Source organism: Pristiophorus japonicus, unplaced genomic scaffold (genome assembly GCF_044704955.1).
Source record: "Pristiophorus japonicus isolate sPriJap1 unplaced genomic scaffold, sPriJap1.hap1 HAP1_SCAFFOLD_966, whole genome shotgun sequence".
In the NCBI taxonomy this organism is placed as follows: Eukaryota; Metazoa; Chordata; class Chondrichthyes; family Pristiophoridae; genus Pristiophorus; species Pristiophorus japonicus.
Window position 1 is genome coordinate 1 of NW_027254895.1, and position 72,089 is coordinate 72,089.

General features: G+C 53.8%; 1 protein-coding gene across 3 annotated transcripts; it reads left to right on the forward strand.

Annotated features, from left to right (window-relative positions):
• The first annotated feature begins 1,286 nt into the window (after nt 1-1,286).
• slc25a14 (solute carrier family 25 member 14) lies at nt 1,287-46,495 on the forward strand. Of its 3 annotated transcripts, XM_070874769.1 has the most exons (9): nt 1,292-1,666; nt 7,410-7,557; nt 10,202-10,296; nt 15,735-15,820; nt 28,371-28,466; nt 36,602-36,726; nt 40,140-40,275; nt 42,885-42,965; nt 46,064-46,202. In XM_070874769.1, exons 1-9 carry the CDS (start codon nt 1,603-1,605, stop codon nt 46,103-46,105), a joined length of 873 nt encoding a protein of 290 aa, XP_070730870.1. In that variant the 5' UTR covers nt 1,292-1,602; the 3' UTR covers nt 46,106-46,202. The 3 variants fall into 3 exon arrangements, with proteins under 3 accessions (XP_070730869.1, XP_070730871.1, XP_070730870.1); XM_070874768.1 differs by lacking the exon at nt 40,140-40,275 and having other exon boundaries at nt 1,287-1,666; nt 46,064-46,495; XM_070874770.1 differs by lacking the exon at nt 40,140-40,275 and having other exon boundaries at nt 1,288-1,490; nt 46,064-46,495.
• Nucleotides 46,496-72,089: the final 25,594 nt, after the last annotated feature.

Sequence of the window (72,089 nt, forward strand, 5' to 3'; positions counted from 1 at the left end):
ACAGTACTGGTGTGTACAGGTCTGTCGCTGTATAACACTGGGGTACAGTACTGGTTGGTACAGGTGTGTCACTGTGTAACACTGGGGTACACTACTGGTGGGTACTGGTCTGCCAGTGTATAACACTCGGGTACAGTACTGGTGTGTACAGGTCTGTCGCTGTATAACACTGGGGTACAGTACTGGTGGGTACGGGTCTGTCACCAACGCTGAGGTACAGTCCTGGTGGGTACAGGTCTGTCACTGTCACACTGGGGTACAGTACTGGTGGGTGCAGGTCTGTCACTGTATAACACGGGTACAGTACTGGTAGGTACAGCTCTGTCACTGTACAACACGGGTGCAATACTGGTGGGTACAGGTCTGTCACTGTATAACACTGGGGAACATTACTGGTGGATACAGGACCTTCACTGTGTAACACTGGGGAACATTACTGGTGGATACAGGACCGTTACTGTAACACTGGGGTACAGTACTGGTGGGAACAAGTCTCAGTTTATAACACTGGGGTACAGTACTGGTGGGTACAGGTCCGTCACTATATAACACTGGGGTACAGTACTGGTGGGAACAAGTCTCAGTGTATAACACTGGGGTACAGTCCTGGTGTGTACAGGTCTGTCACTCTATAACATTGGGGTACAATACTGGTGGGTACGCGTCCGTCACTGTAACAATGGGGTTCAGTACTGGTGGGTACAGGTCTGTCTCTGTATACCACTGGGGTACAGTACTGGTGGCTAAAGGTCTGTCGCTAACACTGAGGTACTGTACTGGTGGGTACAGGTCTGTCACTGTTTCCCACTGGGGTACAGTACTGGTGGGTACAGGTCTGTCACTGTATAACACTGGGATACAGTACTGGTGGGTCCAGGTCTGTCATGAAATCACTGGGGTACAGTACTGGTGGTTGCAGGTCTACCACTGTATAACACTGGGGTACAGGTCTGTCACTAACTCTGGGGTACAGTACTGGTGTGTACAGGTCTGTCACTGTATACCACTGGGGTACAGTACTGGTGGGTACAGGTCTGTCACTGTACAACACTGGGGTACAGTACTGGTGGGTACAGGTCTGTCACTGTACAACACTGGGCTACAGTACTGGTGGGTACAGGTCTGTCATGAAATCACTGAGGTACAGTACTGGTGGGTGCAGGTCTACCACTGTATAACACTGGGGTACAGGTCTGTCACTAACTCTGGGGTACAGTACTGGTGTGTACAGGTCTGTCATTGTATAACACTGGGGTACAGTACTGGTGTGTACAGGTCTGTCACTGTATAACACTGGGGTACAGTCCTGGTGTATATAGCAGCCTGTAATGTGTGTGTGTTTCTCTCTACTGGTACTGCCTGAGATGCTGTTTTTCCACCTTTCTCTTTTTATTTCAGATTTCCATCATTTTGCATCCTGTTGACCATTGTGCTGATAATAGGTGCCCAGTGGTTGAGTGGTGAAATGCATACAGAGTGATACAGACAAGGTAACCATTGCAACGCAACCTGCAGTGTGCCCAGTCTGGAGCTCAGTGTTTTATTGTTTCATGTGGATTGTGAGCCTTTGATTGCTCTCTTTCAATCGGTGAAGGCTGTGAGATGTCTAACCTCAACTGGAAACCTTTTGTCTATGGTGGCCTGGCTTCTGTCACTGCTGAGTTTGGTAAGTGTGTGCGTTATGTATCTGGCGTTCTCTCCCTACCTCCCCCCATGTTTCCATCTGCTCACTGACCATTGTCTTTGGGTGAGATCTGAGACAGTGAGTGTTGTCGAAATCTCGACCTCCGAAAAGAATGACTCCGACACTTACAGCTCCGGCAGAAGTTTCTTTAATTCGCTTGCTAGCAAGGGGTAGGTCACACTCAGTCAAGGGCTAAGTGAACACCTCCGAAATGTTACAGCTTCACAAGATATTTATACAGTAAAACCCAAGTTATGGCCTCTCCCTGTGTATTGCTCTGTCTCACAGTCAGTGAATACAGATAAAGAGTTAATTACTATATCCTGGTCCTGACATGGTATCCAGATATTTCCTTTTGTCAGGGTTATCAGTTGGCCAGCCGGCCATTACTCCATGAGTCATAGGTAATGGGCTATCACCTGTCTTGTATTGTGTCAGGATAGTTCAATTTCCTGGTCAGTTTATCTGTTTGCATCAAATGGTTGAGGTCTCTGCAAGAGATAATGGCTAGAAGATAAGGGTGGGGTGACATGGAACTCCTGTAGTGTAGACAATAGGAAAGCACCATGGGGGGTTACTTGTCTCAGCATGACTTGTCTCCTAGCTGTCTGATGGCCATCAGCCATCTCAAACCAGGTTTAGCTGTTTATGCAAGCTGACTGCTAAAATGCAGAAAGTTCTGGAAGGGCCAGGACTCCATTTTGATATATATATATTGCAAAGGGCACACAAATACCGTATGGTATCAGCTTAGATAAAAATACATTTCCACAGTGTGTGCAGCATCGGCAGAGCGGACGCTAATCCTGCCTTCACTGACTGACTGCCCATATAAACAGGTCCGGCAAACATTCACCACACGGACTGTGGGACATTCACCACACGGACTGTGGGACATTCACCACACGGACTGTGGGACATTCACCACACGGATTGTGGGACATTCACCACACGGACTGTGGGACATTCACCACACGGACTGTGAGACATTCACCACACGGACTGTGGGACATTCACCACACGGACTGTGGGACATTCACCACACGGACTGTGGGACATTCACCACACGGACTGTGGGACATTCACCACACGGACTGTGGGACATTCACCACACGGACAGTGGGACATTCACCACACGGACTGTGAGACATTCACCACACGGACTGTGGGACATTCACCACACGGACTGTGGGACATTCACCACACGGACTGTGGGACATTCACCACACGGACTGTGCGACATTCACCACACGGACTGTGCGACATTCACCACACGGACAGTGGGACATTCACCACACGGACTGTGAGACATTCGCCACACGGACTGTGGGACATTCACCACACGGACTGTGGGACATTCACCACACGGACTGTGGGACATTCACCACACGGACTGTGGGACATTCACCACACGGACTGTGGGACATTCACCACACGGACTGTGAGACATTCACCACACGGACTGTGGGACATTCACCACACGGACTGTGGGACATTCACCACACGGACTGTGGGACATTCACCACACGGACTGTGGGACATTCACCACACGGACTGTGAGACATTCACCACACGGACTGTGGGACATTCACCACACGGACTGTGGGACATTCACCACACGGACTGTGGGACATTCACCACACGGACTGTGGGACATTCACCACACGGACTGTGAGACATTCACCACACGGACTGAGAGACATTCACCACACGGACTGAGAGACATTCACCACACGGACTGAGAGACATTCACCACACGGACTGAGAGACATTCACCACACGGACTGTGGGACATTCACCACACGGACTGTGGGACATTCACCACACGGACTGTGGGACATTCACCACACGGACTGTGCGACATTCACCACACGGACTGTGGGACATTCACCACACGGACTGTGAGACATTCACCACACGGACTGTGAGACATTCACCACACGGACTGTGGGACATTCACCAAACGGACTGTGGGACATTCACCACACGGACTGTGGGACATTCACCACACGGACTGTGGGACATTCACCACACGGACTGTGGGACATTCACCACACGGACTGTGGGACATTCACCACACGGACTGTGGGACATTCACCACACGGACTGGGACATTCACCACACGGACTGTGGGACATTCACCACACGGACTGAGAGACATTCACCACACGGACTGTGAGACATTCACCACACGGACAGTGGGACATTCACCACACGGACTGTGGGACATTCACCACACGGACTGTGGGACATTCACCACACGGACTGTGGGACATTCACCACACGGACTGTGAGACATTCACCACACGGACAGTGAGACATTCACCACACGGACTGTGGGACATTCACCACACGGACTGTGGGACATTCACCACACGGACTGGGAAACATAAGGAAATAAGAAATAGGAGCAGGAGTCGGCCATTCGGCCCCTCGAGCCTCCTCCGCCAATTAATAAGATCAAGGCTGTTCTGATCATGGACTCAGCTCCACTTCCCTGCCCGCTCCCCATAACACTTTATTCCCTTATCACTTCAATATTTCTATCTCTGCCTTAAATATATTCAATGACCCAGCCTCCACAGCTCTCTGAGGCAGAGAATTCCACAGATTTACAACCCTCTGCGAAGAAATTCCTCCTCATCTTAGTTTTAAATGGGCGGCCCCTTATTCTGAGACTTTATCCACTTGTTGTAGTTTCCTATGAGTGGAAATATCCTCTCTGCATCGACCTTGTCAAGCCCCCTCAGTATCTTATATGTTTCAATAAGATCACCTCTCATTCTTCTGAATGCCAATGAGTAGAAGCCCCACCTACTCAACCTATCTTCATAAGTCAACCCCCTCATCTCCTTAATCAACCTAGTGAACCTTCTTTGAACAGCCTCCAATGCAAGTATATCCTTCCTGAAATACGGAGACCAAAACTGTACGCAGTATTCCAGGTGTGGCCTCACCAATACCCTGTACAGTTGTAGCAGTACTTCTCTGCTTTTATACTCTATCCCCTTTGCAATAAAGGCCAACATTCCATTTGCCTTCCTGATTACTTGCTGTACCTGCATACTAACTTTTTGTGTTTCATGCACAAGGACCCCCAGGTCCCTCTGTACTGCAGCACTTCGCAATTTTTCTTCATTTAAATTATAATTTGCTTTTCTTGTCTGCCAAAGTGAATAATCTCTCATTTTCTCACATTATACTCTCATCTGCCAATTTTTGCCCACTCACTTAGCCTGTCTATAATCCCTTTGCAGATTTTTTGTGTCTTCCTCACAATTTGCTTTTCCTCCCATCTTTGTATCATCAGCAAACTTGGCTACATTGCACTTGGTCCCTTCATCCAAGTCAAGATTGTAACTAGTTGAGGCCCCAGCACTGATCCCTGTGGCACCCCACTAGTTACTGTTTGCCAACCGGAAAATGACGCATTTATCCCGACTCTTTTTTTCTGTTAGTTAGCCAATCCGCTATACATGCTAATATATTACCTCCAATCCTGTGAGCTTTTATCTTGTGCAGTAACCTTTTATGTGGCACCTTATCAAATGCCTTCTGGAAATCCAAATACACCACATCCACTGGTTCCCCTTTATCCACCCTGCTCGTTACATCCTCAAAGAACTCTCGCAAATTTGTCAAACATGATTTCCCTTTCATAAAACCATGCTGTCTGCTTGATTGAATTTTGCTTTTCCAAATGTCCTGCTACTGGTTCCTTAATAATGGACTCCAGCATTTTCCCAACGACCGATGTTAGGCTAACTGGTCTATAGTTTCCTGCTTTTTGTCTGCCTCCTTTTTTAAATAAAGGCGTTACATTTGCGGTTTTCCAATCCGCTGGGACCGTCCCAGAATCCAGGAAATTTGGGTAGATTACAACCAATGCATCCGATCTCTCCGCAGTCACTTCTTTTAAGACCCTAGGGTGCAGGCCATCAGGTCCAGGGGACTTGTCCACCCTCCTTATAGCCCCTTGATTATCCACTATTGGGATGTTTTTAGTGTCTTCTGCCCACGGACTGTGGGAAACATTCACCGCACGATCTGTGGGGCGCAACAGAGTGAGGAGGTAAGTGTTGGCATGAACGCAAAACTACTCGGGAAGTTTGCGGGTGTTGGTGGATTCGCCGCACCTGGTCAGTAACCTCTTAGTGCCCTGTTACCGCCGCCCACAGACGCTAACAGGAGGTGCAAAGCAGCCGAATTTCTCTGACTGTGCCTCTGCTCCCACTTGGGCTCCACCGACACTGTCATTCGGGCTCACACTGATGCGATTTTTGTCATAAAGATGCACTGTTTTAAATTTGGGGTCTGCAATAGATAATCTGAGAGTTTCAGTATCAGCAGTTACCCTGTAAAAGGAGGTGGTACCTCCCATGATCGGGGTTATACTTTTATTGCCTGCATTTGCCCTAAAGACTCAGGTGACGGACTAAAAGGACTCGAGTGAGATGAAGCCAAGTGCAAAGCAAAAAATAGATTTATTTTTCATGAACCATCCTCCATTGGTAAAGCTCGTGTTATCTTTCACATCACTCCTCACAACATTAAAGAAGCCACTTATGCTCCTGATAGCTTCAGTTTATTAGCTATTGTTGAACTGACTGCTGCTGAGTGATCCATAGTCTCGCTTCTATTTCAGTATTATTGCAGATTAATGGTCTTCTCCCATATGGCGAGAGAGAGCCAAAACAACATCTCTGTCCCTCCTCCTCATTAAAAGCTGTCAATCAAAACTGACCCCTCCCCCCTTGGTGTGGCTGCCATAATCTGATCAGCTGGGCTGCCAATGAATAAGACTCGTTCTACATTACAGGTGTGAATATCTCTCGCCAAGCACCCATCATTATCTCAGACTGATGAAGATAACCATTTTAATGGCCACGCCATTTCCTTTTGGGAAAGCCCATCACATTTAGTTTAGTTGCAGATTGGCTCAGCAGCTGTGTGGTCAGAAACGCGTACCCTGTATATCAAGAAACAAATAACTTATGCCAGAATTCTCTGTTAGGTCAACTAGGTACGACCTCAAAAGGTGATGCATGCCCTTTATGCAGAGTTCCTTGAGGTTGACAGACTCGCGGAAATGGAGCTGTGACATTTGTACTTCTCTTGATGCCCTTTTTACTTTAGTTCCATAAATTCAGAAACAATCTGTGCTGTGCAGCTTTATTCTGAGAAATAGTCACACTGCTGACTGAAATAGCAGCACAGGTCAGCATGGACATGCCTGCAGACACAAGCATTTTCACTTGGTCACAAGATACAGTTGTAGTTCATTAACCTTAAAATGCACTGCATTACAGCAGAAGAATGTGTGGACAGGTTAGCTCCCCACACCCCTCCACCCCCTCTCTCGACTTGTCCATTGACCCTGTTTTTACTGTGCTTCACTGCATTGCCCTGCCAACATTTCCCACAGCTGTATTAGCCCTTGGCGGGACATGGTAGCTCTGGCCCACTGATTTTTAACTTGTGTGTCTTGTGGTTTGAACATGTTCCTCCAGTGAGCAGTTTGCCCTGGATTCGTTGTGTCAAATTTCAGCTGGTCCACTGCAAGACTCTGCAAAATGCCTGGTCCAACAATGTTCAGCTTGTAGTATGTGAGACGGAGTGGCCCTATATGTTGTAGCTGCAGGCAGGGCTCCCATGCACCTCATCATCTTTCTTGGCAGAATGAGTTTATTTTAGCAGTAATAATCTGTTTTTTCCTTCACCGTAGGCACTTTTCCAATCGACCTCACAAAAACCCGCCTGCAAGTCCAGGGTCAGATTATTGACTCTCAGTACAAGGAGATTAAGTACAGAGGAATGTTCCATGCCTTACTCAGAATATGTAAAGAAGAAGGATTGAGGGCTCTTTATTCTGGGTAAGTGAAACCCACACCTTATATCAAATGGGATTGAGAGATTGTATCGAAGAGACACATGCATGGTTTTAGCCGGCCTTGCAGCGCTGCAGGTTAAAGGGAACATTGATAATAAGTAGGGAGTGTTTTACTGTGTAAGACACAGTCTATTATATAATAAGTAGGTAGGATTTTACCATGTAGCTCGGTCTGTTATATAATAGGTAGGATTTTAACCATGTCACTTGGTCTGTTATATAATAAGTATGGAGTGTGATACTGTATAACACACACTGACTCCATCTGGAGTGAGTGAGTTCAGTTTTGGGCCCCGCCCCGAGGAAGGATTTACTGACCTGATGGGTGCACGCAGATTTACCAGACTGATCTGGGGCTAAAAGGGTTAAATTACGAGGACAGATTGCTGAAACTTGTTTTGTATTGCCTTGAGTTTAGAACATTAAGGAGTGATCTAATCGATGTGTTTAAAATGATAATAGAATTCGACAGGATTGATGTGGAAAAACTACTTCCTCTGGTGGCAGAGTCCCAGAACAAAGGAGTGCAGTAACCTTATATAAGGTTATAAAAGGGGTCACCGGATATAAAAGGGGTCAGAGGGTCTAGTAAGGAGGAGGAACTGAGCGAAATCCTTATTAGTCGGGAAATTGATGGGATTGAAGGCCGATAAATCCCCAGGGCATGATGGACTGCATCCCAGAGTACTTAAGGAGGTGGCCTTGGAAATAGAGGATGCATTGACAGTCATTTTCCAACATTCCATTGACTCTGGATCAGTTCCTATGGAGTGGAGGGTAGCCAATGTAACCCCACTTTTTAAAAAAGGAGGGAGAGAGAAAACGGAATTATAGACCGGTCAGCCTGACATCAGTAGTGGGTAAAATGATGGAATCAATTATTAAGGATGTCATAGCAGCGCATTTGGAAAGAGGTGACATGATAGGTCCAAGTCAGCATGGATTTGTGAAAGGAAAATCATGCTTGACAAATCTTCTGGAATTTTTTGAGGATGTTTCCAGTAGAGTGGACAAGGGAGAACCAGTTGATGTGGTATATTTGGACTTTCAGAAGGCTTTCGACAAGGTCCCACACAAGAGATTAATGTGCAAAGTTAAAGCACATGGGATTGGGGGTAGTGTGCTGACATGGATTGAGAACTGGTTGTCAGTCAGGAAGCAAAGAGTAGGAGTAAATGGGTACTTTTCAGAATGGCAGGCAGTGACTAGTGGGGTACTGCAAGGTTCTGTGCTGGGGCCTCAGCTGTTTACACTGTACATTCATGATTTAGACGAGGGGATTAAATGTAGTATCTCCAAATTTGCGGATGACACTAAGTTGGGTGGCAGAATGAGCTGCGAGGAGGATGCTATGAGGCTGCAGAGTGACTTGGATAGGTTAGGTGAGTGGGCAAATGCATGGCAGATGAAGTACAATGTGGATAAATGTGAGGTTATCCACTTTGGTGGTAAAAACAGAGAGACAGACTATTATCTGAATGGTGACAGATTAGGAAAAGGAGAGGTGCAACGAGACCTGGGTGTCATGGTACATCAGTCATTGAAGGTTGGCATGCAGGTACAGCAGGCGGTTAAGAAAGCAAATGGCATGTTGGCCTTCATAGCGAGGGGATTTGAGTACAGGGAGGTGTTGCTACAGTTGTACAGGGCCTTGGTGAGGCCACACCTGGAGTATTGTGTACAGTTTTGGTCTCCTAACTTGAGGAAGGACATTCTTCCTATTGAGGGAGTGCAGCGAAGGTTCACCAGACTGATTCCCAGTATGGTGGGACTGACCTATCAAGCAAGACTGGATCAACTGGGCTTGTATTCACTGGAGTTCCGAAGAATGAGAGGGGACCTCATAGAAACGTTTAAAATTCTGACGGGTTTAGACAGGTTGAATGCAGGAAGAATGTTCCCGAGGTTGGGGAAGTCCAGAACCAGCGGTCACAGTCTAAGGATAAGGGGTAAGCCATTTAGGACTGAGATGAGGAAAAACTTCTTCACTCAGCGAGTTGTTAACCTGTGGAATTCCCTGCCGTAGAGAGCTGTTGATGCCAGTTCATTGGATATATTCAAGAGGGAGTTAGATATGGTCCTTCGGGCTAAAGGGATCAAGGGGTATGGAGAGAAAGCGGGAAAGGGATACTGAGGGAATGATCAGCCATGATCTTATTGAATAGTGGTGCAGGCCTGAAGGGCTGAATGGCCTACTCCTACACCTATTTTCTATGTTTCTATCTCAGTCCTAAATGGCTTACCCCTTATCCTTAGACTGTGTCCCCTGGTTCTGGACTTCCCCAACATCGGGAACATTCTTCCTGCATCTAACCTGTCCAGTCCTAGGTTGAAAGAAAATGGAGGAGCTCCTGCATCTGACGGGATTCTTGGTTCTTGATAGTGTGGATATATCTGACGGGAATGAAGAAACTAAAAGCTGTGGTAAAAAGCACCCCTCTCCTGACCTTGGATGGAGAGAGAAGGTCATTGTTGTAGCAGCTGTAGACGGTTGCACAGAGGCAGTGCTGTAGTGTTGCCATGAGTGCAGAAATGGCCTAGAGTGCGGGACATGGGCTGGGGCATAATGACTGCTTGATTTGGGTGTACAGGCTGGTCTAGAACAATACCTTTATCTCCCGATACAGAATAAGCCCAGCTCTGTTGCGGCAGGCATCCTACGGCACCATCAAGATCGGAACTTACCAAAGTTTGAAACGTTTGTTTGTAAGCCGTCCCGAAGGTTAGTTTCATTTCAGGTGAACATTTGTTGATTATTTTTCAAATCGTTGTGTCCACTGGAACTTGGCAATATCACACCTTCCCCACTGTGTTCTGGGGCAGCTGGGCTTATTGCAACTCTTGGTGTGGTTCTCCTAGAATGTGATTCTCCCATCACAAACGTAGAACCTTTGCACAAGACCAAATCACCTGGCCCTTGCTGCTGCCGCTTTTGGGCATGGCCCCCCTAACTGATTTTGCCCAGTCCAGCTATCAATGATCGACACCGCAGGAAGTCATTTGGAACTGCAATCAATTTTATGTGCATTCAGACAGAAAAATGTTATCATTCACAGAGATAATTCACTCTGATCTTTTAAAAGAACTGGAGATGTTCACACTCACTGGTAGAAAATATTACCAGTGAGTGTGAACAGCAATGAAATGACATTGGTATTTTAGCAAATGTCTGGCCCTCGGTCCCCAGGAGGCTGCGTCTGGCCCTCGGTCCCCAGGAGGCTGCGTCTGGCCCTCGGTCCCCGGGAGGCTGCGTCTGGCCCTCGGTCCCCGGGAGGCTGCGTCTGGCCCTCGGTCCCCGGGAGGCTGCGTCTGGCCCTCGGTCCCCAGGAGGCTGCGTCTGGCCCTCGGTCCCCGGGAGGCTGCGTCTGGCCCTCGGTCCCCAGGAGGCTGCGTCTGGCCCTCGGTCCCCGGGAGGCTGCGTCTGGCCCTCGGTCCCCGGGAGGCTGCGTCTGGCCCTCGGTCCCCGGGAGGCTGCGTCTGGCCCTCGGTCCCCGGGAGGCTGCGTCTGGCCCTCGGTCCCCGGGAGGCTGCGTCTGGCCCTCGGTCCCCGGGAGGCTGCGTCTGGCCCTCGGTCCCCGGGAGGCTGCGTCTGGCCCTCGGTCCCCGGGAGGCTGCGTCTGGCCCTCGGTCCCCGGGAGGCTGCGTCTGGCCCTCGGTCCCCGGGAGGCTGCGTCTGGCCCGAAGTCATAGAAACAGAAAATAGGTGCAGGAGTAGGGCATTCGGCCCTTCGAGCCTGCACCACCATTCAATAAGATCATGGCTGATCACTCCCTGAGTACCCCTTTCCTGCTTTCTCTCCATACCTCTTGATCCCTTTAGGCTTAAGGGCCAGATCTAACTCCCTCTTGAATATATCCAATGAACTGGCATCAACAACTCTCTGCGGTCGGGAATTCCATAGGTTCACCACTCTCTGGGTGAAGAAGTTTCTCCTCATCTCAGTCCTAAATGGCTTACCCCTTATCCTTGGTCTGTGTTCCCTGGTTCTGGACTTCCCCAACATCGGGAACATGCTTCCTGCATCTAACCTGTCCAGTCCCGTCAGAATTTTAGATGTTTCTATGAGATCCCCTCTCATTCTTCTAAACTCCAGTGAATACAGGCACAGTCAAATCAGTCTCTCCTCATGTCAGTCCTGCCATCCCAGGAATCAGTCTGGTGAACCTTCGCTGCACTCCCTCAATAGCAAGAACGTCCTTCCTCAGATTAGGAGACCAAAACTGAACACAATATTCCAGGTGAGGCCTCACCAAGGCTCTGTACAGCTGCATTAAGACCTCCCTGCTCCTATACTCAAATCCCCTATCTCTGAAGGCCAACATACCATTTGCCGCCTTCACCGCCTGCTGTACCTGCATGCCAACTTTCAATGACTGATATACCATGACATCCAGGTCTCGTTGTACCTCCCCTTTTCCTAATCTGCCATTCAGATAATATTCTGCCTCGTGTTTTTGCCCCCAAAGTGGATAACCTCACATTTATCCACATTATACTGCATCTGCCATGCATTTGCCCATTCACCTAACCTGTCCAAGTCACCCTGCAGCCTCTTAGCATCCTCCTCACAGCTCACACCGCCACCCAGCTTAGTGTCATCTGCAAACTTGGAGATATTATACTCAATTCCTTCATCGAAATCATTGATGTATATTGCAAATAGCTGGGGTCACAGCACTGAGCCCTGCGGCACCCCACTAGTCACTGCCTGCCATTCTGAAAAGGACCCGTTAATCTCGACTCTCTGCTTCCTGTCTGCCAACCAGTTCTCTATCCACGTCAGTACATTACCCCTAATACCATGTGCTTTAATTTTGCACACCAATCTCTTGTGTGGGACCTTGTCAAAAACCTTTTGAAATTCCAAATGCACCACATCCACTGGTTCTCCCCTGTCCACTCTACTAGTTACATCCTCAAAAAATTCCAGAAGATTTGTCAAGCATGATTTCCCTTTCATAAATCCATGCTGACTTGGACTGATCCTGTCACTGCTTTCCAAATGTGCTGCTATTTCATCTTTAATAATTGATTCCACCGTTTTCCACACTGCTGATGTCAGGCTAACTGGTCTACAGTTACCCGTTTTCTCTCTCCCTCCTTTTTTAAAAAGTGGTGTTATATTAGCTACCTTCCAGTCCAAAGGAACTGATCCAGAATCGATCGACTGTTGGAAAATGATCACCAATGCATCCACTATTTGTAGGACCACTTCCTTAAGTACTCTGGGATGCCGACTCTCAGGCCCCGGGGTTTTATCGGCCTTCAATCCCATTAATTTCCCTATCACAATTTCCCGCCTAATAGGGATTTCCTTTAGTTCCCCCTTCTCACTAGACCCTCGGTCCCCTAGTATTTCCGGAAGGTTATTTGTGTCTTCCTTCATGAAGACAGAACCAAAGTATTTGTTCAACTGCTCCGCCATTTCTTTGTTCCCCTTTATAAATTCACCTGAATCTGACTGCAAGGGACCTACGTTTGTCTTCACTAATCTTTTTCTCTTCACATAGCTCTCGAAGCTTTTGCAGTCAGTTTTTATGTTCCCAGCAAGCTTCCTTTCATACTCTATATTCCCCCCATCGAATTAAACCCTTTGTCCTCCTCTGTTGAATTCTAAATTTCTCCCAGTCCTCAGGTTTGTTGCTTTTTCTGGCCAATGTATATGCCTCTTTCTTGGATTGAACACTATCCCTAATTTCCCTTGTTAGTCACGGTTGAGCCACCTTCCCCGTTTTATTTTTACTCCAGACAGGGATGTACAATTGTTGAAGTTCATCCATGTGATCTTTAAATGTTTGCCATTGCCTATCCACCGTCAACCCTTTAAGTATCATTCGCCAGTCTGTTCTAGCCAATTTACACCTCATACCATCTAACTTACCTTTCCTTAAGTTCAGGATCCGAGTTTTTGAATTAACTGTGTCACACTCCGTCTTAATAAAGAATTCTCCCATATTATGGTCACTCTTCCCCAAGGGGCCTCGCACAACAAGATTGCTAATTAGTCCTTGCTCATTACACATCACCCAGTCTCGGATGGCCAGCCCTCGAGTTGGTTCCCCGACAGATTGGTCCAGAAAACCATCCCTAATACACTTCAGGAAATTCTCCTCCACCGCCCTCGGTCCCCGGGAGTCTCCGTCTGGCCCTCGGTCCCCGGGAGTCTCCGTCTGGCTCTCGGTCCCCGGGAGTCTCCGTCTGGCCCTCGGTCCCCGGGAGTCTCCGTCTGGCCCTCGGTCCCCGGGAGTCTCCGTCTGGCCCTCGGTCCCCGGGAGTCTCCGTCTGGCCCTCGGTCCCCGGGAGTCTCCGTCTGGCCCTCGGTCCCCGGGAGTCTCCGTCTGGCCCTCGGTCCCCGGGAGTCTCCGTCTGGCCCTCGGTCCCCGGGAGTCTCCGTCTGGCCCTCGGTCCCCGGGAGTCTCCGTCTGGCCCTCGGTCCCCGGGAGTCTCCGTCTGGCCCTCGGTCCCCGGGAGTCTCCGTCTGGCCCTCGGTCCCCGGGAGTCTCCGTCTGGCCCTCGGTCCCCGGGAGTCTCCGTCTGGCCCTCGGTCCCCGGGAGTCTCCGTCTGGCCCTCGGTCCCCGGGAGTCTCCGTCTGGCCCTCGGTCCCCGGGAGTCTCCGTCTGGCCCTCGGTCCCCGGGAGTCTCCGTCTGGCCCTCGGTCCCCGGGAGTCTCCGTCTGGCCCTCGGTCCCCGGGTGTCTCCGTCTGGCCCTCGGTCCCCGGGTGTCTCCGTCTGGCCCTCGGTCCCCGGGTGTCTCCGTCTGGCCCTCGGTCCCCGGGTGTCTCCGTCTGGCCCTCGGTCCCCGGGTGTCTCCGTCTGGCCCTCGGTCCCCGGGTGTCTCCGTCTGGCCCTCGGTCCTCGGGAGCCTCCGTCTGGCCCTCGGTCCCCGGGAGCCTCCGTCTGGCCCTCGGTCCCCGGGAGCCTCCGTCTGGCCCTCGGTCCCCGGGAGCCTCCGTCTGGCCCTCGGTCCCCGGGAGCCTCCGTCTGGCCCTCGGTCCCCGGGAGCCTCCGTCTGGCCCTCGGTCCCCGGGAGTCTCCGTCTGGCCCTCGGTCCCCGGGAGTCTCCGTCTGGCCCTCGGTCCCCGGGAGTCTCCGTCTGGCCCTCGGTCCCCGGGAGTCTCCGTCTGGCCCTCGGTCCCCGGGAGTCTCCGTCTGGCCCTCGGTCCCCGGGAGTCTCCGTCTGGCCCTCGGTCCCCGGGAGTCTCCGTCTGGCCCTCGGTCCCCGGGAGTCTCCGTCTGGCCCTCGGTCCCCGGGAGTCTCCGTCTGGCCCTCGGTCCCCGGGAGTCTCCGTCTGGCCCTCGGTCCCCGGGAGTCTCCGTCTGGCCCTCGGTCCCCGGGAGTCTCCGTCTGGCCCTCGGTCCCCGGGTGTCTCCGTCTGGCCCTCGGTCCCCGGGTGTCTCCGTCTGGCCCTCGGTCCCCGGGTGTCTCCGTCTGGCCCTCGGTCCCCGGGTGTCTCCGTCTGGCCCTCGGTCCCCGGGTGTCTCCGTCTGGCCCTCGGTCCCCGGGTGTCTCCGTCTGGCCCTCGGTCCCCGGGTGTCTCCGTCTGGCCCTCGGTCCCCGGGAGCCTCCGTCTGGCCCTCGGTCCCCGGGAGCCTCCGTCTGGCCCTCGGTCCCCGGGAGCCTCCGTCTGGCCCTCGGTCCCCGGGAGCCTCCGTCTGGCCCTCGGTCCCCGGGAGCCTCCGTCTGGCCCTCGGTCCCCGGGAGCCTCCGTCTGGCCCTCGGTCCCCGGGAGCCTCCGTCTGGCCCTCGGTCCCCGGGAGCCTCCGTCTGGCCCTCGGTCCCCGGGAGCCTCCGTCTGGCCCTCGGTCCCCGGTAACATTGGGCTTCTCTTCAATTTTCTAATAGTTGTGCCTTGATGTGTCTGTTAACTCCAATGAAAACGGCTGGATTGTTATTAAAACCCAACTGGTTCACTAATCTCCTTCAGGAAAGGAACCTGCTGTCCTTCGCCGCTGCGGTCTGCATGTGACCCCAGTCCCATATTAATGGTTGGTACTTATTGCCCTCAGCTGGGTTAGCTGGTGTTTGGTATGAAATTGTTCAAAGATCTTTACTTCTGAAATGCCTGTTTATACATGACCTTGAATTTGTTCATGTTACTTCTGTCAGATGTGCCCATGGCCTGGCTTTCCACTCACACAAATTATTTTGAATTTACAGATGAAACGCTCTTTGTAAATGTGTTGTGTGGGATTCTTGCTGGAGTAGTTTCGTCCTCGATTGCCAACCCTACAGATGTTCTAAAGGTATGGTGAATAACTTTCGGAAGTACAGTGCTCTCCTTTTAACACACACCTGTTGGAAGCCAAGGAGTTGTGGGTCGAAGGAAGCCTGAAATGTGCTTTTATACCCCCACAAAGGCCCCTCGGCACCCATCGCCCCGGCCCCTCGGCACCCATCGCCCCGGCCCCTCGGCACCCATCGCCACGGCCCCTCGGCACCCATCGCCCCGGCCCCTCGGCACCCGGCCCCTCGGCACCCATCGCCCCGGCCCCTCGGCACCCATCGCCCCGGCCCCTCGGCACCCGGCCCCTCGGCACCCATCGCCCCGGCCCCTCGGCACCCATCGCCCCGGCCCCTCGGCACCCATCGCCCCGGCCCCTCGGCACCCATCGCCCCGGCCCCTCGGCACCCATCGCCCCGGCCCCTCGGCACCCATCGCCCCGGCCCCTCGGCACCCATCGCCCCGGCCCCTCGGCACCCATCGCCCCGGCCCCTCGGCACCCATCGCCCCGGCCCCTCGGCACCCATCGCCCCGGCCCCTCGGCACCCATCGCCCCGGCCCCTCGGCACCCATCGCCCCGGCCCCTCGGCACCCATCGCCCCGGCCCCTCGGCACCCATCGCCCCGGCCCCTCGGCACCCATCGCCCCGGCCCCTCGGCACCCATCGCCCCGGCCCCTCGGCACCCATCGCCCCGGCCCCTCGGCACCCATCGCCCCGGCCCCTCGGCACCCGGCCCCTCGGCACCCATCGCCCCGGCCCCTCGGCACCCATCGCCCCGGCCCCTGTCTATCGCATAGGGCAGTTTCAATTTCCCCTTCCACTACAAAGGACAACCATGCGGCACCCATCGCCCCGGCCCCTCGGCACCCATCGCCCCGGCCCCTCGGCACCCATCGCCCCGGCCCCTCGGCACCCATCGCCCCGGCCTCTCGGCACCCATCGCCCCGGCCTCTCGGCACCCATCGCCCCGGCTTCTCGGCACCCATCGCCCCGGCCCCTCGGCACCCATCGCCCCGGCCCCTCGGCACCCATCGCCCCGGCCCCTCGGCACCCATCGCCCCGGCCCCTCGGCACCCATCGCCCCGGCCCCTCGGCACCCATCGCCCCGGCCCCTCGGCACCCATCGCCCCGGCCTCTCGGCACCCGGCCCCTCGGCACCCATCGCCCCGGCCCCTCGGCACCCGGCCCCTCGGCACCCATCGCCCCGGCCCCTCGGCACCCATCGCCCCGGCCCCTCGGCACCCGGCCCCTCGGCACCCATCGCCCCGGCCCCTCGGCACCCATCGCCCCGGCCCCTCGGCACCCATCGCCCCGGCCCCTCGGCACCCATCGCCCCGGCCCCTCGGCACCCGGCCCCTCGGCACCCATCGCCCCGGCCCCTCGGCACCCATCGCCCCGGCCCCTGTCTATCGCATAGGGCAGTTTCAATTTCCCCTTCCACTACAAAGGACAACCATGCTCCCCAGCAAAAACAACTTGCATTTATATAGCACCTTTGACAACAGGTTGAGCAGGGCGAGGAGGGATAGTTTACCACTGTCAGTCACATAGGATGTCACCATTTCAGTGCTATGGCAGTGGCATGAATGGTGAGGTTCAAATTTAGAATTGTGGGAAAGATGGGCAGGGATTTCGGGGGGGCGACAGCATGTTCAAGGACTTTGGAGAGAAAAGGGAGATGGGGTGATAGTTTGCAAGGATGGAGGGGTCGAGGGTTGGTTTTTGAGGAGAGGGGTGATGATGGCACATTTGAAGGAGAAGGGGACAGTACCTGAAGAGAGAGGTACTGAGGTGAATGATCAGCCATGATCTTATTGAATGATGGTACAGGCTCGAAGGGCCGAATGGCCTACTCCTGCTCCTAGTTTCTCTGTTTCTAGACCAGCTAACAGTATCAGCTAGTATGGGAGCCAGGAAGGGAAGTTGGGTCGGCAGCAGTTTGGTGGGAATAGAGTCGAGGGAGCAGGACGTGGCTCTCATGGACAGGATGAGCTCGGAGAGGGCATGAGGGGAGATCGGAGAGAAACTAGAGAAAGATTGAAGTTCAGGGCTAAGGCAGGGGGAACCTGAGAGGAGGTTTGGCTCAGTTGGCTCGGAGATGGGAGGGAAGCGGCAGAGGTAGCTGAACGGATTATAAGAACATAAGAAATAGGAGCGGGAGTCGGCCATTTGGTCCCTCGAGCCTGCTCCGCCATTTAAGAAGACTGTCGTGGAGAAAAGAAGCAGTGGTTATCTTTGCATTGCAGAATGAACCTGAAATAGTGAGCAATTGTGGCCAAGGAGAGCAGAACCATATCGATCAGTTTTAATTTCACTCCTGCCACTCGCCAATCAAGGGAGTCCATGCTTCCATTATCCACCAATCAGGAGCATCCTTGCTCCCATTATCCACCAATCAGGAGTGTTCATGCTCCCATTATCCACCAATCAGTAACATAAGAACATAAGAATTAGGAACAGGAGTAGGCCATCTAGCCCCTCGAGCCTGTTCTGCCATTCAACAAGATCATGGCTGATCTGGCCGTGGACTCAGCTCCACTTACCCGCCCGCTCCCCATAACCCTTAATTCCCTTATTGGTTAAAAATCTATCTATCTGTGATCTGAATACATTCAATGAGCTAGCCTCAACTGCTTCCTTGGGCAGAGAATTCCACAGATTCACAACCCTCTGGGAGAAGAAATTCCTTCTCAACTCGGTTTTAAATTGGCTCCCCGTATTTTGAGGCTGTGCCCCCTAATTCTAGTCTCCCTGACCAGTGGAAACAACCTCTCTGCCTCTATCTTGTCTATCCCTTTCATTTTTTTAAATGTTTCTATAAGATCACCCCTCATCCTTCTGAATTCCAACGAGTAAAGACCCAGTCTTCTCAATCTATCATCATAAGGTAACCCCCTCATCTCCGGAATCAGCCGAGTGAATCGTCTCTGTACCCCCTCCAAAGCTAGGATATCCTTCCTTAAGTAAGGTGACCAAAACTGCACGCAGTACTCCAGGTGCGGCCTCACCAATACCCTGTACAGTTGCAGTAGGACCTCCCTGCTTTTGTACTCCATCCCTCTCGCAATGAAGGCCAACATTCCATTCGCCTTCCTGATTACCTGCTGCACCTGCAAACTAACTTTTTGGGCTAAAAGAGTTTCATGCACGATTGGATGGTTTAGTGAGGTCCTCGGATCGGCCCCGCCGGAGTCGGCAACGGCCCTGGCGGAGCGCCGAGAAGACGATCAAACTTGACTATCTAGAGGAAGTAAAAGTCGTAACAAGGTTTCCGTAGGTGAACCTGCAGAAGGATCATTATCGGCCGGGGGCCCGCACGTGGCGGCCCGTCACACCCGTTTTACACTTCAGCCTGAGGCGTGGAGGCCAGCAGGAGTGCTTCCCGGGATGCTGCAGGCCCGGAGCCTTGGTCGACCGTGTCCGGCGCCTCTTGCGCGGACGAGAGGTTCGTTCCGAAAAAAAAGCACAACGAAGAACCGAACTCGCACGAACAGGCAAACGTCGCACCCAACCGGCTCGGCCCGCATGCCAAACGAGCGAGATGTGGGTCAGCAGATGAGAGTCGTGTTACAGAGAGAGAGAGAGCGAGAAGAGAGTTGAACGTTCGTGCACACAGAAGACGTTTCGGTCGGCTTGAGACAGGAACGGCCCTGGCATGCTTGGTCTTTTCGGTCAGCTGGTCTGCGGTTGCATGACGGGCAGAGCAAGGTAGAGGTGTCCTGGCTTTTGATACAAATGCCTCGCCCTCGTCTTTCTGCTGCCTACTGCCGCTCCACACCGCACGACCCCCGCTGTTCGTTGGTCCTGTGTGACCTTGGCCTGCGGCCCTTCTTTCGACTTCCGTCTCGTCCAGTCTTGTGCGTGTGGCTGTCTCTCCCTCTCTCTCTCTCTCTCTCCCTCGCCATTGCTCCCGCTGTTTTCCCCGCACCGCACACTGCTCGTCCGGACCGGCAATGGACTTGCCACCGTCTTGCAACATTACACCGCAGTCGAACTGAAGGGAGCTTCTGCGGGCTCGAATGTTGCCTGGCGGCTCGTCGTCGGGACCTCGGCGAACGGCCACTGTGAGCTCCGCAGGGACCTAACCGGTGATGCAGGCCCGGCTTTCTTTCCCCACGCGGTGACACTTTGGTCGCACTAGTCACTCTCCCTTTCCTGGTACAGGGTACCTAAACGCTCCCCCTCCGGCTCCCGCGAGCTGGTGCTGTCTGGGGGCGGCGGTTTAAAGACTCGAGTGTCTGTTGGTCGGTTGTCGAGACGTGTTGCTGTTGTTGCCAGCTTGCAAGTCAACGTTCGAGAGAATGTACCTGCCACCCCGCGGTCGTCTGCACCCCACAGCGGGGTGTGTCCTGCGTCGGCTTGTACGCCACTCAGTTCGTTTTTTTGCCTGCTTCTTCAGCTTCTCTAAAAGAGTTTCATGCACAAGGACCCCCAGGTCCCTCTGCACCGCAGCATGTTGTAATTTCTCCCCATTCAAATAATAATCCCTTTTGCTGTTTTTTTTCCCCCAAGGTGGATGACCTCACACTTTCCGACATTGTATTCCATCTGCCAAACCTTCGCCCATTCGCTTAACCTATTCAAATCTCTTTGCAGCCTCTCTGTGTCCTCTGCACAACCCGCTTTCCCACGAATCTTCGTGTCATCTGCAAATTTTATTACACTACACTCTGTCCCCTCTTCCAGGTCATCTATGTATATTGTAAACAGTTGTGGTCCCAACACCGATCCCTGTGGCATGCCACTAACCACCGATTTCCAACCCGAAAAGGACCCATTTATCCTGACTCTCTGCTTTCTGTTAGCCAGCCAATTCTCGATCCATGCTAATACATTTCCTCTGACTCCATGTCCCTTTATCTTCTGCAGTAATCTTTTGTGTGGCACCTTATCGAATGCGTTTTGGAAATCTAAATACACCACATCCACTGGTACACCTCTATCCACCATGCTCGTTATATCCTCAAAGAATTCCAGTAAATTAGTTAAACATAATTTCCCCTTCATGAATCCATGTTGCGTCTGCTTGATTGCACTATTCCTATCTAGATGTCCCGCTATTTCTTCCTTAATGATAGCTTCAAGCATTTTCCCCACTACAGATGTTTATCTAACCGGCCTATAGTTACCGGCCTATAGGAGCGTCCATGCTTCCATTATCCAACAATCAGAGGCATCCATGCTCCATTATCCACCAGATAGTGTGTCCTTGATTTTTTTTCCCCCTCCCGAACTGAATAATTCTCGCACCTGGGGAGATGGTTCTACACTGAATCTTTTGAGATGAGAAGTATTTTATAGAGATTGAAACAGTGAGAAGGAGATAGATGAGCAAATTATCAACACATTTCAAAGGCGTGTAACAGAAATAGCATAGTAATATTAAACTTTTACTCCCCTAACATAGACTGGGAAAAATATAGTGGTAAGGGTAGGGAAGCAGAGGAATTTCTGATATGTGTACGCAAGTGTCAGCCAGTGGCTTAGCACACTCGCTTCTGAGTCAGAAAGTCGTGGGTTCAAGTCCCATTGAGCACATAAATCCAGGCTGACACTCCAGTGCAGTGCTGAGGGAGTGATGCACTATCGGAGGGGCAGTGCTGAGGGAGTGCTGCACTGTCAGAGGGGCAGTACTGAGGGAGTGCTGCACTGTCGGAGGGGCAGTGCTGAGGGTGTGCTGTGCTGTCGGAGGGGCAGTACTGATGGAGTGCTGCACTGTTGGAGGGTGCCGTCTTTTGGATGAGACGTTTAAACCGAGGCTCCGTCTACCCTCTCAGATGGATGTAAAAGATCCCATGGCACTATTTCGAAGAGCCTGCACCATCATTCAATAAGATCATGGCTGATCATTCACCTCAGTACCCCTTTCCTGCTTTCTCTCCATACCCCTTGATCCCTTTAGCCGTAAGGACCATATCTAACTCCCTCTTGAATATATCCAATGAACTGGCATCAATAACTCTCTGCGGCAGGGAATTCCACAGGTTAACAACTCTCTGAGTGAAGAAGTTTCTCCTCCTCTCAGTCCTAAATGGCCTACCCCTTATCCTAAGATTTTGTGTCTCCTGGTTCTGGACTTCCCCAACATCGGGAACATTCTTCCCACATCTAACCTGTCCAGTCCTGTCAGAATCTTATACGTTTCTATGAGATCCCCTCTCATCCTTCTAAACGCCAGTGAATAAAGGCCCAGTTGATCCAGTCTCTCCTTATATATCAGTCCAGCCATTCCAAGAATCAGTCTGGTGAACCTTCGCTGCACTCCTTCAATAGCAAGAACGTCTTTCCTCAGATTAGGAGACCAAAACTGAACACACTATTCCAGGTGAGGCCTCACCAAGGCCCTGTACAACTGCAGTAAGACCTCCCTGCTCCTATACTCAAATTCCCTAGCTATGAAGGCCAACATACCATTTGCCGCCTTCACCGCCTGCTGCACTTGCATGCCAGGGGAGTTATCCCCTGTGTCCTGGGCCAATATGTATCCCTCAAGCAACAGATTATCTGGTCATTATCACGTTACTGTTTTTGGGATCTTGCTGTGCAAAAATTGGCTGCCGTGTTTCCCACATTACAACAGTGACTACACTCCAAAAGTACTTCATTGGCTGTGAAGCGCTTTGAGACGTCCCTTGGCGGTGAAAGGCGCTATATAAATGCAAGTCTTTTCTTTTCAAGAACTTTCTCAATCAGCATGTTTCCATTCTAACAAGGAAGGAAGCTGTGCTGGATGTGGTTCTGGGAAATTATGTAGGGCAAGTGGAGGGTGTTACAGTAGGAAATCAGCCAGTTACTAGTGACCACAACATCATTTGGTTTAAAATAATTATGGAATGAGACCAGACAAGAGGTAAAAATGCTCAACGGGGAAGCGTTTGTTTCTGCATGGTCAGCACAGAGCGGCTTTAAACGCAGTTACTTAAACAGTGTCTTTTATTTGGGAATTTGGAAAGAGTGGGAATTGGGAGAAGAGGGGGAAGGAGTTGCTGCTTTTTGCCTACATGACTTGTAGTGCTTTGTAGATATTTAATTTCATTACTCATACCTTAATCTAGATCATTAAGTTGTCAAAAAAGAAAACTGTAAACTAAATTACTTTTTAAAAATTCGTGACGAGATGTGGGCATCGCTGGCAAGGCCGGCATTTATTGCCCATCCCTATTTGCCCTCGAGAAGGTGGTGGTGAGCCGTCGCCTTGAACCGCTGCAGTCCGTGTGGTGAAGGTGCTCCCACAGTGCTGTTAGGGAGGGAGTTCCAGGATTTTGACCCAGCGATATTAAAGGAACGGCCGATATATTTCCAAGTCAGGATGGTGTGTGACTCGAAGGGGACCGTGGAGGTGATGGTGTTCCCATGCGCCTGCTGCCCTTGTCCTTCTAGGTGGTACAGGTCGTGGGTTTGGGAGGTGCTGTCGAAGAAGCACACTGCAGCCACGGTGTGCCGGTGGTGGAGGGTGTGAATGTTGAAGGTGGTGGATGGAGTGCTTTGTCCTGGATGGTGTCGAGCTTCTTGAGTTTTGTTGGAGCTGCACCCATCCAGGCAAGTGGAGAGTATTCCATCACACTCCTGACTTGTGCCTTGTAGATGGTGGAAAGGCTTTTGGGGAGTCATGAGGTGAGTCACTCGCCACAGAATACCCAGCCTCTGACCTGCTCTTGTTGCCACAGTATTTATGTGGCTGATCCAGTTAAGTTTCTGGTCAATGGTGACCCCCAGGATGTTAATGGTGGGGGATTCAGCGATGGTAATGCTGTTGAATGTCAAGGGGCGGTGGTTAGACTCTCACTTGTTGGAGATTGTCACTGCCTGGCACTTGTCTGGCGCGAATGTTACTTGCCACTTATCAGCCCAAGCCTGAATATCCAGGTCTTGCTGCATGCGGGCATGGACTGTTTCATTATCTGAGGAGTTGCGAATGGCACTGAACACTGTGCAGTCATCAGCGAACATCCCCACTTCTGACCTTATGATGGAGGGAAGGTCATTGGTGAAGCAGCTGAAGATGTTTGGGCCTAGGACACTGCCCTGAGGAACTCCTGCAGCGATGTCCTGGGGCTGGGATTATTGCCCTCCAACAACCACAATCACCTTCCTTTGTGCTCGGTATGACTCCAGCCAGTGGAGGAGAGTTTTGCTCCTGATTCCTATTGACTTCAGTTTTACTCGGGCTCCTTGGTGTCACACTCGGTCAAATGCTGCCTTGATGTCAAGGGCAGTCACTCTCACCTCACCTCTGGAATTCAGCTCTTTTGTCCATGTCTGGACCAAGACTGTAATGTGGACTGGAGCCGAGTGATCCTGGCAGAACCCAAACGGAGCATCGGTGAGCAGGTCATTGGTGAATAAGTGCCGCTTGATCGCATTGTCGACAACACCTTCCGTCACTTTGTTGATGATTGAGAGCAGACTGATGGGGCGATAATTGGGTGGATTGGATTTGTCCTGCTTTTTGTGGACAGGACATACCTGGGCAGTTTTCCACATTGTCGGATAGATGCCAGTGTTGTAGCTGTACTGGAACAGCTCGGCTAGAGGCGCGGTTAGTTCTGGAGCACAAGTCTTCAGCATAACAGCCGGGATGTTGTCGGGGCCCAGAGCCTTTGCTGTATCCAGTGCGCTCGGCCATTTCTTGATATCACGTGGAGTGAATCAAATTGGTTGTAGACTGGCTTCTGTGATGGTGGCTTCAGGAGGAGGCTGATATGGATCATCCACTCGACACTTCTGGCTGAAAATGGTTGCAAACGCTTCAGCCTTGTCTTTTGCACTTGTGTGCTGGTATCCGCCATCATTGAGGATGGGGATGTTCATGTAGCCTCCTCCTCCCGTTAGTTGTTTAATTGTCCACCACCATTCACGATTGGATGTGGCAGGACTGCAGAGCTTTGATCTGATCCGTTGATTGTGGGATCCCTTAGCTTTGTTTATAGCAAGCTGCTTCTGTTGCTTAGCATACATGTAGTCCTGTGTTACAGGTTCCACGTTGGTACCTCATGTTTAGGGACGCCTGGTGTTGCTCCCGATATGGTCTTCGGCATTCCTCATTGAACCAGGGTTGGTCCCCTGGTTTGATGGTACAGATAGAGTAAGGAACATGCAGCCCAGGTGGTGTGCCACAACTGCAGCATGTGGGAGTTTGTGGAGAGCATTGTGATCCCGGACAGCCACGTTTGAAGTAATTGCCTGCAGCTTGAGGAACATCAGCTCAGAGTTGTTGAGCTGGAGTCGGAGGTGCAGATATTACCTCATCAGGTACCTGAGAATATTAGTGTGGAAGCAAGTCATCCTCGACTCCGAGGAATGCTGAAGAAGAGGCCTGAGGCTTGGGAGCATTTTAGAATTCAGCAAAGGAGGACCAAGAAATTGATAAAGAAAGACAAAATAGAATGAGAGTAATCGAGCAAGAGACATAAAAACAGAATGTAATTGCTCCTATGTGAGTGTGAAAAGGAAAAGATTAGCAGAAGTAAATGTTGGGACCTTTACAGGCTGAGACGGCAGAAATTATGATGTGGAATAAGGAAATGGCAGAGAAATTAAACAAATAGTGGAGTACCAAGAATGAGGAACGGAAAGAAATTAGCATTAGTGAAAAAATAATACAGGTACTGGAGAAATGAATGGGACTGACGGCCAATAAATTCTCTCGACCCTGATGACATTTCAAAAATAAATATTTATTTGTTCTAGGATATGGGCGTCGCTGGCAAGGCCAACACTTATTTTGAAAGGTGTGTTTATATAGATAGTGCATGCATTGGTTGTCATCTTCCAAAATTCCATAGATTCTACAACGGTTCCCACAAATGTAACCCCCACTATTTCAGAAAGGAGGGAGAGAGAAAATGGGGAACTACAGAGCAGTTAGCCTGACATCAGTAGGAGAGAAAATGCTAGAATCTATTATTAAGGATATGGTAAAATAATAATAGGATTGGGCAGAGTCAACACGGATTTATGAAAGGGAAATCATGTTTGACAAATCTGTTAGAGTTTTTTGAGGTTGTAACTGGCAGAATAGATAAGGGGGAACCAGTGGATGTAGTGTATTTGGATTTTCAGAAGGCATTCGAGAAGATACTACAGGAGAGGTTCTTAAACAAAATTAGAGCTCATGGGATTGGGGGTATAATATACTAGCATGGATTGAGGACAGAAAACAGAGAGTAGAAATAAATGGGTCATTTTCAGGTTGACAGACTGTAACCAGTGGGGTACCACAAGGATCAGTGCTTGAGCCCCAGATATTCACAATCAATGGAGAGATAGTTTATTCTAACTGTTGTCAAGTGTAGACAAGCAGAGAGACCTCAGTGTCCAGATACATATCCTTAAAGGTGGCAGGGCAAATTGGCATGGTGGTTAAAAAAAGCATTTGGGTTCCTAGGATTTATAAATTGAGGAATAAAATATAAAAGAAAAGAGATTATGCGAGTACTTTATAAATCACTGGTTGGGCCCCAACTGGAGTACTGTGGAAACGTAGAAAATAGGTGCAGGAGCAGGCCATTCGGCCCTTCGAGCCTGCACCATCATTCAATAAGATCATGGCTGATCTTGCAACTTCAGTACCCCTTTCCTGCTTTCTCTCCATACCCCTTGATCCCTTGAGCCGTAAGGGCCATATCTAACTCCTTCTTGAATATATCCAATGAACTGGCATCAACAACTCTCTGCGGTAGAGAATTCCACAGGTTAACAACTCTCTGAGTGAAGAAGTTTCTCCTCATCTCAGTCCTAAATGGCTTACCCCTTATCCTTAGACTGTGTTCCCTGGTTCTGGACTACCCCAACATCGGGAACATTCTTCCCGCACCTAACCTGTCCAATCCCGTCAGAATTTTAAATGCTTCTATGAGATCCCCTCTCATTCTTCTAAACTGCAATGTATACAGGCTCAGTCGATCCAGTCTTTCTTCATATGTCAGTCCTGCCATCCCAGGAATCAGTCTGGTGAACCTTCACTGCACTCCCTCAATAGCAAAAACGTCCTTCCTCAGATTAGGAGACCAAAACTGAACACATTATTCCAGGTGAGGCCTCACCAAGGCCCTATGCAACTGCAGTAAGACCTCCCTGCTTCTATACTCAAATTCTCTCGCTTGCTTTCTTCCCCGCCTGCTGTACCTGCATGCCTACTTTCAATGACTGATGTACCGTGACACCCAGGTCTCACTGCACCTCCTCTTTTACTAATCTGTCACCATTCAGATAATCTGCCTTCCTGTTTTTGCCACCAAAATGGATAACCTCACACTTAGGCACATTATACTGCATCTGCCATGCATTTGCCCACTCACCTAACTGTCCAAGTCACTCTGCAGCCTCTTAGCATCCTCCTCACAACTCAGACCATGACCCAGCTTAGTGTCATCTGCAAACTTGGAGATATTACATTCAATTCCTTCGTCTAAATCATTAGCTGGGGTCCAAGAACTGAACCTTGCGGTACCCCACTAGTCACTGTCTGCTATTCTGAAAAGGACCCATTTATTCCTACTCTTCGCTTCCTGTCTGCCAACCAATTCTCTATCCACGTCAATATATTACCCCCAATCCCATGTGCCTTAATTTTGCACACTAATCTCTTGTGTGGGACATTGTCAAAAGCATTTTTAAAGTCCAAAGACACCATATCCACTGGTTCTCCCTTGTCCACTCTACTAGTTACATCCTCAAAAAATTCTAGATTTGAAAGCATGATTTCCCTTTCATAAATCCATGCAGACTTGGACCGATCGTGTCACTGCTTTCCAAATGCTTGGTTATTGCAAAATAATCCACCCCCCCCAGTGTACAATAACCCCCCCAGTGTACAATAACCCCCCCCCCAGTGTACAATAACCCCCCCCCCAGTGTACAATAACCCCCCCCCCAGTGTACAATAACCCCCCCCAGTGTACAATAACCCCCCCCAGTGTACAATAACCCCCCCCAGTGTACAATAACCCCCCCCAGTGTACAATAACCCCCCCCAGTGTACAATAACCCCCCCCAGTGTACAATAACCCCCCCCAGTGTACAATAACCCCCTCCCAGTGTACAATAACCCCCTCCCAGTGTACAATAACCCCCCCCCCAGTGTACAATAACCCCCCCCAGTGTACAATAACCCCCCCCCAGTGTACAATAACCCCCCCCCAGTGTACAATAACCCCCCCCCAGTGTACAATAACCCCCCCCAGTGTACAATAACCCCCCCCCCAGTGTACAATAACCCCCCCCCCCCCAGTGTACAATAACCCCCCCCCCCCCAGTGTACAATAACCCCCCCCCTCCAGTGTGCAATAACCCCCCCCCCCCAGTGTGCAATAACCCCCCCCCCCAGTGTGCGGTGAACCCCCTCCAGTGTACGTGAACCTCCCCTCCAGTGTACAATACCCCGCCCCCCCCACAGCTTCATTTATGGAAAAGACTACTGATGTGATGTGGCATGACTGTAATTGAATTGTGGAAGAATTGTCCCTTGGTTCAGTATTGAACTGACAGCGTGCGACGCCCAATCCCAGTGCTTCTCTTGGCGGACAGGTGGTACCGTGTGCGGGTCTTAACAAGTTTATTCTCTGTTCAGATTCGGATGCAGGCTCAGAGCGGCTTGTGTCAGGGCAGCATGATCGGCAACTTCATCCATATCTACCAGCAGGAGGGCACCAGAGGTTTATGGAGGGTACGTACTGAATGTTTAACTTACTAATACCGCAATCAGTCTGTGCTTTTTTTTCACCCAGCGTTCTGCCAACCTCTCCTGAAGCTGTTGAATTGTATTGGGGTTAAGTAACACAGCCAGCAGCTGCATGCTGCCCGTTTCTGGAGTGCTAGCTCTTTTCCAAAGTGCCCATTCATGGTGCATAGCAATGGAATTACTTCCCGACAATCAGGGCTATCTTCTCCTGGTGCAGGGAAGGGTGGAAGTGCTGAATCATAGCTTCATTCAATTCTTACAATAGGACTGTCGGAGTATGAGTGATGTGGGGGTTGTAGGAATATCTCGGGGTGGGAGGTGGTTAGGGGTATCTGGGGGTGCGGGAGAAGTATCTGGGGGCGTGAATCCCAGGGTTACAGTGCGAGGGGGCACAGTCGGTATCCCAGGGTTACAGTGCGATTGGGTACAGTCGGTATCCCAGGGTTACAGTGCGACTGGGTACAGTCGGTATCCCGGGGTTACAGTGCGACAGGGTACAGTCGGTATCCCAGGGTTACAGTGCGATTGGGTACAGTCGGTATCCCAGGGTTACAGTGCGACTGGGTACAGTCGGTATCCCGGGGTTACAGTGCGATTGGGTACAGTCGGTATCCCAGGGTTACAGAGTGACTGGGTACAGTCGGTATCCCAGGGTTACAGAGTGACTGGGTACAGTCAGTATCCCAGGGTTACAGAATGATTGGGTACAGTCAGTGAATCTACTCGGAGTGTGGCAGATGCGATGGGCGGAATGGCCTCCTTCTGTGCCATAAGTATCTCTGATTATATATTCCCCTTAAAACACAATCACTTTTGAACAGTTGGTATGTATATATTTGAATATTGCATCTCCTGGAATCACAAGCTTTGGAGGAAATGCTCCCTTCTTAAGAGACTTTTTAAGAGAGCTCTGTAAATAGAAGTTTTATGGATTTTTAGCCATCTTTATTTGATAAGTGATTTGTATATTGCAAGAGTTTGGCCATTGTGCTTTTTCAGTACCTTCCTGTTGGTTTTAACCTTTGTGGTGTTTGCTCTGAATGACACTGACCTAGCTGGTGTATGTTGCACTGGCAGTGTACTCATTGTTGTCTCTGTGACAGAGACGAAGGAATTGAGTGTAATATCTCCAAGTTACGAGACCTGGGTGTCATGGTACATTGAAAGTTGGCATGCAGATATAGCAGCCGGTGAAGAAGGCAAATGGTATGTTGGCCTTCATAGCTAGGAGATTTGAGTATAGGAGCAGGGAGGTCTTACTGCAGTTGTACAGGGTCTTGGTGAGGCCTCACCTGGAATATTGTGTTCAGTTTTGATCTCCAAATCTGAGGAAGGACGTTCTTGCTATTGAGGGAGTGCAGCGAAGGTTCACCAGACTGATTCCAGGGATGGCTGGACTGACATATGAGGAGAGACTGGATCAACTGGGCCTTTCTACACTGGAGTTTAGAAGCATGAGAGAGGATCTCATTGAAACATAAAATTCTGACGGGATTGGACAGGTTCGATGCAGGAAGAATGTTCCCGATGTTGGGGTAGTCCAGAACCAGAGGTCACAGTCTAAGGATAAGGGGTAAGACATATAGGACCGCGATGAGGAGAAACTTCTTCACTGAGTGTAGTTAACCTGTGCAATTCTATACCGCAGAGAGTTGTTGATTCCAGTTCGTTAGATATAATCAGGAGGGAGTTAGATGTGGCCCTGACGGCTAAAGGGATCAAGGGTAATGGAGAGAAAGCAGGAAAGGGGTACTGAGGTAAGTGATCAGCCATGATCTTATTGATTGGTGGTACAGGCTCGAAGGGCCGAATGGCCCACTCCTGCACCTATTTTCTATGTTGTGATGTTCTCCAAAAAGTGGCTCACCAGAGTTAGGGCTTAACCCGTGACCCTGGGCCGCCCCGACCCGTGACTCACCCTGGTCCGCCCCGACCGGTGACTCACCCTGGGCTGCCCCGACCGGTGACTCACCCTGGGCCGCCCCGACCGGTGACAAACCCTGGTCCGCCCCGACCGGTGACAAACCCTGGTCCGCCCCGACCGGTGACTCACCCTGGGCCGCCCCGACCGGTGACTCACCCTGGTCCGCCCCGACCGGTGACTCACCCTGGTCCGCCCCGACCCGTGACTCACCCTGGGCCGCCCCGACCCGTGACTCACCCTGGGCCGCCCCGACCCGTGACTCACCCTGGGCCGCCCCGACCCGTGACTCACCCTGGGCCGCCCCGACCCGTGACTCACCCTGGGCCGCCCCGACCCGTGACTCACCCTGGGCCGCCCCGACCCGTGACTCACCCTGGGCCGCCCCGACCCGTGACTCACCCTGGGCCGCCCCGACCCGTGACTCACCCTGGGCCGCCCCGACCCGTGACTCACCCTGGGCCGCCCCGACCCGTGACTCACCCTGGGCCGCCCCGACCCGTGACTCACCCTGGGCCGCCCCGACCCGTGACTCACCCTGGGCCGCCCCGACCCGTGACTCACCCTGGGCCGCCCCGACCCGTGACTCACCCTGGGCCGCCCCGACCCGTGACTCACCCTGGGCCGCCCCGACCCGTGACTCACCCTGGGCCGCCCCGACCCGTGACTCACCCTGGGCCGCCCCGACCCGTGACTCACCCTGGGCCGCCCCGACCCGTGACTCACCCTGGGCCGCCCCGACCCGTGACTGGGCTGTGAACACGAAAGCTCGTGTTGGAGGAAGCTAGATTGGGCATTTTATCAGCAAAGGAAATGTTGGCTGTAATTGTAACAGATTGCTGTGGTCGCAGCTGTGAGAAAACAAACATTTTTGCTAATTTAGGGGACGTGTGTGAGCATTTGGAAACCGAGGTACAAATGCCCTATTTCTGAAGAAAACTCATGCCCCAGAAATGCTACAAAAATGGGAGGGGGCTGTCCTATAATAAGAGTTTGAGTAGACTGTGCCTTTCTGGAGTTTAGAAGAATGAGAGATGATCTCATTTGGGTGCCAGTGACCATAATTCAGTCAGATTCAAGTTGGTTATGGATAAGGACAAGAATAGGCCTGGAATAAAAGTTCCGAATTGGGGAAAAGCTAATTTTGCTAAGTTAAGAAGTGATTTGGCCTTAGTGGACTGTAAACAGCTACTTGTGGGTAAACCAGTGTCGGAACAGTGGGAGGCATTCAAGGAGGAGGTCCGGAATGCTCAGGCCAAACATGTGCCCTTTATGGGGCCAAGTTTCGGCCTGAGTTGCTGCTGATTTTTTGGAGCAACTGGTTTAGAATGGAGTATCTTAGAAATTTGAATTCTCAGCATTTAGTTTGCTCCAGTTCTAGTCAGTTTCACTTTGGAACAGAATTTTTTTTTCAAAGGGGGGCGTGTCCGGCCACTTATGCCTGTTTTCAAAGTTTAGGCAGTGAAAACTTACTCCGAACTAACTTAGAATGGAGTAAGTGAAGATTTTTGTACGTTCGAAAAAACCTTGTCTACACTTTAGAAAATCAGTCATAGGTTATAAATTAGGCGTAGGGAAAGGCGGGGGGCGAGGGTTTAAAGGGAAGTTTACAAACATTAAACACTTCAGTTTTACAAATAAAGAGCCATAATCAATAATAAATGATAAATACATCAATAAATCAACCAATAAACCAATCAAAAAAAATTAATAAAATAATTTAAAAAAAAATCAATAAATAAAACATTTTCTACTTACCGACTGCAGCACCGGGAGTCCTCCAACAGCGTGCTGAGACGGCCCCCGCAATGTGTGTCTCTGTCAGTGTCTCTATCTCTGTCTGTCAGTGTGTGTGTGTCTCTCACTCTCTGTCTGTCAGTGTCTGTGTTTCTGACAGCGAGGGGAGGGGGAGAAGGGGGGTCGAAAGGGGAGGGGTAGAAGGTGGGGGTGGAGGGGGGGAGGGGGAAAACGTGGGTGGGAGGGGTGGGGGGGGTTGGGAGGTTTGGGGGAGGTTGTGGGAGGTGGGGGGGGGTGGGGGATGGCGGTGGTGTGGGGGGTGGGGGGGTGGGGGGGTGGTGTGGTGTGTGTGGGGGTGTGTGGTGTGGGGGTGGGTGTGTGGTGTGGGGGTGGGTGCGGTGTGTGTGGGGGGGGGTGCGGTGTGCGTGGGGGGGGTGCGGTGTGCGTGGGGGGGTGCGGTGTGTGTGGGGGGGGGTGCGGTGTGTGTGGGAGGGGGGTGCGGTGTGTGTGGGAGGGGGGTGCGGTGTGTGTGGGAGGGGGGTGCGGTGTGTGTGGGAGGGGGGTGCGGTGTGTGTAAGGGGGGTGCGGTGTGTGTGGGGGTGGTGCGGTGTGTGTGGGGGTGGTGCGGTGTGTGTGGGGGGGGTGCGGTGTGTGTGGGGGGGTGCGGTGTGTGTGGGGGGGTGCGGTGTGTGTGGGGGGGTGCGGTGTGTGGGGGGGGGGTGCGGTGTGTGTGGGGGGGGGTGCGGTGTGCGTGGGGGGGGTGCGGTGTGCGTGGGGGGGGTGCGGTGTGCGTGGGGGGGGTGCGGTGTGCGTGGGGGGGGGTGCGGTGTGCGTGGGAGGGGGGTGCGGTGTGTGTAAGGGGGGTGCGGTGTGTGTGGGGGTGGTGCGGTGTGTGTGGGGGTGGTGCGGTGTGTGTGGGGGGGGTGCGGGGGGGGTTGGTGAGTGTGGGGGGGTGCGGGGGGGTTGGTGTGTGTGTGTGGGGAGGGGGGGTGTGTGTGGGGAGGGGGGGTGTGTGTGGGGAGGGGGGGTGTGTGTGGGGAGGGGGGGTGTGTGTGGGGAGGGGGGGTGTGTGGGGGGGTGGTGTGTGTGTGTGTGGGGAGGGGGGGTGTGTGGGGGGAGGGGGGGTGTGTGGGGGGGTGGTGTGTGGGGAGGGGGGGGTGTGTGGGGGGGTGGTGTGTGGGGGGGGGGGGGATGTGGTGTGTTTGGGGGGGGCGTGTGTTGGGGGGGGGGCGGTGGGGTAGGGGTGGGGAGGAGAGAGAGTCGTCGGGGGGGGGGGCGGGGGGAAGCAGAGGCCCGGTCGGGTGGGAGGAGCCACATTCACGCAGCCCCAGTGAGGCCATTCGGCCAGGGCTAGGGGCTGCGTGCTTCGGGCCCCTCCCACAGTTTTGGGCACCTGGAGCTACTGCACATGCATGTGCAGATGTATTAGCACTGTTTTCAGCGCAGTGACCTGGCTCCGCCCCCTACAGCTCGTGCTGCGCCATGCCCGGCTCCAGAGGGCCTACAGGGAGCCGGAGAATAGGTACGTTATTTTTAGCCACACTTTGTGGCGCAAAAAACGGGCGTCCAGGTCCGGGCTGTGCCGTTTTAGGCGCGGCCCGAAACTTGGGCCCAAAGAAACAGGCTGGGAAAAATTATTCTAGAGCCCCCTGAATGTCTAGGGACTTACAGGGGCGGATTAAGAAAAAAAGGTATGCTTATGTCACACATCAACGGCTAAATACTTTAGAATCTTTACAGGAATATAGAAAGATAAGAGGCAAAATTATAAAGGATATTAGGAATGCTTAGAGAGAGCAGAAGAAATTATTGGCCAGTAAAATTAAGGAAAACCCAAAGATGTTCTATAAATATATTAAAATAAGAGGGTAACTAAAGAAAGGGTAGGGCCTATGAGAGACCATGAGGGTCATCTTTGGAGGCGGAAGATGTTGATAGGGTTCTTAGCGAATACTTTGCATCTGTTTTCACAAAGGAAAGAGGTAATGCAGATGCTGCTATAGAGGAGATGTGTGATATTCTGGATGAAATAAATATAGCGAGAGAGGAAGTATTAAGGGGTTTAGCAGCTTTGAAAGTAGATAAGTTCCCAGGCCTGGATGAAATGCATCCCAGGTTGTTGAGCGAAGTAAAAGAGGAAATAGCAGAGGCCTTGGCCATCATTTTGCAGTCCTCTTTGGATCTGGGTATGGTGCCGGAGGATTGGAGGACTGCTAATGTGGTAGAAGGGAGAAAGGGATAGGCTGAGTAACTGCAGTCATATCAGCCTAACGTCAGTGGGGGAAAATTATTGGAAAAAATCCTGAAAGACACGATAAATCAGCATTTGGATTGGCAAGAATTAATTGGGGACAGTCAGCACGGATTTGTTAAGGGAAGATTGTGTTTGACTAACCTGATTGAATTTTTTGAGGAGGTAACCAAGAGGGTCGATGAGGGTAGTGTGTACGATGTAGTATATATGGACTTTAGCAAGGCTTTTGATAAGGTCCCACATGGTAGACTGGTCATGAAGGTTAAAGCCCATGGGATCCAGGGCAAAGTGGCAAGTTGGATCAAAATTAGCTTGGAGGTAGGAAGCAAAGGGTAATGATTGATGGATGTTTTTGTGACTGGAAGGATGTTTCCAGTGAGGTTCATCAGGGCTCAGTACTGGGTCCCCTTGCCTTTTGTAATTTAGATTTGAATATAGGGAATATGATTGAGAAGTTTGCAGACGACACTAAAATTAGCTGTGTGGTTGATAATGAAGAGGAAAGTCATGGGCTGCAGGAGGATATCAATCAGGTGGGCAGAGCAGTGGCAAATGGAATTTAATTCAGAGAAGTGTGAGGTGATGCACTTTGGGAGGGTTAATAAGGAAAGGGTATACACATTAAGCGGTAGGCCACTTAATAGTGTAGATGAACAAAGGGACCTTGGAGTGCTTGTCCACAGATCCCTGAAAGTAGCAGGCCAGGTGGATAAGGTGGTTAAGAAGGCATACGGAATGCTTGCCTTTATTGGCCGAGGCATAGAATATAAGAGCAGGGACTTTATGCTTAAATTGTCTAATACTCTGGTTCGGCCACAGCTGGAGTACTGCGTGCAGTTCTGGTCGCCGTATTATAGGAAGGATGTGATTGCACTAGAGAGGGTGCAGAGGAGATTTATTGGGATGCTGCCTGGAATGGGAGAATCTTAGTTCTAAGGACAGATTGGATAGGCTGGGTTTGTTCTCATTGGAACAGAGGAGGTTGCGAGGAGACCTCATTGAGGTGTACAAAATATTGAGGGGCCTGGACATCGACCTTGCTATCCACTATTTCCATTGGTCATGGGGGGATAGTTGGTGGAAGGTTTAGAGGGGATTTGAGGGGCGGGGGGATCTGGAACTCGTTGCCTGGAAGAATGGTGGATGCAGAAACCCTCACCACTTTTAAGAGATGGTTGGATGGGCACTTAAAGTGCAGTAACCTGCAGGGTTACAGACCGAGAGCTGGTAATTGGGATTAGACTGGATAACCTTTTGTTGGACGGAGCAGATATAATGGTAAGTACTGCAGGGAATAGAATACGGCCAGGGTGATGATCTGGACGAGTTTCAATCGCCTGGATGGGTCGGAGAGGAATTTTCACAGATTTTTTCTCTCTAAATTGGCCTGGGTTTTTATCTGGTTTTTGCCTCTCCCAGGAGATCACATGGCTCCGATTGGGGTGGAGTGTAGAATGTTTCAGTATAAGGGGTGTCGCAGTTGTGTGAGGCGGACTGGTTGGGCCGGGTGCTCTTTACCTTTCCGTCATTGTTCATGGGTTTGCATGTAACCTTTAGGGCTGCTGGCGAAGGGCCGTGCGGCTCTTTGTCGGCCAGCGTGGACACGATGGGCCAATGCGCTGTAAATTTCTATGTTCCATTGAAACGTAGAAAATGCTGTGAGGGCTGGACAGAGTAGATGCTGTTCCCCCGGGCTGGGGAGGCTGGAACTAGGGGTCACAGTCTGAGTAAGGGCTCAGCCATTTAGGACTGCGATAAGGAGAACGTCCTTTACTCAGAAGGTGGGGAATCTTTGGATTTCTCGGGCCCAGAGGGTTGTCGATGCTCAGTTCTTGAGTATATTTAAAACTGAGATTGAAAGATTTTTGGACACTAAGGGAATCAAGGGATACGGGGGTTGGGCGAGAAAGTGGAGTTGAGATAGGTCAGCCATGATCTTATTGAATGGTGGAGGTGGTTTGAGGGGCCGGATGGCCGAATCCTGTTCGTAATTCTTGTTAAAATACGGAGCGTTCTCCTACAGACAGTTCCAATCTGTAAATGGAACTGTTTGACAGGCTTGGAAAGAAGAGGTAACGGGTTTGGCAATGAGGACGGTGACAGATGAGATCCGTTAACAACATATTGGCCGCAGTGGGGATACTATGTTGTGTGCTGGGGGCTGAGCTTTGAATCCTGTTCACACGCGTTTCTCTGTGTAATTGACAGGGAGTGAGCCTCACTGCACAGCGAGCCGCCATTGTGGTGGGAGTGGAACTGCCCGTCTACGATATCACCAAAAAACACATCATCTTATCTGGCTGGATGGGAGACACAGTCTACACACACTTCCTGTAAGTTTCCATAGCACCAGCTGCGTCCATTCATACAGCTCCTTTAATGTAGAGACACTTCACAGGGCAGGCATAAGGGCCAAAGTGGGAGATGTGGAGTTCGGTGACAATAACAGAATAGAAAGTAAGTTGACAATAAAAAAGAAAACACAGAGTATTATCCAATTAATAGGTATTTTTCAAGTGATAAAAGTTTAAATGACTCGTCGACTCCTGATTTCAATTTGCTTAATTTCAATTGAAATTGCTCAAAAAATGCCTTCCATTGGAAATGTGTTTTTTAAACAAATCTCTGAATTCAAATGTCTGAATTTCCATCCCAAAAAACCACCTGCCAGTGACATCTGCTTCATCTGATTCAAGCAGACCAGATTTGCCAGGGTTATCCAACTCAGTCTTTGTGGACAAGGCCAATGAATCCAGCAAAGGATTTTGAACCAGTGGTGGATTAGGTGCTTCAGAAACTGCTCTGTAATCCAGTCCAGGTGTGTGGGGAGACAAACATGCCCTCAAAAGTGATAAAACTCTCGAAATTCATCTCACACCCAAAGACATCTTTACTGCTGATGAACTGTCCTTTTAATAATCTGCACCCAGCAGAACATGAGATTTACTCGGAGAATACTCCAGGGGGGCAGGAGAGAAGCAGGGAATTGCCATTGTGGTTGGTGCCGGCTTGGTGGGGAGAAAAGCCATATGCTCGGGACAAGGGCATTCAAAGCGCCCTGATGATTCCATCATGATATTAACCTATAACCTCCAGAAACAGCTAGCTGGCCAGGATGACTGGCACTCGCTCTCCTGGAGTGGCTGCAACACAAGCATGGCATTGCAAGGCAAAGGTCATCTATGGGTGACAGCACTGGGGCTCTCAAAGTGCCCGAGGAATCCCTTCCTTTCAGCACTGAATACATCCCACCACATATACGGGGGGCAGGTTCCTCTGCCCATCGGCGATTCTACACAGCTGCCTCGAGCTGACTGAAGGCAGGACACGGAGTGCACACATGAGGTTTGAATCCATTGTCAGTGTTGATGCAGGAGGTATAACGTCCCGATCACAGACTGCTACACACTCGGGTCGGATGTAGATCCAGTGTCAGGTCAGTGGTGTCAGTCACTCCCGTGAGCAGTTTTTGCCTTACTGTTCCCGGAGTTTCTCAATATCTACTTGTACAGGAACATAACCCAGTGATACAGCAGTGGTGCAATCAGATATCCGTATCTTCCGTACGTGCATTCACTCTCCCTGAGGACTGACCGAACAAATGAGAGGGGACCTGCTTCCAATCGTGTACTTGCCTCATTTCACAGAGAAGTGAACACACAGAGCTGCCGCTCTGACAGGACATGCTTCATTCAATCAGTGCAGCTTATCTCCGTTTAATAATATAAATTGAATATAATAGTGCGTTCATATTATTAAATATAATAATATGAACGCACCATACTGCCCTACATGGGTTCAAGAAGTCTTCCGACATTTCTAACCTCAGTCTCCGCTTTCCCGTTACATTTAATCGGACTGTCTAAATGTCTCGGCTTCTGTAATTTGCCTCCCTCTGTTGACCCCACTCCCTCTGCTCGTAGACGGTCAGGGACCCAAGATCGTCAAACACAATAGGTGTGAGGGTAATTGTCGATTATTGAGACAAGCTTTGGTGTATTTCCCACTTTCCATCTTAGTGCCTTTTTTAAATTGTGCGAATAAGACAGTGTAGAGGGACATAGATTACACACAGAATCCATTTCCCTCGACACTGTCCCATCAAACACTCCCAGGGCAGGTACAGCATGGGTTAGATACACAGTAAAGCTCCCTCTACACTGTCCCATCAAACACTCCCAGGGCAGGTACAGCACGGGGTTAGATACTGAGTAAAGTTCCCTCTACACTGTCCCCATCAAACATTCCCAGGGCCGGTACAGCACAGGTTAGATACAGAGTTAAGCTCCCTCTACACTGTCCCATCAAATACTCCCAGGCTAGATGCAACATCGGGTTAGATACATAAGAACATAAGAAATAGGAGCAGGAGTAGGTCATACAGCCCCTCGAGCCTGCTCCGCCATTTAATAAAATCAAGGCTGATCCGATCATGGACTCAGCTCCACTTGCCTGCCCGCTCTCCATAACCCCTTATTCCCTAATCGTTTAAGAAACTGTCTATTACTGTCTTAACTTTATTCAATGTCCCAGCTTCCACAGCTTTCTGAGGCAGTGAATTCCACAGATCAACAACCCTCAGAAGAAATGCCCCCTCATCTCAGTTTTAAATGGGCGGCCCCTTATTCTAAAATTATGCCCATTAGTTCTAGTCTCCCCCATCAGTGGAAACATCCTCTCTGCATCCACCTTGTCAAGCCCCCTCATAATCTTAAACATTTCGATAAGATCATCTCTCATTCTTCTGAATTCCAATGAGTAGAGGCCCAACTACTTAACCTTTCCTCATAAGTCAACCCCCTCATTTCCGGAATCAACCTGGTGAACCTTCTCTTAACTGCCTCCAAAGCAAGTATATCCTTTCGTAAATATGGAAACCAAAACTGCACGCAGTATTCCAGGTGTGGCCTCACCAATACTCTGTATAACTGCAGCAAGACTCCCCTGCTTTTATACTCCATCCCCTTTGCAATAAAGACCAAGGTACCATTGGCCTTCCTGATCACTTGCTGTACCTGCATACTAACCTTTTGTGTTTCTGCACAAGTACCCCCAGGTCCCGCTGTATTGCGGCACTTTGCAATCTTTCTCCATTTAAATAATAACTTGCAGAGTAAAGCTCCCTCTACATTGTCCCATCAAACACTCCTAGGAAAGATACAGCACGGGTTAGATACAGAGTAAAGCTCCCTCTACACTGTCCCACCAAACACTCCTAGGAAAGATACAGCACGGGTTAGATACAGAGTGAAGCTCCCTCGACACTGTCCCATCAAACACTGCCAGGGCAGGTACAGCACGGGTTAGATACAGAGTAAAGCTCCCTCTACACTGTCCCACCAAACACTCCTAGGAAAGGTACAGCACGGATTAGATACAGAGTGAAGCTCCCTCGACACTGTCCCATCAAACACTCCCAGGGCAGGTACAGCACGGGTTAGATACAGAGTAAAGCTCCCTCTACACTGCTCCACCCCAACAAACAATACTGGGGCACTGAAGAATACCAACCATGGGAATCTGCTCCAGCTATAGCCATAATCTCAGTAGAAAGTGCTTGTTGTGAGATTTGATTTGCCCCCAGCCATCCTGAGTTTGTGTTGAATAAAGCAGGTAATAGGTATTGTGATAAGCTGTCCAAACATATTTCGGGTAGGTCGGGAGCATGACTGATGCTCAGAAGTTGAAGAAATGTTACCTGTGGTACCTGGAATAGATTGTAATGGTTGCGGTTATATTGATGCAGCTCGAGTTTTACCTGTGGCTTGGCAGGAGCTTTAGCCTCCAATCCTGTGGACGTGGTGAGGACTCGCACCATGAACCAGAAGGTGCTGTCGGGGAGCCGCCTCATTTACAAAGGCACACTGGATGGTCTGCTGCAAGTAAGTCTGAGTGTGAGTGTGTCACTAATGGGATCCTGACACCGTACATTAACTGCTGAAGAATTGTGAGATAGTGACCACTGGATTATGTACAACAATGAGAATTGATGCAGATAAGTGGGAGACACTAGCCTTTGACGCTGTTAACCGCGAGGGACTATGGAGCATCCTCCTCCGTTTCGGCTGCCCCCCAAAAGTTTGTCGCTATCCGCTGCCTGCTCCACAACGACATGCAAGCCGTGATCCTGACCAACGGATCAGTCACGTCCGGACCGGGGTCAAGCAAGGCTGTCATCACACCAACCCTCTTCTCGATTTTCCTCGCTGCAATGCTCCACCTCACACTCAACTAAACTACAGAACCAGTGGAAACCTGTTCAACCTTCGTCGTCTCCAGGCGAGGTCCAAAACCGTCCCATCCTCTGTCGCCGAACTACAGTACGTGGACGACGCTTGCGTCTGCGCACATTGAGACTGAACTCCAAGTCATAGTCAACATCTTCACCGAGGCGTATGAAAGCATGGGCCTTACACTAAACATCCGTAAGACGAAGGTCCTCCCCCAACCTGATCACACCACATAGCACTGTCCTCCAGTCATCAAGATCCACGGCGCGGCCCTGGACAACGTGGACCACTTTCCGTACCTCGGGAGCTTCTTATCAACAAGGGCAAATATCGATGACGAGATTCAACAACGCCTCCAGTGCGCCAGCACAGCCCTTGACCGCCTGAGAAAAAGAGTGTTCGAAGACCAGGCCCTCAAATCTGCCACCAAGCTCATGGTCTACAGGGCTGTAGTGATACCCGCCCTCCTGTATGGCTCAGAGATATGAACCACATACAGTACATACCTCAGATCACTGGAGAAATACCACCAACGATGTCTCCGCAAGATCCTGCAAATCCCCTGGGAGGACAGAGGCACCAACGATAGCGTTCTCCCCTGCATCGAAGCACTGACCACACTCGACCAGCTCCGCTGAGCGGGCCACATTGTTCACATGCCTGATGCAAGACTCCCAAAGCAAGCACTCTACTCGGAACTCCTACACGGCAAACGAGCCAAAGGTGGGCAGAGGAAATGGTTCAAGAACACCCTCAAAGCCTCCCTGATAAAGTGCAACATCCTCACCGACACCTGGGAGTCCCTGGCCAAAGACAGCCCTAACTGGAGGAAGTGCATCCGGGAGGGCGCTGAGCACCTCGAGTCTCGTCGCCGAGAGCATGCAGAAATCAAGCGCAGGCAGCGGAAGGAGCGTGCGGCAAACCAGTCCCACCCACCCCTTCCCTCAAACACTGTCTGTCCCACCTGTGACAGAGACTGTAATTCCCGTATTGGACTGTTCAGTCACTAAGACCTTACTTTTAGAGTGGAGGCAAGTCTTCCTCGATTTCGAGGGACTGCCTATGATGGTGCTTTCTCAGCTAGATGGGCAGTAATAGAATTATACAATCATAGAAATTTACAGCACGGAAGGAGGCCATTTCGGCCCATCGTGTCCGTGCTGACCGACCAAGAGATGTGCAGCCTAATCCCACTTTCCAGCTCTGGGTCCGTAGCCCTGTTGGTTACAGCACTTCAGGTGCACATCCAAGTACTGTTTAAATGTGGGGAGGGTTTCTGCCTCTACCACCCTTTCAGGCAGGAAGTTCCAGACCCCCACCACCCTCTGGGTGAAGACATTTCCCCTCATATCTCTTCGAAACCTCCCTCCAGTTACTTTAAATCTGTGCCCCCTGGTTGTTGACCCCTGTGCTAAGGGAAACGGCTCCTTCCTATCCACTCTCTCCAGGCCCCTCATAATTTTATACACCTCAATAAGGTCTCCCCTCAGCCTCCTCTGTTCCAAAGAAAACAGACCCAGCATCTCCAATCTTTCCTCATAGCCAAAATTCTCCAGTACAGGCAACATCCTCGTAAATCTCCTCTGTACCCTCTCTGGTACAATCACATCTTTCCTGTAATGCGGTGACCAGAACTGCACGCAATACTCTAGCTGTGCGGCCTAACTAGTGTTTTATACAGTTCCAGCATAACCTCCTTGCTCTTGTATTCTGTGCCTCGGCTAATAAAGGCAAGTATTCCATATGCCTTCTTAACCACCTTATCCAACTGGCCTGCTACCTTCAGGGATCTGTGGACCTGCACTCCAAGGTCCCTTTGTTCCTCTACACCTCAGTGTCCCACCATTTAATGTGTATTCCCTTGCCTTGTTAGCCCTCCCCAAATACATAACCTCACACTTCTCCGGATTGAATTCCATTTGCCACTGTTCTGCCCACCTGACCAGTACATTGATATATTCCTGCAGTCCGCAGCTTCCTTCTTCATTATCAACCACAGCCAATTTTAGTATCATCTGCAAACTTCTTAATCATATCCCCAACATGCAAGTCTAGGTCATTGATGTATACTCTGAGGAAATGAAGTAGGAATGGGCCTGAATGAGTGTGATATACCTCCCTTACCCTGAGAGTGTGACCATGGAAGAGGTTGCTTATCCAACTCCTTGAACAAGTGTCAATGCCTGGGAAAATGCTGACCTGGCAGTTTCTCTGGGATGTGCTTTGATACCAGGTTAAATGTTCTCTTTTTGTATTGTTAGACCTGCAAGACTGAAGGTTTCTTGGCTCTGTACAAAGGATTCTGGCCAAACTGGTTACGGCTTGGGCCTTGGAACATCATTGTATCCTTGCCCTTCACTTGGTTCTCATTGTCTTTGGATGGTTGGGTCTGCTGGTGATGTTACACTGTGCAGGATCCTTCCAGGGCTGTTGGAGGAGCAATCTCGAGCAATGTGCTCTGTGATCTAACCCTTACCATGCAGGTACCGCCCGTCAACATCCTCACCACATCCTCTTTTGTCTTTTTTTTAATCGAAGAGAAGGACATTTTGGAGAGCAGATGCAGGGCGATGTGGGTGGGTTTCATATCGACCAGCACAGATCCAATAACGTGCAAACCTCACTGTAACTCACCCAAACATCAGTGTGTGGGGGGGGCTTCCCCCCCTCCCCCTCCCCCCGAGTGTGTGGGGTGGCCTCCCCCTTCCCCCTCCCCCCGAGTGTGTGGGGGGGCCTCCCCCCTCCCCCCTCCCCCCGAGTGTGTGGGGGGCCTCCCCCTCGACCTCCCCCCTCCCCCCCGAGTGTGTGGGGGGGCCTCCCCCTCCCCCCGAGTGTGTGGGGGGGCCTCCCCCTCCCCCCGAGTGTGTGGGGGGGCCTCCCCCTCCCCCCGAGTGTGTGGGGGGGCCTCCCCCCTCCCCCTCCCCCCGAGTGTGTGGGGTGGCCTCCCCCTTCCCCCTCCCCCCGAGTGTGTGGGGGGGCCTCCCCCCTCCCCCCTCCCCCCGAGTGTGTGGGGGGCCTCCCCCTCGACCTCCCCCCTCCCCCCCGAGTGTGTGGGGGGGCCTCCCCCTCCCCCCGAGTGTGTGGGGGGGCCTCCCCCTCCCCCCGAGTGTGTGGGGGGGCCTCCCCCCTCCCCCTCCCCCCGAGTGTGTGGGGGGCCTCCCCCCTCCCCCTCCCCCCGAGTGTGTGGGGGGCCTCCCCCCTCCCCCTCCCCCCGAGTGTGTGGGGGGGCCTCCCCCCTCCCCCTCCCCCCGAGTGTGTGGGGGGGCCTCCCCCTCCCCCCGAGTGTGTGGGGGGGCCTCCCCCCTCCCCCTCCCCCCGAGTGTGTGGGGGGGCCTCCCCCCTCCCCCTCCCCCCGAGTGTGTGGGGGGGCCTCCCCCCTCCCCCTCCCCCCGAGTGTGTGGGGGGGCCTCCCCCCTCCCCCTCCCCCCGAGTGTGTGGGGGGCCTCCCCCCTCCCCCTCCCCCCGAGTGTGTGGGGGGGCCTCCCCCCTCCCCCTCCCCCCGAGTGTGTGGGGGGCCTCCCCCCTCCCCCTCCCCCCGAGTGTGTGGGGGGCCTCCCCCCTCCCCCTCCCCCCGAGTGTGTGGGGGGGCCTCCCCCCTCCCCCTCCCCCCGAGTGTGTGGGGGGGCCTCCCCCCTCCCCCTCCCCCCGAGTGTGTGGGGGGGCCTCCCCCCTCCCCCTCCCCCCGAGTGTGTGGGGGGGCCTCCCCCCTCCCCCTCCCCCCGAGTGTGTGGGGGGCCTCCCCCCTCCCCCTCCCCCCGAGTGTGTGGGGGGCCTCCCCCCTCCCCCTCCCCCCGAGTGTGTGGGGGGGCCTCCCCCTCCCCCCTCCCCCCGAGTGTGTGGGGGGGCCTCCCCCTCCCCCCGAGTGTGTGGGGGCCTCCCCCCTCCCCCAGTGTGTGGGGGGCCTCCCCCCTCCCCCAGTGTGTGGAGGGCCTCCCCCCTCCCCCAGTGTGTGGGGGGCCTCCCCCCTCCCCCAGTGTGTGGGGGGCCTCCCCCCTCCCCCAGTGTGTGGAGGGCCTCCCCCCTCCCCCCGAGTGTGTGGAGGGCCTCCCCCCTCCCCCCGAGTGTGTGGAGGGCCTCCCCCCTCCCCCCTCCCCCCGAGTGTGTGGAGGGCCTCCCCCCTCCCCCAGTGTGTGGAGGGCCTCCCCCCTCCCCCAGTGTGTGGATGGCCTCCCCCTCCCCCTCCCCCCGAGTGTGTGGGGGGTCCTCCCCCCTCCCCCCGAGTGTGTGGGGGGGCCTCCCCCTCCCCCCTCCCCCCGAGTGTGTGGGGGGCCTCCCCCCCTCCCCCAGAGTGTGTGGAGGGCCTCCCCCCTCCCCCAGTGTGTGGAGGGCCTACCCCCTCCCCCAGTGTGTGGAGGGCCTCCCCCCGAGTGTATGGGGGGCCTCCCCGGGCTCTCCTGATCTGTGCAGCTCAGTGCCACACTGGGCAGTACGTTTACCAATATGGCTCTCTGAAAACTTCTTAACTCTCTTCCCGGCATGGGTGGGCGACGTGAGGATGGGTAAGCCGGAGCAGGTGGTCAGTGAGCCAGAGCTGTGGGGGTCAGTGAGCCGGAGCTGGGGGTCAGTGAGCCGGAGCTGGGGGTCAGTGAGCCGGAGCTGGGGGTCAGTGAGCCGGAGCAGGTGATCAGTGATCCAGAGCTCTGGGGGTCAGTGAGCCGGAGCAGGTGGTCAGTGAGCCAGAGCTGTGGGGGTCAGTGAGCCGGAGCTGGGGGTCAGTGAGCCAGAGCTCTGGGGGTCAGTGAGCCGGAGCAGGTGGTCAGTGAGCCGGAGCAGGTGGTCAGTGAGCCAGAGCTCTGGGGGTCAGTGAGCCGGAGCTGGGGGTCAGTGAGCCGGAGCTGGGGGTCAGTGAGCCGGAGCAGGTGGTCAGTGAGCCGGAAGCTGGGGGTCAGTGAGCCGGAGCTGGGGGTCAGTGAGCCGGAGCTGGGTGTCAGTGAGCCGGAAGCTGGGGGTCAGTGAGCCGGAGCTGGGGGTCAGTGAGCCGGAGCTGGGGGTCAGTGAGCCGGGAGCTGGGGGTCAGTGAGCCGGAGCTGGGGGTCAGTGAGCCGGAGCTGGGGGTCAGTGAGCCGGAGCTGGGGGTCAGTGAGCCGGAGCTGGGGGTCAGTGAGCCGGAAGCTGGGGGTCAGTGAGCCGGAGCTGGGGGTCAGTGAGCCGGAGCTGGGGGTCAGTGAGCCGGAGCTGGGGGTCAGTGAGCCGGAAGCTGGGGGTCAGTGAGCCGGAGCTGGGGGTCAGTGAGCCGGAGCAGGTGGTCAGTGAGCCGGAGCTGGCGAGGCTGAGCTAGGGTGGGCGAGGCCGGGCTTAGTGTTAAAATGGTATAAATTCTGCTTCTATTTGAATTGCGAAGTATGGTGTGAGTGTGGATGAGGATTTCCTGTGTTCTCGAGTGACACACTGACAGTAACAACTAATTCAGTTGCATTGTTACCTTAACTTTTTCTTTCAGTTCTTCATTACATATGAACAGCTGCGGAAGCTCCCTGTGTAACAGCATGATTCTGTACAGACTGCACATGATGCTTGTGCCCCTGCCTGGCACGTGTTTGTTGACAGGCCGCCAGCCTGCGTCCTGTTGCCTTTCCATCCACCCTTGCCCCTTGGGGGGGGTGGTGCATGTATGTTGCTGCACTCGGCTTCAATGGCATTGTGTGGGAAGATCCACATTGAGCAGGCCATGACTCTCACTTTCTGCAAACTATGGAGAAGATCGGGTGACTATTGCAGTGCCAGTTGGTAATACACTGTCCAATAGGAGGAGCTGGCAGCCAGGACAGCAGTGCACATGCAAGCGCATACAGACATGTTTGGGGAAGGGTGTAAGCTTATGGAGGTTAAGTGTAAAAAAAACCTTTTGCTCTTAAAGCTAATCTTACACCGAGGCTGTGTACGCTTTATCTTTGTGGGCTTCATAGCTATGTCCTGACCCTGGGGCCACATGTGCATTTGTTATCTATGGTCTCATTCGTTTGCATACATCTTAAGATCCTGGTTTCTGATTTAAGATTTATCCACCAATTTGCCAACAGCTTTAAGAACAGAGCTGCAGACCCAGGAAGTGTGACTGGGACGGAGTTGTGTGGACTGGAGGGTGGATTGCTGGGATTCGGGTCCCTTCGCCACATCACACATACTGAAATGATATCAATCAGTAAGCCAGAATGTGTTGTCTCACTTTGTGCCCGTTGCACCTCGAGACTTTACTGTAGAGGCAGTGGAATGAAGTGCATTGGACTAACTGAGGCAGGAGAATGTCTGCTGTCTTGTCATCAAGTGGCGGCTCAGCTTCCGTTAGTCACCGCACAATACTGTTACTCAGGCTTTCACAATTTCACCTTCAGAGATTTCTTCAAAAACATCAAGTAATCTTATCAAATTTGAACCAAAAACTTCAGTTGTGAATCTGCTTTCTGCATGTTGCTGAAGATTAAATCCTGGGGCTGGCTTAGCCTGTCTTTGAAACTGGTTTGGAACCCTAGTGAAGTCTGACGATTTCGATGTCGTACCTTGCTTCCTCTCCCAGTTCAGAATGTTTGGGGTTTTTGGCAGTGTCGATAGCTCGTTCAAGCTGCACATTCAACAGCACAGCGCAATGGGAAATGGGCAGCGGTCCACTGCTGCAATTACTTTCCCACACGGAGATCTTTATTTTCCCCCTTCTCTATCTTTAGGTGCACTGCTGGCTACCCAACAGTGGTGGAGGGGCTGACAGGAGCTCCACTCCCAGTCTCTGCTCATAATGCAGTCAGATTGTGACTGGAGACTGTCTACAAGCTGCTTGTGCTCATCCTGTCTGCCTGTTGCAGCAAAGCATTTGGTGACTGTCTCCAGCTGTCCACGTCAGACTTTCACCAACATTTCAGGATTAAAATTGTATTCAGAAAAGTGAATCAGATACCCGAGGTACAGAAGTTGTTTAATCTATTAACGAGAGCCCATAATAATGCTAAATGATAATTATAATAGAGATTCTTCATTTCTGGGCTTTAATGTGAGAGCTATACTGTCGGCTCCTGTGAGGTCAAATCCTGACACTGCTATTGGAGGCTGCAAAGCACCCCTCAGAGACGGTCACCGGGGTATATCTGACCGCTGCGTGCCATTGGTTGGGTCTGCCCTTGGTCAGCATGTCCGAGCTGGGCCCTGTGCCCAGTCAGATTGGCTCAGGTGCAAGAGTGGGTTGTGTGTCAGAACTTGCTGCAAAGCAAGTGCTTCTGTAATGTAGTCTCCAATCTTATTCTGATGAAAGACAGCACGAGAGAGTGAGAAATCATGTACATATACAGACTGCAGATTGAATGTCAGATTTAGTTTTTGAAATTTATTGTATGAGAGAATGAAAGCTGAAGCTCCCCAGACATTGCATACTACACTGAATAAGCACAGATCACACTGGCTCAGTACAGCTCAGTACAGCACAGGTCAAACTGCACAGCACAGGTCACACTGGCTCGGTACAGCACAGGTCACACTCGGTACAGCACAGGTCACACTGGCTCAGTACAGCACAGGTCACACTCTGTACAGCACAGGTCACACTGGCTCAGTACAGCACAGGTCACACTCTGTACAGCACAGGTCACACTGGCTCAGTACAGCACAGGTCACACTCTGCACAGCACAAGTCACACTGGCTCAGTACAGCACAGGTCACACTCTGTACAGCACAGGTAACACTGGCTCAGTACAGCACAGGTCACACTGGCTCAGTACAGCACAGGTCACACTCGGTACAGCACTGGTCACACTGGCTCAGTACAGCACAGGTCACACTCGGTACAGCACAGGTCACACTGGCTCAGTACAGCACGGGTCACACTCTGTACAGCACAGATCACACTGGCTCAGTACAGCACAGATCACACTGGCTCAGTACAGCACAGGTCACACTGGCTCAGTACAGCACAGGTCACACTGGCTCAGTACAGCACAGGTCACACTGGCTCAGTACAGCACAGGTTACACTGGCTCAGTACAGCACAGGTTACACTGGCTCAGTACAGCACAGGTCACACTGGCTCAGTACAGCACGGGTCACACTGGCTCAGTACAGCACAGGTCACACTGGCTCTGTACAGCACAGGTCACACTTGGTACAGCACAGGTCACTGGCTCTACAGCACAGGTCACACTGGCTCAGTACAGCACAGGTCGCACTCGGTACAGCACAGGTCACACTGGCTCAGTATAGCACAGGTCACATGGCTCAGTACAGCACAGGTCACACTCTGTACAGCACAGGTCACACTGGCTCAGTACAGCACAGGTCACACTGGCTCAGTACAGCACAGGTCACTGGCTCAGTACAGCACAGGTCACACTGGCTCAGTACAGCACAGGTCACATGGCTCAGTGCAGCACAGGTCACATGGCTCAGTGCAGCACAATCACACTGGCGCAGCACAGGTCACACTGGCTCAGTACAGCACAGGTCACACTGGCTCAGTATAGCACAGGTCACTGGCTCAGTACAGCACAGGTCACACTGGCTCAGTACAGCACAGGTCACATGGCTCAGTACAGCACAGGTCACATGGCTCAGTACAGCACAGGTCACACTGGCTCAGTGCAGCACAGGTCACACTCTACTGCACAGGTCACACTGGCTCAGTGCAGCACAGGCCACACTGTCTCAGTATAGCACAGGTCACTGGCTCAGTACAGCACAGGCCACACTGTCTCAGTATAGCACAGGTCACTGGCTCAGTACAGCACAGGTCACACTGGCTCAGTACAGCACAGGTCACATGGCTCAGTACAGTACAGGTCACACTCTACTGCACAGGTCACACTGGCTCAGTGCAGCACAGGTCACACTGGCTCAGTACAGCACAGGTCACATGGCTCAGTGCAGCACAGGTCACATGGCTCAGTGCAGCACAGGTCACACTGGCTCAGTGCAGCACAGGTCACACTGGCTCAGTGCAGCACAGGTCACACTGGCTCAGTGCAGCACAGGTCACACTGGCTCAGTATAGCACAGGTCACTGGCTCAGTCCAGCACAGGTCACATGGCTCAGTGCAGCACAGGTCACACTGGCTCAGTGCAGCACAGGTCACACTGGCTCAGTGCAGCACAGGTCACACTGGCTCAGTGCAGCGCAGGTCACATGGCTCAGTGCAGCGCAGGTCACACTGGCTCAGTGCAGCACAGGTCACATGGCTCAGTGCAGCACAGGTCACACTGGCTCAGTGCAGCACAGGTCACACTGGCTCAGTATAGCACAGGTCACTGGCTCAGTCCAGCACAGGTCACACTGGCTCAGTGCAGCACAGGTCACACTGGCTCAGTGCAGCACAGGTCACACTGGCTCAGTGCAGCGCAGGTCACATGGCTCAGTGCAGCGCAGGTCACATGGCTCAGTGCAGCACAGGTCACACTGGCTCAGTACAGCACAGGTCACATGGCTCAGTGCAGCACAGGTCACACTGGCTCAGTATAGCACAGGTCACTGGCTCAGTACAGCACAGGTCACATGGCTCAGTGCAGCACAGGTCACATGGCTCAGTGCAGCACAGGTCACACTGGCTCAGTACAGCACAGGTCACACTGGCTCAGTGCAGCACAGGTCACACTGGCTCAGTACAGCACAGGTCACATGGCTCAGTGCAGCACAGGTCACACTGGCTCAGTATAGCACAGGTCACTGGCTCAGTCCAGCACAGGTCACATGGCTCAGTACAGCACAGGTCACACTGGCTCAGTGCAGCACAGGTCACTGGCTCAGTGCAGCACAGGTCACATGGCTCAGTGCAGCACAGGTCACTGGCTCAGTGCAGCACAGGTCACACTGGCTCAGTGCAGCACAGGTCACATGGCTCAGTACAGCACAGGTCACACTGGCTCAGTGCAGCACAGGTCACATGGCTCAGTACAGCACAGGTCACACTGGCTCAGTGCAGCACAGGTCACATGGCTCAGTGCAGCACAGGTCACATGGCTCAGTACAGCACAGGTCACACTGGCTCAGTGCAGCACAGGTCACACTGGCTCAGTGCAGCACAGGTCACATGGCTCAGTGCAGCACAGGTCACACTGGCTCAGTACAGCACAGGTCACACTGGCTCAGTGCAGCACAGGTCACACTGGCTCAGTACAGCACAGGTCACATGGCTCAGTGCAGCACAGGTCACACTGGCTCAGTACAGCACAGGTCACACTGGCTCAGTGCAGCACAGGTCACACTGGCTCAGTATAGCACAGGTCACTGGCTCAGTGCAGCACAGGTCACATGGCTCAGTGCAGCACAGGTCACACTGGCTCAGTGCAGCACAGGTCACATGGCTCAGTGCAGCACAGGTCACACTGGCTCAGTGCAGCACAGGTCACATGGCTCAGTGCAACACAGGTCACACTGGCTCAGTGCAGCACAGGTCACACTGGCTCAGTGCAGCACAGGTCACATGGCTCAGTGCAACACAGGTCACACTGGCTCAGTACAGCACAGGTCACACTGGCTCAGTGCAGCACTGGTCACACTGGCTCAGTGCAGCACAGGTCACACTCTACAGCACAGGTCACACTGGCTCAGTACAGCACAGGTCACACTCTACAGCACAAGTCACACTGGCTCAGTACAGCACAGGTCACACTCTACAGCACAGGTCATACTGGCTCAGTGCAGCACAGGTCACACTCTACTGCACAGGTCACACTGGCTCAGTACAGCACAGGTCACACTGGCTCAGTACAGCACAGGTCACACTGGCTCAGTACAGCACAGATCACACTCTACAGCACAGGTCACACTGGCTCAGTGCAGCACAGGTCACACTCTACTGCACAGGTCACACTGGCTCAGTGCAGCACAGGCCACACTGCCTCAGTATAGCACAGGTCACATGGCTCAGTACAGCACAGGTCACACTGGCTCAGTGCAGCGCAGGTCACATGGCTCAGTGCAGCACAGGTCACATGGCTCAGTGCAGCACAGGTCACACTGGCTCAGTACAGCACAGGTCACATGGCTCAGTGCAGCACAGGTCACACTGGCTCAGTATAGCACAGGTCACTGGCTCAGTACAGCACAGGTCACATGGCTCAGTGCAGCACAGGTCACATGGCTCAGTGCAGCACAGGTCACACTGGCTCAGTACAGCACAGGTCACACTGGCTCAGTGCAGCACAGGTCACACTGGCTCAGTACAGCACAGGTCACATGGCTCAGTGCAGCACAGGTCACACTGGCTCAGTATAGCACAGGTCACTGGCTCAGTCCAGCACAGGTCACATGGCTCAGTGCAGCACAGGTCACACTGGCTCAGTGCAGCACAGGTCACTGGCTCAGTGCAGCACAGGTCCACATGGCTCAGTGCAGCACAGGTCACTGGCTCAGTGCAGCACAGCTCACACTGGCTCAGTGCAGCACAGGTCACATGGCTCAGTGCAGCACAGGTCACACTGGCTCAGTGCAGCACAGGTCACATGGCTCAGTGCAGCACAGGTCACATGGCTCAGTACAGCACAGGTCACACTGGCTCAGTGCAGCACAGGTCACACTGGCTCAGTGCAGCACAGGTCACATGGCTCAGTGCAGCACAAGTCACACTGGCTCAGTACAGCACAGGTCACACTGGCTCAGTGCAGCACAGGTCACACTGGCTCAGTACAGCACAGGTCACATGGCTCAGTGCAGCACAGGTCACACTGGCTCAGTGCAGCACAGGTCACACTGGCTCAGTACAGCACAGGTCACACTGGCTCAGTGCAGCACAGGTCACACTGGCTCAGTACAGCACAGGTCACTGGCTCAGTACAGCACAGGTCAGATGGCTCAGTGCAGCACAGGTCACACTGGCTCAGTGCAGCACAGGTCACATGGCTCAGTGCAGCACAGGTCACATGGCTCAGTGCAGCACAGGTCACACTGGCTCAGTGCAGCACAGGTCACATGGCTCAGTACAGCACAGGTCACACTCTACAGCACAGGTCACACTGGCTCAGTGCAGCACAGGTCACACTGGCTCAGTACAGCACAGGTCACACTGGCTCAGTGCAGCACAGGTCACACTCTACAGCACAGGTCACACTGGCTCAGTACAGCACAGGTCACACTCTACAGCACAGGTCACACTGGCTCAGTGCAGCACAGGTCACACTCTACTGCACAGGTCGCACTGGCTCAGTACAGCACAGGTCACACTGGCTCAGTACAGCACAGGTCACACTGGCTCAGTACAGCACAGGTCACACTCTACAGCACAGGTCACATGGCTCAGTACAGCACAGGTCACACTGGCTCAGTGCAGCACAGGTCACATGGCTCAGTGCAGCACAGGTCACATGGCTCAGTACAGCACAGGTCACACTGGCTCAGTGCAGCACAGGTCACACTGGCTCAGTGCAGCACAGGTCACACTGGCTCAGTGCAGCACAGGTCACATGGCTCAGTGCAGCACAAGTCACACTGGCTCAGTACAGCACAGGTCACACTGGCTCAGTGCAGCACATGTCACACTGGCTCAGTACAGCACAGGTCACATGGCTCAGTGCAGCACAGGTCACACTGGCTCAGTGCAGCACAGGTCACACTGGCTCAGTGCAGCGCAGGTCACATGGCTCAGTGCAGCACAGGTCACATGGCTCAGTGCAGCACAGGTCACACTGGCTCAGTACAGCACAGGTCACTGGCTCAGTACAGCACAGGTCACATGGCTCAGTGCAGCACAGGTCACACTGCCTCAGTGCAGCACAGGTCACATGGCTCAGTGCAGCACAGGTCACATGGCTCAGTGCAGCACAGGTCACACTGGCTCAGTGCAGCACAGGTCACATGGCTCAGTACAGCACAGGTCACACTCTACAGCACAGGTCACACTGGCTCAGTGCAGCACAGGTCACACTGGCTCAGTACAGCACAGGTCACACTCTACAGCACAGGTCACACTGGCTCAGTGCAGCACAGGTCACACTCTACAGCACAGGTCACACTGGCTCAGTACAGCACAGGTCACACTCTACAGCACAGGTCACACTGGCTCAGTGCAGCACAGGTCACACTCTACTGCACAGGTCGCACTGGCTCAGTACAGCACAGGTCACACTGGCTCAGTACAGCACAGGTCACACTGGCTCAGTACAGCACAGGTCACACTCTACAGCACAGGTCACACTGGCTCAGTACAGCACAGGTCACACTCTACAGCACAGGTCACATGGCTCAGTACAGCACAGGTCACACTGGCTCAGTGCAGCACAGGTCACATGGCTCAGTGCAGCACAGGTCACATGGCTCAGTACAGCACAGGTCACACTGGCTCAGTGCAGCACAGGTCACACTGGCTCAGTGCAGCACAGGTCACACTGGCTCAGTGCAGCACAGGTCACATGGCTCAGTGCAGCACAAGTCACACTGGCTCAGTACAGCACAGGTCACACTGGCTCAGTGCAGCACAGGTCACACTGGCTCAGTACAGCACAGGTCACATGGCTCAGTGCAGCACAGGTCACACTGGCTCAGTGCAGCACAGGTCACACTGGCTCAGTGCAGCGCAGGTCACATGGCTCAGTGCAGCACAGGTCACATGGCTCAGTGCAGCACAGGTCACACTGGCTCAGTACAGCACAGGTCACATGGCTCAGTGCAGCACAGGTCACACTGGCTCAGTATAGCACAGGTCACTGGCTCAGTACAGCACAGGTCACATGGCTCAGTGCAGCACAGGTCACATGGCTCAGTGCAGCACAGGTCACACTGGCTCAGTGCAGCACAGGTCACACTGGCTCAGTACAGCACAGGTCACATGGCTCAGTGCAGCACAGGTCACACTGGCTCAGTATAGCACAGGTCACTGGCTCAGTCCAGCACAGGTCACATGGCTCAGTGCAGCACAGGTCACACTGGCTCAGTGCAGCACAGGTCACACTGGCTCAGTGCAGCACAGGTCACATGGCTCAGTGCAGCACAGCTCACACTGGCTCAGTGCAGCACAGGTCACATGGCTCAGTGCAGCACAGGTCACATGGCTCAGTGCAGCACAGGTCACATGGCTCAGTACAGCACAGGTCACACTGGCTCAGTGCAGCACAGGTCACACTGGCTCAGTGCAGCACAGGTCACATGGCTCAGTGCAGCACAAGTCACACTGGCTCAGTACAGCACAGGTCACACTGGCTCAGTGCAGCACAGGTCACACTGGCTCAGTACAGCACAGGTCACATGGCTCAGTGCAGCACACGTCACACTGGCTCAGTACAGCACAGGTCACACTGGCTCAGTGCAGCACAGGTCACACTGGCTCAGTACAGCACAGGTCACACTGGCTCAGTATAGCACAGGTCACTGGCTCAGTACAGCACAGGTCACATGGCTCAGTGCAGCACAGGTCACACTGGCTCAGTGCAGCACAGGTCACATGGCTCAGTGCAGCACAGGTCACATGGCTCAGTGCAGCACAGGTCACACTGGCTCAGTGCAGCACAGGTCACATGGCTCAGTACAGCACAGGTCACACTCTACAGCACAGGTCACACTGGCTCAGTGCAGCACAGGTCACACTGGCTCAGTACAGCACAGGTCACACTCTACAGCACAGGTCACACTGTCTCAGTGCAGCACAGGTCACACTCTACAGCACAGGTCACACTGGCTCAGTACAGCACAGGTCACACTCTACAGCACAGGTCACACTGGCTCAGTGCAGCACAGGTCACACTCTACTGCACAGGTCGCACTGGCTCAGTACAGCACAGGTCACACTGGCTCAGTACAGCACAGGTCACACTGGCTCAGTACAGCACAGGTCACACTCTACAGCACAGGTCACACTGGCTCAGTACAGCACAGGTCACACTCTACAGCACAGGTCACACTGGCTCAGTGCAGCACAGGTCACACTCTACTGCACAGGTCACACTGGCTCAGTGCAGCACAGGCCACACTGCCTCAGTATAGCACAGGTCACTGGCTCAGTACAGCACAGGTCACACTGGCTCAGTACAGCACAGGTCACATGGCTCAGTACAGCACAGGTCACACTGTACTGCACAGGTCACACTGGCTCAGTGCAGCACAGGCCACACTGCCTCAGTATAGCACAGGTCACTGGCTCAGTACAGCACAGGTCACACTGGCTCAGTGCAGCACAGGTCACACTGGCTCAGTACAGCACAGGTCACACTGGCTCAGTGCAGCACAGGTCACACTGGCTCAGTACAGCACAGGTCACATGGCTCAGTGCAGCACAGGTCACACTGGCTCAGTACAGCACAGGTCACACTGGCTCAGTGCAGCACAGGTCACACTGGCTCAGTACAGCACAGGTCACACTGGCTCAGTATAGCACAGGTCACTGGCTCAGTACAGCACAGGTCACATGGCTCAGTGCAGCACAGGTCACACTGGCTCAGTGCAGCACAGGTCACATGGCTCAGTGCAGCACAGGTCACATGGCTCAGTGCAGCACAGGTCACACTGGCTCAGTGCAGCACAGGTCACATGGCTCAGTACAGCACAGGTCACACTCTACAGCACAGGTCACACTGGCTCAGTGCAGCACAGGTCACACTGGCTCAGTACAGCACAGGTCACACTCTACAGCACAGGTCACACTGTCTCAGTGCAGCACAGGTCACACTCTACAGCACAGGTCACACTGGCTCAGTACAGCACAGGTCACACTCTACAGCACAGGTCACACTGGCTCAGTGCAGCACAGGTCACACTCTACTGCACAGGTCGCACTGGCTCAGTACAGCACAGGTCACACTGGCTCAGTACAGCACAGGTCACACTGGCTCAGTACAGCACAGGTCACACTCTACAGCACAGGTCACACTGGCTCAGTACAGCACAGGTCACACTCTACAGCACAGGTCACACTGGCTCAGTGCAGCACAGGTCACACTCTACTGCACAGGTCACACTGGCTCAGTGCAGCACAGGCCACACTGCCTCAGTATAGCACAGGTCACTGGCTCAGTACAGCACAGGTCACACTGGCTCAGTACAGCACAGGTCACATGGCTCAGTACAGCACAGGTCACACTGTACTGCACAGGTCACACTGGCTCAGTGCAGCACAGGCCACACTGCCTCAGTATAGCACAGGTCACTGGCTCAGTACAGCACAGGTCACACTGGCTCAGTACAGCACAGGTCACACTGGCTCAGTGCAGCACAGGTCACACTGGCTCAGTGCAGCACAGGTCACACTGGCTCAGTGCAGCACAGGTCACACTGGCTCAGTGCAGCACAGGTCACACTGGCTCAGTATAGCACAGGTCACTGGCTCAGTACAGCACAGGTCACATGGCTCAGTGCAGCACAGGTCACACTGGCTCAGTACAGCACAGGTCACACTGGCTCAGTGCAGCACAGGTCACACTGGCTCAGTGCAGCACAGGTCACACTGGCTCAGTGCAGCACAGGTCACACTGGCTCAGTGCAGCGCAGGTCACATGGCTCAGTGCAGCACAGGTCACATGGCTCAGTGCAGCACAGGTCACACTGGCTCAGTACAGCACAGGTCACATGGCTCAGTGCAGCACAGGTCACACTGGCTCAGTATAGCACAGGTCACTGGCTCAGTACAGCACAGGTCACATGGCTCAGTGCAGCACAGGTCACACTGGCTCAGTGCAGCACAGGTCACACTGGCTCAGTGCAGCACAGGTCACACTGGCTCAGTATAGCACAGGTCACTGGCTCAGTGCAGCACAGGTCACATGGCTCAGTGCAGCACAGGTCACTGGCTCAGTGCAGCACAGGTCACACTGGCTCAGTGCAGCACAGGTCACATGGCTCAGTGCAGCACAGGTCACACTGGCTCAGTGCAGCACAGGTCACATGGCTCAGTGCAACACAGGTCACACTGGCTCAGTGCAGCACAGGTCACATGGCTCAGTGCAGCACAGGTCACATGGCTCAGTGCAGCACAGGTCACACTGGCTCAGTGCAGCACAGGTCACATGGCTCAGTACAGCACAGGTCACACTCTACAGCACAGGTCACACTGGCTCAGTGCAGCACAGGTCACACTGGCTCAGTACAGCACAGGTCACACTCTACAGCACAGGTCACACTGGCTCAGTGCAGCACAGGTCACACTCTACAGCACAGGTCACACTGGCTCAGTACAGCACAGGTCACACTCTACAGCACAGGTCACACTGGCTCAGTGCAGCACAGGTCACACTCTACTGCACAGGTCGCACTGGCTCAGTACAGCACAGGTCACACTGGCTCAGTACAGCACAGGTCACACTGGCTCAGTACAGCACAGGTCACACTCTACAGCACAGGTCACACTGGCTCAGTACAGCACAGGTCACACTCTACAGCACAGGTCACACTGGCTCAGTGCAGCACAGGTCACACTCTACTGCACAGGTCACACTGGCTCAGTGCAGCACAGGTCACTGGCTCAGTACAGCACAGGTCACACTGGCTCAGTACAGCACAGGTCACATGGCTCAGTACAGCACAGGTCACACTGTACTGCACAGGTCACACTGGCTCAGTGTAGCACAGGCCACACTGCCTCAGTATAGCACAGGTCACTGGCTCAGTACAGCACAGGTCACACTGGCTCAGTACAGCACAGGTCACACTGGCTCAGTGCAGCACAGGTCACACTGGCTCAGTGCAGCACAGGTCACACTGGCTCAGTGCAGCACAGGTCACACCGGCTCAGTGCAGCACAGGTCACACTGGCTCAGTGCAGCACAGGTCACACTGGCTCAGTATAGCACAGGTCACTGGCTCAGTACAGCACAGGTCACATGGCTCAGTGCAGCACAGGTCACACTGGCTCAGTACAGCACAGGTCACACTGGCTCAGTGCAGCAGAGGTCACACTGGCTCAGTGCAGCACAGGTCACACTGGCTCAGTGCAGCACAGGTCACACTGGCTCAGTGCAGCGCAGGTCACATGGCTCAGTGCAGCACAGGTCACACTGGCTCAGTACAGCACAGGTCACATGGCTCAGTGCAGCACAGGTCACACTGGCTCAGTATAGCACCTGTCACTGGCTCAGTACAGCACAGGTCACATGGCTCAGTGCAGCACAGGTCACACTGGCTCAGTGCAGCACAGGTCACACTGGCTCAGTATAGCACAGGTCACTGGCTCAGTGCAGCACAGGTCACATGGCTCAGTGCAGCACAGGTCACTGGCTCAGTGCAGCACAGGTCACACTGGCTCAGTGCAGCACAGGTCACATGGCTCAGTGCAGCACAGGTCACACTGGCTCAGTGCAGCACAGGTCACATGGCTCAGTGCAACACAGGTCACACTGGCTCAGTGCAGCACAGGTCACATGGCTCAGTGCAGCACAGGTCACATGGCTCAGTGCAGCAAAGGTCACACTGGCTCAGTGCAGCACAGGTCACATGGCTCAGTACAGCACAGGTCACACTCTACAGCACAGGTCACACTGGCTCAGTGCAGCACAGGTCACACTGGCTCAGTACAGCACAGGTCACACTCTACAGCACAGGTCACACTGGCTCAGTGCAGCACAGGTCACACTCTACAGCACAGGTCACACTGGCTCAGTACAGCACAGGTCACACTCTACAGCACAGGTCACACTGGCTCAGTGCAGCACAGGTCACACTCTACTGCACAGGTCGCACTGGCTCAGTACAGCACAGGTCACACTGGCTCAGTACAGCACAGGTCACACTGGCTCAGTACAGCACAGGTCACACTCTACAGCACAGGTCACACTGGCTCAGTACAGCACAGGTCACACTCTACAGCACAGGTCACACTGGCTCAGTGCAGCACAGGTCACACTCTACTGCACAGGTCACACTGGCTCAGTGCAGCACAGGCCACACTGCCTCAGTATAGCACAGGTCACACTGGCTCAGTACAGCACAGGTCACATGGCTCAGTACAGCACAGGTCACACTGTACTGCACAGGTCACACTGGCTCAGTGCAGCACAGGCCACACTGCCTCAGTATAGCACAGGTCACTGGCTCAGTACAGCACAGGTCACACTGGCTCAGTACAGCACAGGTCACACTGGCTCAGTGCAACACAGGTCACACTGGCTCAGTGCAGCACAGGTCACACTGGCTCAGTGCAGCACAGGTCACACTGGCTCAGTGCAGCACAGGTCACACTGGCTCAGTATAGCACAGGTCACTGGCTCAGTACAGCACAGGTCACATGGCTCAGTGCAGCACAGGTCACACTGGCTCAGTACAGCACAGGTCACACTGGCTCAGTGCAGCACAGGTCACACTGGCTCAGTGCAGCACAGGTCACACTGGCTCAGTGCAGCACAGGTCACACTGGCTCAGTACAGCACAGGTCACATGGCTCAGTGCAGCACAGGTCACATGGCTCAGTGCAGCACAGGTCACACTGGCTCAGTACAGCACAGGTCACACTGGCTCAGTGCAGCACAGGTCACACTGGCTCAGTGCAGCACAGGTCACATGGCTCAGTGCAGCACAGGTCACACTGGCTCAGTATAGCACAGGTCACTGGCTCAGTCCAGCACAGGTCGCACTGGCTCAGTGCAGCACAGGTCACACTGGCTCAGTGCAGCACAGGTCACACTGGCTCAGTGCAGCACAGGTCACTGGCTCAGTGCAGCACAGGTCACATGGCTCAGTGCTGCACAGGTCACTGGCTCAGTGCAGCACAGGTCACACTGGCTCAGTGCAGCACAGGTCACATGGCTCAGTACAGCACAGGTCACACTGGCTCAGTGCAGCACAGGTCACATGGCTCAGTACAGCACAGGTCACACTGGCTCAGTGCAGCACAGGTCACATGGCTCAGTGCAGCACAGGTCACATGGCTCAGTACAGCACAGGTCACACTGGCTCAGTGCAGCACAGGTCACACTGGCTCAGTGCAGCAGAGGTCACACTGGCTCAGTGCAGCACAGGTCACATGGCTCAGTGCAGCACGAGTCACACTGGCTCAGTGCAGCACAGGTCACACTGGCTCAGTACAGCACAGGTCACATGGCTCAGTGCAGCACAGGTCACACTGGCTCAGTACAGCACAGGTCACACTGGCTCAGTGCAGCACAGGTCACACTGGCTCAGTACAGCACAGGTCACACTGGCTCAGTACAGCACAGGTCACTGGCTCAGTACAACACAGGTCACATGGCTCAGTGCAGCACAGGTCACACTGGCTCAGTGCAGCACAGGTCACACGGGCTCAGTATAGCACAGGTCACTGGCTCAGTGCAGCACAGGTCACATGGCTCAGTGCAGCACAGGTCACTGGCTCAGTGCAGCACAGGTCACACTGGCTCAGTGCAGCACAGGTCACATGGCTCAGTGCAGCACAGGTCACACTGGCTCAGTGCAGCACAGGTCACATGGCTCAGTGCAACACAGGTCACACTGGCTCAGTGCAGCACAGGTCACATGGCTCAGTGCAGCACAGGTCACACTGGCTCAGTGCAGCACAGGTCACACTGGCTCAGTGCAGCACAGGTCACATGGCTCAGTACAGCACAGGTCACACTCTACAGCACAGGTCACACTGGCTCAGTGCAGCACAGGTCACACTGGCTCAGTACAGCACAGGTCACACTCTACAGCACAGGTCACACTGGCTCAGTGCAGCACAGGTCACACTCTACTGCACAGGTCACACTGGCTCAGTACAGCACAGGTCACACTGGCTCAGTACAGCACAGGTCACACTGGCTCAGTACAGCACAGGTCACACTCTACAGCACAGGTCACACTGGCTCAGTACAGCACAGGTCACACTCTACAGCACAGGTCACACTGGCTCAGTGCAGCACAGGTCACACTCTACTGCACAGGTCACACTGGCTCAGTGCAGCACAGGCCACACTGCCTCAGTATAGCACAGGTCACTGGCTCAGTACAGCACAGGTCACACTGGCTCAGTACAACACAGGTCACATGGCTCAGTACAGCACAGGTCACACTCTACTGCACAGGTCACACTGGCTCAGTGCAGCACAGGTCACACTGGCTCAGTGCAGCACAGGTCACACTGGCTCAGTACAGCACAGGTCACATGGCTCAGTGCAGCACAGGTCACATGGCTCAGTGCAGCACAGGTCACACTGGCTCAGTGCAGCACAGGTCACACTGGCTCAGTGCAGCACAGGTCACACTGGCTCAGTGCAGCACAGGTCACACTGGCTCAGTATAGCACAGGTCACTGGCTCAGTACAGCACAGGTCACATGGCTCAGTGCAGCACAGGTCACACTGGCTCAGTACAGCACAGGTCACACTGGCTCAGTGCAGCACAGGTCACACTGGCTCAGTGCAGCACAGGTCACACTGGCTCAGTGCAGCGCAGGTCAAATGGCTCAGTGCAGCACAGGTCACACTGGCTCAGTACAGCACAGGTCACATGGCTCAGTGCAGCACAGGTCACATGGCTCAGTGCAGCACAGGTCACTGGCTCAGTGCAGCACAGGTCACACTGGCTCAGTGCAGCACAGGTCACATGGCTCAGTGCAGCACAGGTCACACTGGCTCAGTGCAGCACAGGTCACATGGCTCAGTGCAACACAGGTCACACTGGCTCAGTGCAGCACAGGTCACATGGATCAGTGCAGCAGAGGTCACATGGCTCAGTGCAGCACAGGTCACACTGGCTCAGTGCAGCACAGGTCACATGGCTCAGTACAGCACAGGTCACACTCTACAGCACAGGTCACACTGGCTCAGTGCAGCACAGGTCACACTGGCTCAGTACAGCACAGGTCACACTCTACAGCACAGGTCACACTGGCTCAGTGCAGCACAGGTCACACTCTACAGCACAGGTCACACTGGCTCAGTACAGCACAGGTCACACTCTACAGCACAGGTCACACTGGCTCAGTGCAGCACAGGTCACACTCTACTGCACAGGTCGCACTGGCTCAGTACAGCACAGGTCACACTGGCTCAGTACAGCACAGGTCACACTGGCTCAGTAAAGCACAGGTCACACTCTACAGCACAGGTCACACTGGCTCAGTACAGCACAGGTCACACTCTACAGCACAGGTCACACTGGCTCAGTGCAGCACAGGTCACACTCTACTGCACAGGTCACACTGGCTCAGTGCAGCACAGGCCACACTGCCTCAGTATAGCACAGGTCACTGGCTCAGTACAGCACAGGTCACACTGGCTCAGTACAGCACAGGTCACATGGCTCAGTACAGCACAGGTCACACTGTACTGCACAGGTCACACTGGCTCAGTGCAGCACAGGCCACACTGCCTCAGTATAGCACAGGTCACTGGCTCAGTACAGCACAGGTCACACTGGCTCAGTACAGCACAGGTCACACTGGCTCAGTGCAGCACAGGTCACACTGGCTCAGTGCAGCACAGGTCACACTGGCTCAGTGCAGCACAGGTCACACTGGCTCAGTGCAGCACAGGTCACACTGGCTCATTGCAGCACAGGTCACACTGGCTCAGTATAGCACAGGTCACATGGCTCAGTGCAGCACAGGTCACACTGGCTCAGTACAGCACAGGTCACACTGGCTCAGTGCAGCACAGGTCACACTGGCTCAGTGCAGCACAGGTCACACTGGCTCAGTGCAGCACAGGTCACACTGGCTCAGTGCAGCACAGGTCACACTGGCTCAGTGCAGCACAGGTCACACTGGCTCAGTGCAGCGCAGGTCACATGGCTCAGTGCAGCACAGGTCACATGGCTCAGTGCAGCACAGGTCACACTGGCTCAGTACAGCACAGGTCACATGGCTCAGTGCAGCACAGGTCACACTGGCTCAGTATAGCACAGGTCACTGGCTCAGTACAGCACAGGTCACATGACTCAGTGCAGCACAGGTCACACTGGCTCAGTGCAGCACAGGTCACACTGGCTCAGTATAGCACAGGTCACTGGCTCAGTGCAGCACAGGTCACATGGCTCAGTGCAGCACAGGTCACTGGCTCAGTGCAGCACAGGTCACACTGGCTCAGTGCAGCACAGGTCACATGGCTCAGTGCAGCACAGGTCACACTGGCTCAGTGCAGCACAGGTCACATGGCTCAGTGCAACACAGGTCACACTGGCTCAGTGCAGCACAGGTCACATGGCTCAGTGCAGCACAGGTCACATGGCTCAGTGCAGCACAGGTCACACTGGCTCAGTGCAGCACAGGTCACATGGCTCAGTACAGCACAGGTCACACTCTACAGCACAGGTCACACTGGCTCAGTGCAGCACAGGTCACACTGGCTCAGTACAGCACAGGTCACACTCTACAGCACAGGTCACACTGGCTCAGTGCAGCACAGGTCACACTCTACAGCACAGGTCACACTGGCTCAGTACAGCACAGGTCACACTCTACAGCACAGGTCACACTGGCTCAGTGCAGCACAGGTCACACTCTACTGCACAGGTCGCACTGGCTCAGTACAGCACAGGTCACACTGGCTCAGTACAGCACAGGTCACACTGGCTCAGTACAGCACAGGTCACACTCTACAGCACAGGTCACACTGGCTCAGTACAGCACAGGTCACACTCTACAGCACAGATCACACTGGCTCAGTGCAGCACAGGTCACACTCTACTGCACAGGTCACACTGGCTCAGTGCAGCACAGGCCACACTGCCTCAGTATAGCACAGGTCACACTGGCTCAGTACAGCACAGGTCACATGGCTCAGTACAGCACAGGTCACACTGTACTGCACAGGTCACACTGGCTCAGTGCAGCACAGGCCACACTGCCTCAGTATAGCACAGGTCACTGGCTCAGTACAGCACAGGTCACACTGGCTCAGTACAGCACAGGTCACACTGGCTCAGTGCAGCACAGGTCACACTGGCTCAGTGCAGCACAGGTCACACTGGCTCAGTGCAGCACAGGTCACACTGGCTCAGTGCAGCACAGGTCACACTGGCTCAGTATAGCACAGGTCACTGGCTCAGTACAGCACAGGTCACATGGCTCAGTGCAGCACAGGTCACACTGGCTCAGTGCAGCACAGGTCACACTGGCTCAGTGCAGCACAGGTCACACTGGCTCAGTGCAGCACAGGTCACACTGGCTCAGTGCAGCACAGGTCACACTGGCTCAGTACAGCACAGGTCACATGGCTCAGTGCAGCACAGGTCACATGGCTCAGTGCAGCACAGGTCACACTGGCTCAGTACAGCACAGGTCACACTGGCTCAGTGCAGCACAGGTCACACTGGCTCAGTACAGCACAGGTCACATGGCTCAGTGCAGCACAGGTCACACTGGCTCAGTGCAGCACAGGTCACATGGCTCAGTGCAGCACAGGTCACACTGGCTCAGTGCAGCACAGGTCACATGGCTCAGTGCAACACAGGTCACACTGGCTCAGTGCAGCACAGGTCACATGGCTCAGTGCAGCACAGGTCACATGGCTCAGTGCAGCACAGGTCACACTGGCTCAGTGCAGCACAGGTCACATGGCTCAGTACAGCACAGGTCACACTCTACAGCACAGGTCACACTGGCTCAGTGCAGCACAGGTCACACTGGCTCAGTACAGCACAGGTCACACTCTACAGCACAGGTCACACTGGCTCAGTGCAGCACAGGTCACACTCTACAGCACAGGTCACACTGGCTCAGTACAGCACAGGTCACACTCTACAGCACAGGTCACACTGGCTCAGTGCAGCACAGGTCACACTCTACTGCACAGGTCGCACTGGCTCAGTACAGCACAGGTCACACTGGCTCAGTACAGCACAGGTCACACTGGCTCAGTACAGCACAGGTCACACTCTACAGCACAGGTCACACTGGCTCAGTACAGCACAGGTCACACTCTACAGCACAGGTCACACTGGCTCAGTGCAGCACAGGTCACACTCTACTGCACAGGTCACACTGGCTCAGTGCAGCACAGGCCACACTGCCTCAGTATAGCACAGGTCACACTGGCTCAGTACAGCACAGGTCACATGGCTCAGTACAGCACAGGTCACACTGTACTGCACAGGTCACACTGGCTCAGTGCAGCACAGGCCACACTGCCTCAGTATAGCACAGGTCACTGGCTCAGTACAGCACAGGTCACACTGGCTCAGTACAGCACAGGTCACACTGGCTCAGTGCAGCACAGGTCACACTGGCTCAGTGCAGCACAGGTCACACTGGCTCAGTGCAGCACAGGTCACACTGGCTCAGTGCAGCACAGGTCACACTGGCTCAGTATAGCACAGGTCACTGGCTCAGTACAGCACAGGTCACATGGCTCAGTGCAGCACAGGTCACACTGGCTCAGTGCAGCACAGGTCACACTGGCTCAGTGCAGCACAGGTCACACTGGCTCAGTGCAGCACAGGTCACACTGGCTCAGTGCAGCACAGGTCACACTGGCTCAGTACAGCACAGGTCACATGGCTCAGTGCAGCACAGGTCACATGGCTCAGTGCAGCACAGGTCACACTGGCTCAGTACAGCACAGGTCACACTGGCTCAGTGCAGCACAGGTCACACTGGCTCAGTACAGCACAGGTCACATGGCTCAGTGCAGCACAGGTCACACTGGCTCAGTATAGCACAGGTCACTGGCTCAGTCCAGCACAGGTCACATGGCTCAGTGCAGCACAGGTCACACTGGCTCAGTGCAGCACAGGTCACACTGGCTCAGTGCAGCACAGGTCACTGGCTCAGTGCAGCACAGGTCACATGGCTCAGTGCAGCACAGGTCACTGGCTCAGCGCAGCACAGGTCACACTGGCTCAGTGCAGCACAGGTCACATGGCTCAGTACAGCACAGGTCACACTGGCTCAGTGCAGCACAGGTCACATGGCTCAGTACAGCACAGGTCACACTGGCTCAGTGCAGCACAGGTCACATGGCTCAGTGCAGCACAGGTCACATGGCTCAGTACAGCACAGGTCACACTGGCTCAGTGCAGCACAGGTCACACTGGCTCAGTGCAGCAGAGGTCACACTGGCTCAGTGCAGCACAGGTCACATGGCTCAGTGCAGCACGAGTCACACTGGCTCAGTGCAGCACAGGTCACACTGGCTCAGTACAGCACAGGTCACATGGCTCAGTGCAGCACAGGTCACACTGGCTCAGTACAGCACAGGTCACACTGGCTCAGTGCAGCACAGGTCACACTGGCTCAGTACAGCACAGGTCACACTGGCTCAGTACAGCACAGGTCACTGGCTCAGTACAACACAGGTCACATGGCTCAGTGCAGCACAGGTCACACTGGCTCAGTGCAGCACAGGTCACACGGGCTCAGTATAGCACAGGTCACTGGCTCAGTGCAGCACAGGTCACATGGCTCAGTGCAGCACAGGTCACTGGCTCAGTGCAGCACAGGTCACACTGGCTCAGTGCAGCACAGGTCACATGGCTCAGTGCAGCACAGGTCACACTGGCTCAGTGCAGCACAGGTCACATGGCTCAGTGCAACACAGGTCACACTGGCTCAGTGCAGCACAGGTCACATGGCTCAGTGCAGCACAGGTCACATGGCTCCGTGCAGCACAGGTCACATGGCTCAGTGCAGCACAGGTCACACTGGCTCAGTGCAGCACAGGTCACACTGGCTCAGTGCAGCACAGGTCACATGGCTCAGTACAGCACAGGTCACACTCTACAGCACAGGTCACACTGGCTCAGTGCAGCACAGGTCACACTGGCTCAGTACAGCACAGGTCACACTCTACAGCACAGGTCACACTGGCTCAGTGCAGCACAGGTCACACTCTACTGCACAGGTCACACTGGCTCAGTACAGCACAGGTCACACTGGCTCAGTACAGCACAGGTCACACTGGCTCAGTACAGCACAGGTCACACTCTACAGCACAGGTCACACTGGCTCAGTACAGCACAGGTCACACTCTACAGCACAGGTCACACTGGCTCAGTGCAGCACAGGTCACACTCTACTGCACAGGTCACACTGGCTCAGTGCAGCACAGGCCACACTGCCTCAGTATAGCACAGGTCACTGGCTCAGTACAGCACAGGTCACACTGGCTCAGTACAACACAGGTCACATGGCTCAGTACAGCACAGGTCACACTCTACTGCACAGGTCACACTGGCTCAGTGCAGCACAGGTCACACTGGCTCAGTGCAGCACAGGTCACACTGGCTCAGTGCAGCACAGGTCACACTGGCTCAGTGCAGCACAGGTCACACTGGCTCAGTGCAGCACAGGTCACACTGGCTCAGTATAGCACAGGTCACTGGCTCAGTACAGCACAGGTCACATGGCTCAGTGCAGCACAGGTCACACTGGCTCAGTACAGCACAGGTCACACTGGCTCAGTGCAGCACAGGTCACACTGGCTCAGTGCAGCACAGGTCACACTGGCTCAGTGCAGCGCAGGTCAAATGGCTCAGTGCAGCACAGGTCACATGGCTCAGTGCAGCACAGGTCACACTGGCTCAGTACAGCACAGGTCACATGGCTCAGTGCAGCACAGGTCACACTGGCTCAGTATAGCACAGGTCACTGGCTCAGTACAGCACAGGTCACATGGCTCAGTGCAGCACAGGTCACATGGCTCAGTGCAGCACAGGTCACACTGGCTCAGTACAGCACAGGTCACACTGGCTCAGTACAGCACAGGTCACATGGCTCAGTGCAGCACAGATCACACTGGCTCAGTATAGCACAGGTCACTGGCTCAGTCCAGCACAGGTCACATGGTTCAGTGCAGCACAGGTCACACTGGCTCAGTGCAGCACAGGTCACACTGGCTCAGTGCAGCACAGGTCACTGGCTCAGTGCAGCACAGGTCACATGGCTCAGTGCAGCACAGGTCACTGGCTCAGTGCAGCACAGGTCACACTGGCTCAGTGCAGCACAGGTCACATGGCTCAGTACAGCACAGGTCACACTGGCTCAGTGCAGCACAGGTCACACTGGTTAAGTGCAGCACAGGTCACATGGCTCAGTGCAGCACAAGTCACACTGGCTCAGTACAGCACAGGTCACACTGGCTCAGTGCAGCACAGGTCACACTGGCTCAGTGCAGCACAGGTCACACTGGCTCAGTACAGCACAGGTCACACTGGCTCAGTGCAGCACAGGTCACACTGGTTAAGTGCAGCACAGGTCACATGGCTCAGTGCAGCACAAGTCACACTGGCTCAGTACAGCACAGGTCACACTGGCTCAGTGCAGCACAGGTCACACTGGCTCAGTACAGCACAGGTCACATGGCTCAGTGCAGCACAGGTCACACTGGCTCAGTACAGCACAGGTCACACTGGCTCAGTGCAGCACAGGTCACACTGGCTCAGTGCAGCACAGGTCACACTGGCTCAGTATAGCACAGGTCACTGGCTCAGTACAGCACAGGTCACATGGCTCAGTGCAGCACAGGTCACACTGGCTCAGTGCAGCACAGGTCACACTGGCTCAGTATAGCACAGGTCACTGGCTCAGTGCAGCACAGGTCACATTGGTCAGTGCAGCACAGGTCACTGGCTCAGTGCAGCACAGGTCACACTGGCTCAGTGCAGCACAGGTCACATGGCTCAGTGCAGCACAGGTCACATGGCTCAGTGCAACACAGGTCACACTGGCTCAGTGCAGCACAGGTCACATGGCTCAGTGCAGCACAGGTCACACTGGCTCAGTGCAGCACAGGTCACATGGCTCAGTACAGCACAGGTCACACTCTACAGCACAGGTCACACTGGCTCAGTGCAGCACAGGTCACACTGGCTCAGTACAGCACAGGTCACACTCTACAGCACAGGTCACACTGGCTCAGTGCAGCACAGGTCACACTCTACAGCACAGGTCACACTGGCTCAGTACAGCACAGGTCACACTCTACAGCACAGGTCACACTGGCTCAGTGCAGCACAGGTCACACTCTACTGCACAGGTCACACTGGCTCAGTACAGCACAGGTCACACTGGCTCAGTACAGCACAGGTCACACTGGCTCAGTACAGCACAGGTCACACTCTACAGCACAGGTCACACTGGCTCAGTACAGCACAGGTCACACTCTACAGCACAGGTCACACTGGCTCAGTGCAGCACAGGTCACACTCTACTGCACAGGTCACACTGGCTCAGTGCAGCACAGGCCACACTGCCTCAGTATAGCACAGGTCACTGGCTCAGTGCAGCACAGGTCACACTGGCTCAGTACAGCACAGGTCACATGGCTCAGTACAGCACAGGTCACACTCTACTGCACAGGTCACACTGGCTCAGTGCAGCACAGGTCACACTGGCTCAGTGCAGCACAGGTCACACTGGCTCAGTACAGCACAGGTCTCATGGCTCAGTGCAGCACAGGTCACATGGCTCAGTGCAGCACAGGTCACACTGGCTCAGTGCAGCACAGGTCACACTGGCTCAGTGCAGCACAGGTCACACTGGCTCAGTGCAGCACAGGTCACACTGGCTCAGTATAGCACAGGTCACTGGCTCAGTACAGCACAGGTCACATGGCTCAGTGCAGCACAGGTCACACTGGCTCAGTACAGCACAGGTCACACTGGCTCAGTGCAGCACAGGTCACACTGGCTCAGTGCAGCACAGGTCACACTGGCTCAGTGCAGCACAGGTCACACTGGCTCAGTGCAGCGCAGGTCAAATGGCTCAGTGCAGCACAGGTCACATGGCTCAGTGCAGCACAGGTCACACTGGCTCAGTACAGCACAGGTCACATGGCTCAGTGCAGCACAGGTCACTCTGGCTCAGTATAGCACAGGTAACTGGCTCAGTACAGCACAGGTCACATGGCTCAGTGCAGCACAGGTCACAAGGCTCAGTGCAGCACAGGTCACACTGGCTCAGTACAGCACAGGTCACACTGGCTCAGTGCAGCACAGGTCACACTGGCTCAGTACAGCACAGGTCACATGGCTCAGTGCAGCACAGGTCACACTGGCTCAGTATAGCACAGGTCACTGGCTCAGTCCAGCACAGGTCACATGGCTCAATGCAGCACAGGTCACACTGGCTCAGTGCAGCACAGGTCACACTGGCTCAGTGCAGCACAGGTCACTGGCTCAGTGCAGCACAGGTCACATGGCTCAGTGCAGCACAGGTCACTGGCTCAGTGCAGCACAGGTCACACTGGCTCAGTGCAGCACAGGTCACATGGCTCAGTACAGCACAGGTCACACTGGCTCAGTACAGCACAGGTCACACTGGCTCAGTGCAGCACAGGTCACACTGGTTAAGTGCAGCACAGGTCACATGGCTCAGTGCAGCACAAGTCACACTGGCTCAGTACAGCACAGGTCACACTGGCTCAGTGCAGCACAGGTCACACTGGCTCAGTACAGCACAGGTCACATGGCTCAGTGCAGCACAGGTCACACTGGCTCAGTACAGCACAGGTCACACTGGCTCAGTGCAGCACAGGTCACACTGGCTCAGTACAGCACAGGTCACACTGGCTCAGTATAGCACAGGTCACTGGCTCAGTACAGCACAGGTCACATGGCTCAGTGCAGCACAGGTCACACTGGCTCAGTGCAGCACAGGTCACACTGGCTCAGTACAGCACAGGTCACTGGCTCAGTGCAGCACAGGTCACACTGGCTCAGTACAGCACAGGTCACTGGCTCAGTGCAGCACAGGTCACATGGCACAGTGCAGCACAGGTCACTGGCTCAGTGCAGCACAGGTCACACTGGCTCAGTGCAGCACAGGTCACATGGCTCAGTGCAGCACAGGTCACACTGGCTCAGTGCAGCACAGGTCACATGGCTCAGTGCAACACAGGTCACATGGCTCAGTGCAGCACAGGTCACACTGGCTCAGTATAGCACAGGTCACTGGCTCAGTCCAGCACAGGTCACATGGCTCAATGCAGCACAGGTCACACTGGCTCAGTGCAGCACAGGTCACACTGGCTCAGTGCAGCACAGGTCACTGGCTCAGTGCAGCACAGGTCACATGGCTCAGTGCAGCACAGGTCACTGGCTCAGTGCAGCACAGGTCACACTGGCTCAGTGCAGCACAGGTCACATGGCTCAGTACAGCACAGGTCACACTGGCTCAGTACAGCACAGGTCACACTGGCTCAGTGCAGCACAGGTCACACTGGTTAAGTGCAGCACAGGTCACATGGCTCAGTGCAGCACAAGTCACACTGGCTCAGTACAGCACAGGTCACACTGGCTCAGTGCAGCACAGGTCACACTGGCTCAGTACAGCACAGGTCACATGGCTCAGTGCAGCACAGGTCACACTGGCTCAGTACAGCACAGGTCACACTGGCTCAGTGCAGCACAGGTCACACTGGCTCAGTACAGCACAGGTCACACTGGCTCAGTATAGCACAGGTCACTGGCTCAGTACAGCACAGGTCACATGGCTCAGTGCAGCACAGGTCACACTGGCTCAGTGCAGCACAGGTCACACTGGCTCAGTACAGCACAGGTCACTGGCTCAGTGCAGCACAGGTCACATGGCACAGTGCAGCACAGGTCACTGGCTCAGTGCAGCACAGGTCACACTGGCTCAGTGCAGCACAGGTCACATGGCTCAGTGCAGCACAGGTCACACTGGCTCAGTGCAGCACAGGTCACATGGCTCAGTGCAACACAGGT

Bases quoted from the DNA above. Each gene is read 5' to 3' on its own strand.
- slc25a14 (XM_070874768.1), top strand. From the start codon at position 1,603: ATGTCTAACCTCAACTGGAAACCTTTTGTCTATGGTGGCCTGGCTTCT. The intron at 7,558-10,201 runs GTAAGTGAAACC...CTCCCGATACAG, and splicing joins TTGAGGGCTCTTTATTCTGG to AATAAGCCCAGCTCTGTTGC. The intron at 28,467-36,601 runs GTACGTACTGAA...TGTAATTGACAG, and splicing joins GCACCAGAGGTTTATGGAGG to GGAGTGAGCCTCACTGCACA.